Here is a 72089-nt window from a genome sequence, read left to right as displayed (position 1 = left end):
TTGTATATCGATTTATCTGAGACATCTGTGCAGAATATAATTCAAAGCTAAGTATCCCACTCAAGGGCCCAATGCCTTACTTGGCCTCAAATCTTCTCTAGATTTCTGTTTCCATACTTATATTTCACCTATATATTCTTGTAAATATCACAGTTCCCAATACCATTATTCATCCAGCAGAATGATTTCTAACCCAAATTGAACAAGTTTTTAACCCTAACCATACACTGTTCCCTCAATCTAACTTTACAGCAGGGCAGGGACAGAGTTGGTCTTACAATATAGGAATGTAGGGGATCTTCCACCTGCTGAGAATCTCAAAGATCCATGAAGAAATGATCCCTGAAGAAGATGTAGACTGCTATGAAGGACCTGAACGAGCAAAAGTCATTTTCCATGGCAAACAATCTGGTCAGGATGAAGGGATGTGTCTGAATCAGACTCTCTCTTTTAAATGTAGAGAAAATGGACCAAACCAGGCCTGTGTGGAGATCTTTCCCACGGTGCCTATGGTTGATATACTATTCTAACTTGTGAAAGTGTCACAGGAAGTAGGGGCAGCCTTCATCGCATGGGACCCTAGGAAGAAACTGTTAGGAAAAGGGGTTGACAAGGCTGTGAGCTCATTCAGTTCATGAAGGAAGTGACCTACCTCACTTCCTTGTTGAAAGAACTCTCTGAACTTGGGATCCCGGAAACCAGGCACCCAGAGTCAGGCCAAGTAACAGTCTCAGAGGTTTCACTTGTTTGGATTTTTCAAGTAGAGAGTCCGTCTTTCTTGGTACCTACAGATGTGAGGATGGCCAAATGCCAGGAAAGATCTGAAGAGGGGCCTTTCATGAGAAAGCAGGTAGAGGCTCACTTCTGGCTCCTGAAAACTTCAGAGAGTGGGCCACAGAGTCCAGATTTGAGAACAGACAGGCCATTTCGTGGGAACATAGTATGGCCCACCAGGCAGAGGACACACCGGATAGTCACAGACCTACTTGGGAGAAGGAGCTGCCTTTGTGGGAATGAGTGTGGGTTTGTGGTTTTTTCTCATGTTCGGAGAATAGGTAGGAAAGGCAGTTCCTTGGGTTTGAAGTGTACTGTTTCTAGTAACTCATTTGACAAGGCGAGTGTTTCTATGTCTGTGTATCCCACTGTGTCCGAGGTTGTAGACATTGCAAAAGAAAATTCATCAATGGATGTGTCCTGTCTAGAAGAAAGCTTCCCAACATTCATCCTCCCCAATTAATGAAAGGATGGAGGCTTGCCTTATTGATGGGAGAGCTTTCCCATTCGCACCATATAAATACCCTGTCAGAACAATAAAAGTTTGCAGCATGATCAAAACTCCTTTCTTGCTGTCATCTCTCATGTCTCTTGTCACTTCATTCCTCCCCAACTAGGTTCGACGCCCACGTTGATGTGTCCTGTGGACCAGGACACCTGACACTAAACCATACCCTACTAGACTGTGACACCTAATCCTAATATGATGGAGAAAAATAACCCAAACAGAATAGAAATACAAGCAGTTCAGAGGAGGCATGGTGTATAATTTTACTTGCCTTTTACATGATATAGGGTAGGTGTTATAAATCTAGTTAATTTTTAATTGAAATAAATCTCCATGTGTTTTTTAAAGTTAACAAATATGTGAATACCTGTCTCCCTTTCTCTGTAGACTATTCAGCACATGTGTTTTTATATGCACATATAGAATCCAACCTGGTATCACACGTATATTCTTGTTAGGTGAGCTGACTTGACAGATACAAATTGTGAGAAGAGATCACTCCTCCTAAACGCTGTTGGAACTGAAAATTCAACCTATGAGTGAGCATCCCAGTAGAACAACATTATACATAAACCCATGTTCAGTAAAATAAATGTTTTTACATCTTTATGATATATATTTCATGATGAATTTCGATTGGCATATATATTGCTACTTTTTAATGTCTGTGTGAGTGTTTTGGATGTGTGTGTGTGTGTGTGTGTGTGTATATATATATATATATATATATATATATATATATATACTCTCCAAATTTTTCAAAATATGAAATATATGTGTCTTATATACACTACCTAAATTCATTCATGTTCATGTATGTGGATTTATAATCAACTTTTCACAAGATTATTCTCAGAAACATTCATCCACCTGAACTACATATTTATTTCCTAGTACTGAAAAAAACTTCAGTGAATGGTGGATACAATCCTAATATTTCTGTAGTAACTGACCCAGTTTAACATCAATGCAAGTAGATTTCTATGGGACAGGATGTGTATTTTGAAGTTCATTTTATTCAACAATGGTAAATTAATATTTCTTCAGTTTATGAATATTATAGGATATATATCCCATCCACAAGTCCACAAATTTATAGGCATTTTATTCATTTTCAATCATTTACTGCTTCAGAAATCATGTATTCCTCCAGATTGCTTTACTGGTCTTTTCATTAGACTTCTTTCCAAACACATTGTTTTCGATTTCCTTAATCCTTTTGAAGCAAAACTCACAAACTCTTCAAGATAAACCATAACCTTAATATTACCAATAGATGTATAACTGGTTGGAATAAATGATTGTATATTAATAAAATATTTCCTGTATATTTTCAGATATCAATTCAATCCATTATCAAAAGTTGGAACCAGTTATATTATTTATTCACATTATGGTCTATTCATGCATTATCTCTATACTCATAGACACAGGGTGCATCAATTTGTAACCCCAAAACTAATTTATTCATCTTCAAAATGTTGCTCCCAGAAATGGTGGAAGAAATACTCATGATACCTGATCTACATATTCATTTTATCACAGCAATATTCTGGACACAAAAAGCAGAGGTCACACTTATGATTGTACCAAAGCCTAAATGGAAAGTGAGCATGGATTACTAAAAACATCCATGTCCAGGTTGCCTAATGCTCTCAAATGTCAAATCTATTGGTGACTACATATTTGTTTCTTCCTAAGACTATATATTCAACCTCAACCCTGTTGAAAATGTCTAATCCTATCACTCACTTTATACTTTGTCTGATTTCCTAATGTCTCTATTGATATCTTCTTCCCTACATATTATTCCAGTTCATTATTTTGACTGACTCTTCACATGGGATGACATTTACATTCACTCTCTACTCAAAACCCTATTGCTAAAGAATATTTGGTCCCACTCCTATACTCACTCTTCTTTATAAACGTACCGACTATCTTCCTAATCCTACCGACTATCTCTTTTTGACTGGATGTTCTCTTTGACATTCAGTCATTCGAGGTAAAAGGTCCTATACCATTGTATCTCTATTTTTCTGAGACATCTGTTCAGAATATTATTCAAAGCTAAGTATCACACTCAAGGGCCTAATGCCTTACTGGGCTTCAAATCTTACATAGATTTCTGTTTTCAAACTTCTATCTCACCTGTACATTGTTGTAAATATCGCAGGTTCCCAACACCATTATTCATCTTGCAGAATGATTCCTAATCCAAATCGAACCTGTTATTATCCATAACCATACACTGTTCCCTCAATCTAACTTTACAGAAGAGCAGGGATAGATTTGGTCTTACAATACAGGAATACAGGGAATTTTGCACCTGCTGAGAACCTCAAAGTTTCATGCAGAACTTATCCCTGGATAAGATGTAGGCAGCTATGAAGGAACTAAGAGAGCAAATTCATCTTGATGGCAAACACCCTGGTCAACATGAAGGGATGTGTCTGAATCAGCCTCTCTCTTCATAATGTAGAGAAGATGGACCAAACCAGGCTTGTGTGGAGAGCTGTTCCCCGGTGCCTATTGTTGATATACCATTCTAACTTGTGAAAGTGTCACAGGAAGTAGGGGTAGCCTCTATCTCATGGGACCCTTGGAAGCAACTGTTAGGACAAAGTGGTTGTTAAGGCAGTGACCTCATTCAGTTCCTGAAGGAATTGACCTACATAACTTCCTTGGTGATGGAACTCTCTGAACTTAGGATTTAAGAAGCCAGGAACCCAGAGCCAGTCCCAGTCCCAGTCCCATTAGGCTCACTTGTTTGGATTTACCAAGCACACGGTCAATCTTTATTGGTACCTACTCATGTGAGGATGGCCAAATGCCAAGAGAGCTCTGAAGAGGGGCCTTTCATGGGAAAGCAGGCAGTTTCTCGCCACTGGCTCCTGACAATTTCACAGAGTTGGACAAGGAGACAAGATCTGAGACAGTACATGCCATTTTGGGGGAACATAGTATGGCCCACAAGTCAGAGGACACTCCATATAATCACAGACCTCCTTGGGGGAAGGAGGTGCCTTTTTGTGTGTGCGTGTGAGTATGTGATTTTATCTCATGTTCTGAGAATAGGTCAGAAAGTCGGTTTGTTTGGTTTGGAGTGGACTGTTTCTTGTATGTCGTTTGACAAGGCGAGTGTTTCTATATCTGTGTATCCCACTGTGTCCGTGATTGTAGACATTAGTAAAGAGAATGCATCAATGGATTTGTCGTGTCTAGTAGGAAGCTCCCAGCATTCATCCTGCCCAATTTATGAATTGACTGCAGCTTGCCTTATAGATGGGCAACAACTACTGTCTTCCTAAGTTCCAGTTTTCTTCCTGAATTCTGGTAACCCTCCTGAATAGGCTCATTGTTTTGTGTCCAAGATATGAACCACCTCCAAGCTCTGTGAAATGGCCATGTACTGAATAGCTGAAGGGAATGGTGAGAATCTCAGAAAACTCAGATATCAGTGTGACCAGAAAAGCCTCAGTGGAGAAACCCTGCTTTGGGTCTTTTGCTTACCTGTTGTTGTGTAGCACTGATTGTCAGGAAGGTATTTTTCTAAGGCCACCCCTTTTTGAAGCCTGAAGAAAACAGTTTTCAAATGGAAATGAATGGACATCACCTGTTGCCCTTTGAGTAATTGCTTTCAAATGGGATTTGTCTGAATCTGCCACTTGGCCCTGTGTGAGGCTGTGGCTTAGATTCTCAGCACCTGATGAATCTAAAGAAAGATGGCATGTGTGCATCCAAAGCCAAAATGGCCAAAAGAGCAGTCATTGTCCATGAAATCTCTCGCCTTCCTCTGTAAGGTTCCTGATCTCCATCAAGTGAGAATAGGAACCCTTTGCGTCAAGTTCTTCACAGCCCTGCATAGGCTAGCCAATAGGTGCTTGGGTTTTTTCATGACCCCAATTCAAAAAAAGAATCTAAACCCCATAGTCAGTAGACCTCAAATTGGAGAAGCCAACAGTATTAATGGTAGGCCTATTTGATCACTCCTGGTTCACAGGAAGAGTGTCCAGGCCACCATGACTTTAGGCAAATGACTGGCAAGGGAGCTTATTTTAGACACTGTCATGCCCTGCGCCCCTCATAGAAACCTCCAGCTAGAGATTATAATGAGTGTCTACATGGTAAAAGATGAGGGCCATGTGGGAGTGTTTTGGTATTAATTGTGGTCATTTGTATGACGGTTGAAAGAGATAACTGGGTCCACATTGGCTTGAAGTCTGGTGTGAATCCCCTTAGAGACTGAGTTCTGGAACTGACCTCAGAAAAGTATTGCCATGAATTATGTTGGGATTATAGGAGGCCACGCATGAGAGTCACCCTTGGAGACTGAGATCAAGGCCCAGGGTGGCTTTCCACAGTGCACTAGGAATATCAGCCAACATATCCCATGATTTTATTCTTAAAGACTTGGTAGCCATAGTTGAGAGTGAAAACACACTTGGACCTCACATCGTAGTCCTCAATGGGCCTGGCTATTGGTGACATTTTGGCCACTCTTTAGGAAGCCTTACCTATTTGAGTTCTCCAGAGATTTATTGAAATGAGCTTCCTCAACATTTAATGGTTCTTGAAACCCACAGTGCCTACAACTTCATCCTTGAAAAATTGCTAGATAAATACCAGGAAATTTTTGAAATTCCCATGACCAGGTGGAACTGGAGAATCTTTGGATGTCCTGTTGCTTATCATGAGTATACAAGAGAGTGCCTTGGTTGACTGGGTTTCATAAAAATAATGTAGAACAAAGATCCCAGTAAGCTGGAGCCTGCTGAGAAGTGGGCCTAGAGCAGTGGTGGCCAGGTGTGCGATAAAACATCTGTGGCAGGCCCATGTGGTTCAGGCACTGGCTTTCAAATGGCTTGTGAAGGACTTGGTGCAGCCATCAGAACCTTATTTGTAAAGGCATCTTGATATATGGAGAGGTTTCAGGGCAATGTTTAGAATAAGTTGATATGGTCAAGGGTGCAAGGTATGTGGGAAAGAAGCCTGGTTGGTACATTCTCCTGCAGACTCTGACCCACGACACGTGACAGAACTCTCTCCAGCACTGTGTCCCAGTTGAACTTGTTGTATTTGGTGAAGCAAATACCAAAGTCCCAGTGCAGCAACAAGAACCATCACGAAAATTGGAAAAGGACTAAATGGCTTCACAGTCCACACGGGGTGACACTTAGCCCCCAGTGGCCACAGTTTACCTACAAAGAGAGAATTCAGCACTGCTGCCTCAGGATCATTGGAAAATAAAAAAAACATGTCCTCCAGGTCACATAGATGCAGACCCAGCTTTGATGGTCTCACTACAAAGGAAGCTAAAGCTCCTGACAACAACATATATTTCAAGTGCCCAACCTCAGAGGCAGTTTCTCAAGAAGTCTTTTTTTCCAGAAGAGCTCCATGTTTGTGGAGTGTTTACCATGTCCCTTAGTTTTGGAAACTCCTCTATCACCTCCAAGGATGGGAATTACTGAGCATATTCCATTCCAGATATGCATTCACAGATTTTCTAACTCTTCTCCTCTAACTGTGTCTTACTTGGGACAAAGGGAATGTCAAGGCATTGTTGTGGATGAGAGTGGGAAGATTTTTGTGTAGCACATATTTGCATACACATTGGATTCATTTTCCAATTTTCCATTCAAAATACTGAATCCCTGACACGAATGCATACCCTACTAGACTCTGACTACTATTCATAATATGATGGAGAAAAATAACCCAAACAGAATAGAAATACAAGCATTTCAGAAGAGGCATGGTGTATACTTGGACTTGCTTTTTGCATTATGTAGAGTAGGTGTTATAAATCTAGTTAATATTTAATTGAAATAGTTCTCCATGTGTTTTTAAAGTGAAAAAAATGTGAATTCCTGTATCCCTTTCTCTGTAGCCTATTCAGCATATGTATTCTTATATGCAAATATAGAATCCTACCTGGTATCACATATACATTCTTGTGAGGTGGATGACTTGGCAGATACAAATTATGAGAAGAGATCACTCCTCCTAAACGCTGTTGGATCTTAAAATTCAACCTATGGGTGACCGTCCTGTTTGAACAACATTATTCATTAATCCATGTTCAGTAAAATTAATATTTTTGGATCTCTGGATGATATATATTTAACATGAATTTTGATTGGCATATATATTGCTACTTTATAATGTCTGTGTGTTTTGTATATATATATATACACCCTCTAAAAATTTTTCAAAATATGAAATATAAGTGTCTTATTATACACTCCATAAATACATTCATATTCATGTATGTGGATTTGTAATCAACATTTCACAAGATTATTCTCAGAAATATTCATTCACCTGAAATACTTATTTGTTTCCTAGTACTGAAAACTAACTTCAGTGAAAGCTGCACACAAATCCTAATATTTTTACAGTAACTTACCCAGTTTAACATCAATGTAAGAAGATTCCTATGGGACACGATGTGTATTTTGACGTTCATTTTTATTCAACACTGGTACAGTACTACTTCTTCAGTTTATGCACATCCTAGGATAAATATTTCATCCAAAATTTCAAAATTTAAAACATTTATTTCACTTTTAATCACTTCCTGCTTCAGAATACATGTATTCCTCCAGGTTCCTTGACTGGTCTTTTCATGAGACTTCTTTACAAACACATTTTTTTCGATTTCCATAATAACTTTTGAAGCAAAACTCACACACTCTTCATGATAAACTGTAACCCTAATATTACAATTAGATTGTATAACTGGTTGTAATGAATGTATGTATACCAATATCAATATAAGATTTCCTATATATTTTCAGATATCAATTTATTCCAATTCCAATTTCTAAAGTAGGATCCAGTTATATTATTTATTCACAGTATGGTCGATTCATGCATCATCTCTATATTCATCAACACAGTGTACACCTATTTGTATCCCCAATACTAATTTATAGGTTTTAAAAATATTGCTCCCCATAATGGTGGAAGAAATACTCATGTCACCTGATCTACATATACATTTTATCACAGTAATATTCTGGACAAAAATGCAAAGATCACACTTATGATTGTACCAAAGCCTAAATGAAAAGTGAGTATATATTACTAAAAACATCCATGTCCAGGATGCCTAATGCTCCCAAATGTCAATCCTATTGGTGACTACGTATTTGTTTATTCCTAAGATTATATATTCAACCTCAGTTCTGTTGAAAATGACTAATCCTATCCCTCACTTTATACTTTGCCTGATTTTCTAATGTCTCTATTGATATCTGCTTTCCTACATATTTTCCCGAGTTCATCATTGTGACTGACTCTTCACATGTGTTGTCATTTACATTCACTCTCTATCCGAAACCCTATTGCTAAAGAACTTTTGGTCCAAATTCTATACTCACTCTTTTTTCTAAATCTACCAACTATCTTCCTAATTCTACCAACTATCCCTTTTTGACTGGATGATGTCTTCGACAATCAATCACCAAGGTACAAGGTCCGATGCCATTGTATATTGATTTATCTGAGACATCTGAGCAGAACATAATTCAAAGCTAAGTATCCCAATCAACAGCCCAATGCCCTTCTTGGATTCAAATCTTATCTAGATTTATGTTTTCATACTTATATTTCACCTATATATTTTTGTAAATATTGCAAGTTCCCAATACCATTGATCATTCCTCAGTATGATTCCTAACCCAAATTGAACCTATTATTACCCTAACCATACAGTGTTCCCTCAAAATAACTTTACAGAAGAGCCGGGACAGAGTTTGTCTTACAATACAGTAATGTAGGGGATCTTCCACCTGCTGAGAACATCAAAGGTCCATGCAGAAATTATACCCTAGAGAAGTTGCTGCAGCTATGAAGGACCTAAGAGAGCAAAAGTCATCTTCCATGGCAAACAATCTGGTCAGGAAGAAGGGATGTGTCTGAAACAGCCTCTCTTTTCTTAATGTAGACAAGATGGACCAAACCAGGCCTGTGTGGAGAGCTGTTCCCACGGTGCCTATGGTTGATATAGCATTCTAACTTGTGAAAGTGTCACAGAAAGTAGGGGCATCCTCCATCTCATGGGACCCTGGGAAGCAAGTGTTAGGACAAAGTGGTATTCAAGGCAGTGACCTCATCCAGTTTTTGTAGGAAGTGACCTCAGCTCAATTCCTTTGTGATGGTCTCTCTGAACATGAAATCAAGGAAGCCAGGCACCCAGAACCAGTCCAGTCCAAGTCCCAGTGGTCTCACTTGTTTGGATTTACCAAGGACAGAGTCAGTTTTCTTGGTACCTACTGATGGGAGGATTGTCAATTGCCAGGAGAGCTCTGAAGAGTGGACTTTCCTGAGAAAGCAGGTAGTGGTTCACCGCTGACTGTTGACAACTTCACAGAGTTGGCCAAGAAGACCAGATCTGAGACAGAACATGCCATTTCTGGGTAACATAGTATGGCCCACCAATCAGAGGACACAATGGATAGTCACAGACATACTTGCAGGAAGGAGGTGCCTTTGTGGGTGTGGGTGTGGGTTTTTGGTTTTGTCTCATGTTCTGAGAATAGGTAGGAAAGACGGTTTGTTTGGTTTGGAGTGAAATGTTTCTAGTAAGTGTTTTGAGTAGGGAAGTGTTTCTAAGTCTGTGTATCCCACTGTGTCCGTAGTTGTAGTCATTAGAAAAGAGAATTCATCAATGGATGTGTGCTGTCAATTAGAAAGCTTCCCAGCATTCATCCTGCCCAATTTATGAATCGACATCGGCTTGCCTTATCGATGGGCAACACCTGCTATCTTGCTATGTTCCTGTTTTCTTCCTGAATTCAGGACACTCTCAAGAATAGGCTCATTGTTTTTTGTGCAAGGTATGTACCACCTCCAAGCTTTGTCACATGGCCATGTACTGGATAGCTGAAGGGAATGGTGAGCATCTCAGAAAAATCAGGTATCAGTGTCATCAGGAAAGTCTCAGTATAGAAACCCTGCTTTGGGCCTTTTGCTTACCTATAGTTCTGTTGCCCTGAATGTCAGGAAGGTCTTTGCTTCAGGCCAAACCTTTTTGAAGCCTGAGCAAAACAGTTTTCAAATGGAAATGAATGGGCATCACCTGTGGCTCTTTGGTTAATTGCTTTGGAAATGGATATTTCTGACTCAGCCTCTTGGCCCAATATGAGGCTGTGGCTTAGATTCTCAGCATCTGATGGATCTAAAGAAAGATCCCATGTGTACATCCAAAACCAAAATGGCAAAAATATAAGTCATTGTGAATGAAGTCTCTTGCCTTCCTCTCTTAGGTTTCGGACCTCCATCAAGTGATAATAGGGATCCTTTAGGTCAAGTGAGTTCTTCAAAGCTCTGCAGAGGTGCTTGGGTTTCCTCTTGACTCAAAGGCATTTTTTTCCCTTTTAATCACTTCGTGCTTCAGAACACATGTATTCCTCCAGGTTTCTTGACTTGTCTTTTCATGAGACTTCTTTCCAAACATTTTATTTTCGATTTTCATAATCAATTTGGAAGCAAAACTCACACACTCTTTTTTGAGAGCCACAGCCGAAGGGGCCCCAGCAAACTTTCACACTGCCATCTGATGAGCTGAAGGGGCCCCAGCAAATTTTCAGACTGACAGCTGATGATTGGCTCACAGCGGCCCCAGCAACATCTAGCTGATTGGCTCCTCTGCGGTGATGCTCATTGGGCAGTTTCCCTGCCCTTTCAGACCACGGAGCTGCTCATTGGGGGACTTTTTTGGCTCCGCCCATGTGACCAGCCAATCAGCCTCAAGAGCAGGAGGATTGTGGGAGGAAGAGGCTGGGTTTTGGTGTGTGGCTTGTGGGAAGCCGGTGGTGGCAGTTGGGCTCTGAGGTTTTTTTCTTGAGGAGCTGTTTTCTTTGGCTTGTGTGGTTCTAAAGTTAGTTTCTTTAGACAAGTGGCTCCTGAATTGTGCCCAGCCAGACTGCGGCACTTGGTGGCTTGCACGGGGAGCGACTGAGGGTACGTAAACTGCTCGCCCCTGAGGGCAGGGCAAAAGGATGGGTAGCCATTTTCCTCTTTTGTTTTGCTTCACTTTTGTTTTAAGTTGCCTGTCCCTGGAGATGTGTAAGATGGAAGAAAAACCGCTCGCATCTGAGAAACAGATAGGGAGAAAGGATGGATGGACATTCCAGGAGAATAGAAAGGCTATAATGATTTTCTGTTCTTCCAATATTGTTTCACTCTGTTTCAGTTTTGTTTGGCGTTATCTTCTTGGGGTGTATTATAGTTATAGTAAAAATATTCAAGTAAAAGAGAAGGTCTCTCGAGCTAGTAAGACAGAGTTAAAGATTCAAGTAAAAAAGAAGGTCTCTCGAGCTAGTCAGACAGAGGAAAACATTCAAGTAAAAGAGAAGGCCTCTCAAGGTAGTCAGACAGAGAAAGAAAGTGTAAAGCAGAAAAAGCCATCAGGGGGAAAGTTACAAAAAGAGACTGCTACTAACACCTTTCTATCACCAGAGGGCTTAAGTGTCCAACCGACAGCACCACCTCTACAGGAGCTATCACCAGAGGACGTAAGTGTCCAACTTACAAGGCCATCTCCATATGCTGGGAGACCCCCAACGCCCGCAGTTGATAATTCAGATCCTGAGACAGGATCTCAAGTATTAACATGCCCTGTATTTGCGGCAGGAGGGCAGCGAATTTACCATACTTTAAATTTCAAAACAGTGAAGCAGCTAAAAGAGGCTGTAACAACCTATGGTCCTCAAGCACCCTTTACTCTAAGCTTGGTCGAATCCATTACCAACTTGAACATGACGCCAGCAGATTGGGCTAATATGTGTAAAGGTGTGCTAAATGGAGGACAATACCTGTTATGGAAGGTTGCCAATGAGGAATTTTGCAAGGAGATGGCTAGGCGAAATGTAGCAGCTGGTTATCCTCAGGGAAATCTAGATATGTTGTTAGGAAAGGGACCTTATGAGGATCAGCAGCAACAAATTGCATATGATCCTGGTACATATTCACAAATTGCTGTAGATGAAGTTAAGGCATGGAAGACTTTACAAGGACATGGAGGTTTACAAGGTCAATTATCTAAGATAATACAAGGAGCTAATGAATCTTGCGCTGAATTTGTAGATAAGCTTATTCAAAGACCTACCAGAGTTTTTGGGAATATAGAACAAGCAATGCCATTAATAAAACAACTGGCTTATGACCAAGTGAATTTTTGGTGCAGAGATATCATTAGACCATGGAAACATGAAGATTTAAATACATATATTAAATTATGTAGAGACATTAATGAACAAGAGCAAGTCATGGCAACTGCAGTAAAACAGGCATTAGATGCCAGAGACATTAATGAACTAGGGAAAATTGTGGCAGCTACAGTAAAACAGGTTTAGATGCCAAGCCAAGAACATGCTACAATTGTGAACAAACAGGACATTTTAAAAGGAATTGCCCCATTGGAGGTGGGTTTAACAAAACTAGGTATCAAAGGAGTAGAATACCGGGTATTTGCCCACGGTTCTGTAGAGGGAGACATTGGGCTAATGAATGCCATTCTCAAACCACCATAGAGGGTACTCCATTATCAAAAAAAAAAAAACAAGGACCAAGTGTTTACCGACGATATTGTGAAGAAAGGCATCCGGCTTCACTGCCAAAAAATGGACAAGGGGGCCCAATGCTCCGGGGCCCAAAACCACAAGTATACGGAGCACTGGATGAACCCAGCAACCCCATCAGGGTAGTGCCCAGGACACATTGTCCATCAGATCCCTCATCAGACAAACCAGAGGGAGTGCCGGGTTGGACATCTGTGCCTCCGCCAGAGCAGTACTAACTCCAGAGATGGGAGTTCAGATCATTCCCACAGGGGTAAAAGGACCTCTTTCCAAAGGAACAGTACGCTTATTATTGGGATGCAGCTCTTCTACTCTAAAAGGACTTATGATAAGTCCTGGGGTAATTGATCACAATTATGAAGGTGAAATAAAAATTATCGCCAGTTCTCCAAATGGTATATCTGTAATTTCACCAGGAGATAGAATAGCACAGTTACTAATAATACCAAGCATACATGATAAATTTTCCAGTCGTGCTATAGAAAGAGGTTCCAAGGGATTAGGCTCCACAGGTGTAGATTGGGCTATGCTGTCTTTAAATTTAGATTCTTGCCCCATGCTAAAACTAAATATTCAAGGGCATGAATTTAATGAGCTACTGGATACAGGTGCAGAACTTAGCATTATCTCTCGTCAAGAATGACCAAAACATTGGCCATTACAACAAGTCACTCAAACGCTTCAAGGCCTAGGAGTGGCGACTAGTCCCCATAGAAGTGCAATGGTATTAGATTGGAAGGATCCTGAAGGATGTGAAGGAACTATACAGCCATATGTATTGGATCATCTTCCTATAAATTAATGGGAACGAGATCCTAGATCAATTAGGTTTGACATTAACAAATAACATCAACCAAAATGCACCAACTATTATGACTAGACAAGGTTTTTGGAAAGGAAAAAGATTAGGAAAACAAGAACAAGGTATAGCAGCACCAATACAAATAGATCAAGGAACAGACAGACATGGGTTGGATTTTCAGAAAGGGCCACTGAGACAATAAAAATTACTTGGAAATCAGAAAGAACAGTATGGGTTCCTCAGTGGACCCTGACTAAAGAAAAGATAAAAGCAGCCCATGATCTGGTCAAACAACAATTAGTGGAAGGACATATACAACCTTTTGTCATCAAAAAGAAATCTGGTAAATGGAGATTATTGCAAGATTTAAGAGCCATTAATAATGAGATGGTTATTATGGGACCTGCTCAATCAGGGATTCCTCAATTTTCTGCTTTGCCAAAAACTTGGTATGTTTTAGTTATAGATATTAAAGATTGTTTTTTTTCAATTCCAATTCATCCTGAGGATAGTCCACGTTTTGCATTTACTATCCCTCTACTGAATCATGAAGGTCCTGATCAGAGATATGAATGGAAAGTAGTCCCTCAAAGAATGGCTAACAGCCCAACTATGTGTCAAATTTATGTTAACAAAGCAATGCAGCCACTTAGAAATCAAAATCCTGATCTACAAATATTTCACTATATGGATGATGTATTATTAGAACACAAAGCTAAAAACAAGTTGCTAGAATGTTATGCCACACTTACAAACATATTAAAAAATTTTAATCTAGAGATAGCAATAGATAAAGTACAATTAAATTTTCAAATTAATTATTTAGGAGTTCTATTATCCTCAACCATGGTCTGTCCACCAAAAATTCAAATACGAGTAGATCAACTCAAATCACTTAATGACTTTCAAAAACTATTAGGAGACATAAATTGGATAAGGCCTTATCTAGGTATACCAACAGGAGAGTTGGGACCTTTATTTGATATCCTAAAAGGTCCATCAGATCCAAATTCACCCCGAATGTTAACGCCTAAAGCAAGAAAGGCCTTAATAATAATTGAAACATATGGAAAATATGCATCTGGATAGAATTGATATAAGTTTGCCATTATTATTTATTGTACTACCAACAAAAAATATTCCTACAGGAGTATTTTGGCAAGAAGGTCTATTGTTATAGATACATGTATCTTATTCTCCTAACACTATTCTTACTAGGTATCCTGAGGCTCTAGGACAATTAATACTCAAAGGAATAAAAGCAGCAAAGGGAGTGTTTGGAATTTCTCCCAATAAAGTTATTACTCCATATACTATGAATCAAATTGATGAGTTAGCTAATGAGTTAAATACTTGGGCAATAATCTTGTGCAAATCTAATATTTCATTTGATAATCACTTACCATCTAATCCTTTATTGTCTTTTTGGTCATCACATCCTGTAATTTTCCAAAAATGACAAGAAAAACACCTATCGGGAATGCTCCAAATATATTCACTGATGCATCTAATAATGGTACAGCAGCAATAGTTACACCTGATCAAACTTTTACATTTTTAGTACCCAAACAATCAGCTCAAAAGGTAGAGCTTAATGCAGTATTACAAGCTTTTATGATGTTTAAAGTTTCGGTATTTAATTTATTTTCCGATAGTCAGTATATAGTTATTGCTATAGAATCCCTTGAAGATGCTAGTAGGATTTCCCCTTCCTCTACTGTTTTCTCTTTGCTTTCCACTATACAATGTCTAATCTGGGACAGAAAAGATCCATTCTTTATAGGACATATCAGGGCACATACAGGATTGCCTGGAGCCCTTAGTTTGGGCAATGATTTAGCAGATAAAACTACACATGACATACAAATTTTCTCTACACTAGAAGAAGATACAAATTTTCTTAAAAAGTTCCATGTCAATGCTAATATTTTACAAAAGCGTTTTAAAATAACTAAGGAACAAGCTAGACAAATAATTAAACAATGTCAAAATTGTGTGACCTTTTTACCACAAGTTAATCCTGGAGTCAATCCTAAAGAACTGATACCTAACCATATTTGGCAGATGGACATCACACACTTGCCAGAATTTGAAAAATTGAAATATTTGCATGTTACAGTTGATACTTCTTCTGGATTTTTGATGGGTTCCCTTCATCCCGGAGAAAAAACTAAAGATGTTATAGCTCATTGCTTACAAAATTTTGCCACTGTGGGCGTTCCAAAACAGTTAAAAACAGATAATGCCCCTGGTTACACTTCAACTTCTTTTAAACAATTTTGCTCATCATTTGGCATTACTCATATAATAGGAATCCCATACAATCCACAGGGACAAGGCATAGTTGAAAAAGCTCATCAAACTATTAAAATGTACTTATTAAAGCAAAAAGAAGGAATTGGGAAGGGGTATATATTCCCCAAAAATAAACTTAAAATAACCTTTTTTACTCTAAACTTTTTAAATTTGGATTCATCAGGGCTTAGTGCTGCGGAAAGGCATATGTGTCCAAAAAATGTACCTAAACCCAAGGTACTTTGGAAGGATATTCTAACAGGACAATGAAAAGGTCCTCACCCAGTAATTGTCTGGAGTTGGGGGTCTGTTTGTGTGTTTCCACAGGGAGAACAGCAGCCGATTTGGATTCCAGAGAGATTAACCAAGGTCCTGACCTAGTGATTGCCTGGAATCGGGGGTCTGTTTATGTGTTTCCATAGAGAGAACAGCAGCTGATTTGGATTCCAGACAGATTAACTAAAGCGATTTCTACAGACCAAAAAGACGATGTGATATCCAGGACTCCAGTTTGGTTATTCTTACATCTGCGACAGAACCAGAATGCTTCTTTTAATATCTATTTTATTATTGCCTTTTCCCATATTTTGTTTTTTTGAGATCATACAGACCTAGGTTAATGTTTTGCTGATCAGTTCTATTTTTTGACTATAGAGTTTTTAAACATTGCAATGGAGATTTCACCTGTAAAAAGTTAAAAGGTCTTTACTATTATGTTATGTGTCGTATGTGTTATGTGGGCATACTTGTGTTTTGTGTTTGAATGTACGTATGTCCATTTGTCATATATGATGAGCGCTCATGAAAAAATGGATCCAAATAATTTTTTTTTATATTCACGTGATTTAAATGGTTTAATTTAAATTGGGTAAACAGCTGTTGAATATTGTTTTAAAATGTGAACAAAAAAGGAGGTTAACAGATCTGTTTGTATACTTTCACCTTTCCTTTTCATTATATTTAATAATTCTTCGTGCTTCAGAACACATGTATTCCTCCAGGTTTCTTGACTGGTCTTTTCATGAGACTTCTTTCCAAACATATTATTTTTGACTTTCGTAATCAATTTGGAAGCAAAACTCACACACTCTTCATGAAAAACTATAATCCTAATATTACCATTAGATGTATAAATGGTTTTAATGAATGTATTTATATCAATATAAGATATCCTGTATATTTTCAGCTATCAATTCAATCCACTATTTAAAGTTGGAAAAAGTTATATTATTTATTCACAGTATGGTCTATTCATGCATTTTCTCTATATTCATAGACACAGGGTACACCTATTTGTACCCCTATATTAATTTATACATCTTCAAAATATTGCTCCCAGAAATGGTGGAAGAAATACTTATGTCACCTGATCTACATATACATTTTATCACAGTAATATTCTGGACACAAAATGTGAAGGTCACACTTATGATTGTACCAAAGCCTGAATTGAAAGTGAACATTGATTTCTAAAAATACCTGTGTCCAGCTTGCCTAATGCTCTCAAATATCAATCTTATTAGTGACTACATATTTGTTTCTTCCTAAGATAATATATTCAAACTCAACCCTGTTAAAAATGTCTAATCCTATTACTCACTTTATAATTTACCTGATTTCCTAATGTCTCTATTGATATCTGCTTTCCTACATATTGTCCCCAGTTCATCATTGTGACTGACTCTTCATATGTGCTTACATTTACATTCACTCTCTACCCGAAATCCTATTGCTAAAGAACTTTTGGTCCAAATCCTATACTCACTATTCTTCCTAACCCTAATGTCTATCTTCCTAATCATACCGGCTATCACATTTGACTGGATGTTCTCTTCAACATTCAATCATCCAAGGTACATGGTCCTAAGCCATTGTATATTGATTTATCTGAGACATCTGTGAAGAACGTAATTCAATGCCAAGTATTCCAATCAAGGTCCCAATGCACTTCTGGGCTTCAAAACTTACCTAGATTTCTGTTTTCATACTTATATTTCTCCTCGATATTCTTATAAATATTGCAGGTTCCCAATACAATTATTCATTAAGCAGAATGATTCCTAACTCAAATCGAACATGTTATTAAGCCTAACCATACATTGTTCCCTCAATCTAACTTTAGAGAAGAGCAGGGACACAGTTGGTCTTACAATACAGGAATGTAGGGGATCTTCCACCTGTTGAGACCTCAAAGGTCCATGCAGAAATGAACCATGGAGAAGATGTTGGCAGCTATGAAGGACCTGACAGAGCAAAACTTATCTAAAATCGCAAACAACCTGGTCAGGATGAAGGGTTGTGTCTGAATAAGCCTCCTCTTCTAATTTAGAGAAGGTGGACCAAACCAGGCCTGTGTTCAGAGCTGTTCTCAGGTGCCTATGGTTGATATACCATTCTAACTTGTGAAAGTGTCATAGGAAGTAGTGGCAGCCTCCATCTCATAGGACACTTGGAAGCAACTGTTAAGACAAAGAGGTTGCCAAGGCAGTGATCTCATTCAGTTCCTGAAGGAAGTGACCTCACCTCACTTCCTTGGTGATGGAACTCTCTGATCTTGGGATCCAGGAAGCCAGGCACCCAGAGCCCATCCCTGTTTAAGTCCCAGTGGTCACACTTGTTTGGATTTACCAAGGACAGAGTCAATATTTCTTGGTACCTACTGATGTGATGATGGCCAAATGCCAGGAGAGCTCTGAAGAGGTGCCTTTCTGAAAACTCACGTAGTGGTTAAACCCTGGCTCCTGACAACTTCACAGAGTTGGACAAGGAGACCAGATCTGAGACAGGACAGGCCATTTCGGAAGAAAATTGTATGCCCCACCAGTCAGAGGACACTCCGGATAGTAACAGACCTACTTGGGGGAAGGAGGTGCCTTCGTGGGTGTGGTTGTGGGTTTGTTGTTTTTTCTCATGTTCTGAGAATAGGTAGGAAATGCGGTTTGTTTGGTTTGGAGTGGACTCTTTCTAGTAAGTCGTTTGACAAGGCGAGTGTTTCTATGTCTGTGTATCCCACTGTGTCCATGGTTGTAGACATTTGAAAAGAGAATGCATCAATGCATGTGTCCTGTCTAGTAGAAAGCTTTTCAGCATTTATCCTGCCTAATTTATGAAAGGACTGCGGCTTGACTTATTGATGGGAAATACCTACTATCTTCCTAAGTTCCTGTTTTCTTCCTGAATTCTGGCCACTCTCCAGAATAAGCTCTTCATTATGTGTCCAGGATATGTACCACCTCCAAGCTCTGTGACATGGCCATGTCCTTGGTAGCTAAAGGGAATGGCGAGCATCTCAGAAAACTCAGATATTAGTGTGACCAGGAAAGTCTCATTGGAGAAACACAGCCTTGGGCCACTTGCTTACCTATGGTTCTGTTACCCTGAATTTCAGGAAGGGCTTTGCCTCAGGCCACACATTTTTGAAGACTGAAGAATACAGTTTTAAAATTGAATTGAATGGGCATCCCCTGTGGCTCTTTGCTTAATTGCTTTGGAAAGGGATGTGTCTGAATCAGACTCTTGGCCCTGTGTGAGGCTGTAGCTTAGATTCTCAGCACCTGAGGGATCTAATAAAGATCCCATGTGTGCATCCAAAACCAAATATCAAAAAGTTCAGTGATTGTGAATGAAGTCTCTTGCCTTTATCAGTTAGGTTGCTGAGCTCCATCAAGGGAGAATAGGGATCCTTTTGGTAAAATGAGTTGTTCAAAGTCCTGCAGAGGTGCTGGGGTTTCTCATGACTCCAAATCAAATAAAGAATCTATACCTGACAGTCAGTAGGCCTCAAACTGGATAAGAAGAGCAGTATTAATGACAGGCCTATTTGATCACTACTGGTTCACAGGAAGGATGTCCAGCCCACACTGATTTTAGGCAAATGAGTAGCAAGAGATCCTATTTTTGACACTGTCTTGGGCATCGCCCCTGATGGAAAACTCCAGCCAGAGGTTATGATGAGTGTATATATGGAAGAAATTGAGGTCCATGTGGGAGTGTTTGGGGTTTAATTGTGGTCATTTGTGTGGTGGTTGGAAGAGATGACTGTGTTCTCCTGCCCTTGAACTCTCGTGTGATCCCCCGTAGAGTATGAGTACTGGAACTGACCTCAGAGAAGTATTGCCATTAATTGTGTTGGGGTTTTTGGAGGCAATGCAAGAGAGTCGACCTTGGAAACTGATATCTAGGACCAAGGTGGCTTTCCATCGAGCACTGTGAATCTCAGCCAGGATATCACATTATTTTATTTTGAATAAATTGGCAGTAATAGTTGAGAGTCAAAACACACATGGACCTTTCATTGTAGACCTCAATGGGCCTGGCTTCCTGTGACTTTTAGCCCATCTTTGAGAAGACTTGCCTGTGTGAGTTCTTCACAGCTTTCATTGAAGTGTCCCTACTCACCATTTAATAGTGCCTGAATGAATTGAAACCCACAGTGCCTCCAACTTCATGCTTGTAAAAGGGCTTCATAAATACCATGAAATTTTTGAAATTCCCATGACCAGGTAGAACTGGAGAACCTATGGATGTCCTGTTGTTGATCATGAGTATACTAGACAGTGCCTTGATTGACTGTGTTTCATGAAAATGATGTAGAACGAAGATGCCAGTAAGTTGGAGCCTGCTGAGTAGTGTGCTTAGAGCAGTGGTGTGTATGTGTGTGATAATACATCTCTGATGTGGCCATGTGGATTTGCCATTGGCTTCCAAATGGCTTGTGACTGACATGGTGAGGCCAGCAGACCCTTATATGAAAAGGCATCTTGTTATATGCAGAGGTTTCATGGCAATGTTAAGAATCAGGTTGCTATAGACAAGGGGGAAAGCTATGTGGGATAGAAGCCTGGTTGGTGCATTCTCCTGAAGACCCTGACCCACCACATGTGGCAGAACTCCATCCAGCACTGTGTCCCTTTTGAACTCCTTGTATTTTGTGAAGCAAATACCAAACTCCCAATTCAGCAGCAAGAAAAACCATGAAAAGTGGAGGATGAAAAAATGGCTTCACAGACCAGATGGGGAGAGACTTAGCACGCACTGGACACAGTTTACTTAAAAGAGAGATTTCAGCACTGCTGCCTCATGTTCATTGGAAAATAAGAAACCATGTCCTGCAGGTCACATAGAATCAGAACCAGCTTTGATGGTCTCACGACAAAGAAAGCTAAAGCTCCTGAAAACAACATATATTTCAAGTGCCCAACCTCAGAGGCAGTTTATCAAGAAGTCTTTAGGCCAGCAGAGCTCCATATTTGTGGAGTTTTTAAACTGTCCCTTACTTTTGGAAAATCCTCTACCACCTCCAAGGTTGTGAACTCCTGAGAGTTTTCCATCCCAGTTATGTATTCACAGATTTTCTAACTCTTCTCCTCTAATTATGTCTTATTTGGCGTGAAGGTAATATCAAGGCATTGTTCTGGATGAGAGAGGGAAAATAATTTGTGTAGCTCATATTTGATAGACATTGGATTCTTTTTCCTATTTTTCATTCGAAATACTGAGTCCCTGACACTAACACGTACCCTACTAGACTCTGACTACTAATCCTAATATGATGGAGAAAAATAACCCGAACAGAACAGAAATACAACCAGGTCTGAGGAGGCAAAATGTATTTTTGGACTTACCTTTTGCACAATAAATGGTAGGTGTTATAAATCTAGTCAATTTTTATTTGAAATAGTTTTCCATATGTTTTTAAAATTAACAAATATGTGAATTGCTGCCTCCTTTTCTCTGTAGCCTATTCAGCACATGTATTTTTATATGTACACATAGAATCCTACCTGGTATCACACGTACATTTTTGTGAGGTCGCTGACTCGGCAGATATAAATTGTATGAAGAGATCACCCCTCCTAAACGCTGTTGGAACTGAAAATTCAACCAATGGGTGAGGTTCCTAGTAGAAGAACATTATACATATTTCCATGTTCAGTAAAGTATATATTTTTGCATCAGTAGATGTTATATATTTCATTTAAATTTCGATTGGCATATATATTGCTGCTTTTTAATGTCTGTGTGTGTGTTTTGTGTGTGTTTGTGTGTATATATATATATATATATATATATATATATATATTCTCCTGATTTTTCAAAAAATGAAATATATGTGTCTTATATACACTCTCTACATTCATACATAAATTCATGTTCATGTATGAGGAAATATAATCAACTTTTCAAAAGATTATTCTCGGAAATATTCATCCACCTGAAATACATATTTGTTTCCTTGTATTGACATCTCACTTCAGCGAATGGTGCATACAAATCCTAATAATTCTACAGTAACTGACCCAGTTTAACATCAATGCAAGTAGATTCCGATGGGACATGATGTGTATTTTGATGTTCATTTATATTCAACACTGGTACATTATTATTTCTGCAGTTTTTGCACATCATAGGATATATATTTCAACCACAAGTTCACAACTTTATAGGCATTTTTTTTCACTTTTAATCACTTCCTGCTTCAGGACACATGTATTCCTCCTGCTTTCTAGACTGGTCATTTCATGAGACTTCTCTACAAACACATTTTTTTTTTATTTCATAATCACTTTTGAAGAAAAACTCACACACTTTTCATGATAAACCATAAATCTAATATCACCATTAGATGTATAACTGTTTGGAATGATGATTGTATATCAATATTACGTTTCCTGTATATTTTCAGAAATCAATTCAATCTATTATTTAAAGTTGGAACCAGTTATATTATTCAGTGATAGTATGGTCTATTCATGCATTATCTCTATATTCATAGACAGGGTACACGTATTTGTACCTCCAATTAATTTATACGTCTTCAAATTATTGCTTTTCTACATATTTTACCAGTTCATTATTGTGACTGACTTTTCACATGTGCTGACATTTACATTCACTCTGTACCCGAAACCCTATTGCTAAAGAACTCTTGGTCCAAATCCTATAATCACTCTTTTATCTAATCCTACCGACTATTTTCCTAACCCTACTGACTATCCCTTTTTGACTGGATGTTCTCTTCCACATTCAATCATCCAAGGTACAAGGTCCTATGCCATTGTATATCGATTTAACTGAGACAACTGTGCAGGACATAATACAATGCTAAGTATGCCAATCAAGGGCCCAATGCCCTTCTGGGCTTCAAAACTTACCTAGATTTCTGTTTTCATACTTATATTTCACCTATATATTCTTATAAATGTCACAGGTTCCCAATACAAATATTCATTCCACAGAATGATTCCTAACACAAATCGAACATGATATTAACCCTAACAATACACTTTTCCCTCAATTTCATTTTACAGAAGAGCAGGGACAGAGTTGGTCTTACAGTACAGTAATATAGGCGATCTTCCACCTGCTGAGAACCTAAAAGGTCCATGCTAAAATGATCCCTGGAGAAGATGTAGGCAGCTATGAAGGTCCTGAGAGAGCAAAAGTCATCTTCCATGGCAAACAACCTGGTCAGGATGAAGGGATGTGTCTGAATTAGCCTCTCTCTTCCTAATGTAGAGAAGATGGACCAAACCATGGCTGTGTGGAGAGCTGTTCCCCGGTGCCTATGGTTGATATACCACTCTAACTTATGAATGAGTCACAGCAAGTAGGGGCAGCCTCCATTTCATGGGACCCTTGGAAGCAACTGTTAAAACAAAGTGGTTTCCAAGGCAGTGACTTCATTCAGTTCTTGAAGGAAGTGACCTCACCTTACATTTTTGGTGATGAAAGTCTGTGATCTTGGGATCCAGGAAACCAGGCACACAGAGTCAAACCCAGTCCATGTCCCAGTGGGCTCACTTGTTTGGATTTAACAAGACAGAGCCTGTCTTTCTTGGTACCCACTTATGTGAGGACAGCCAAATGCCGGGAAACACTGAAGACTGGCCTTTCCAGAGAAAGCAGGTGGTTTCTCACCACGAGCTCTTCACAACTTCACAGAGTTGGCCAAAGAGACCAGATCTGAGAGAGGACACGCCATTTTTGGGAAACATAGAATGGCCCACAAGTCAGAGGACACTCCAGATAGTCACAGACCTACTTGGGGGAAGGAGGTACCTTTGTGGGTGTGAGCGTGAGTTTGTGGTTTTGTCTCATGTTTTGAGAATAGGTAGGAAAGTTGGCTTGTTTGTTTTGGAGTGGACTGTTTTTAGTAAGTCCTTTAACAAGGTGAGTTTTTCGGTAACTATATATCCCACTGTGTCCATGGTTGTAGACAGTAGAAAAGAGAATGCAGCAATGGATGTGTCCTGTCTACTAGAAAGCTTCCCAGCATTTATCCTGTGCAATTTATGAATGGACTGCAGCTTGCCTTATGGATGGGGAACTCCTGCCATCTTCCTAATTTCCTGTTTTCTTTCTGAATTCTGGCCACTCTCCAGAATACGCTCATGGTTTTGTGTCCAAGATATGTACCACCTCTAAGTTCTGTGACATGTCCATATACTGTATAGCTGATGGGAATGGCGAGTATCTCAGAAAACTCAGATGTCAGTGTGCCCAAAAAAGTCTCAGTGGAGAAACCCTGCTTTTGGCCTTTTGCTTACCTATTCTTCAGTTGACCTGAATGTCAGGAAGGTCTTGGCCTCAGGCCACACCTTTGTGAAGCCTGAAGAAAAAAGTTTTCAAATGGAAATAAATGCGCATCACCTGTGGTTCTTTGCTTAATTGCTTTGGAAAGGGATGTGTCTGATTCTGCCTTTTGGCCCTTTGTGAGGATGTGGCTTAGATTCTCAGCACCTGATGGATCTAAAGAAAGATCCCATGTGTGGATCCAAAACCAAAATGGCAAAAAAAGCAGTCATTGTGGATGAAGACTCTTGACTTCCTCTGTTAGGTTCCTAACCTCCATCAAGTGAGAATAGGGATCCTTTGGGTCAAATAACTTCTTCAAGGCTCTGCAGATGTGCTTGGGTTTTCTCATGACTCCAAATCGCATAAAAAATCTATTCCTGACATTCAGTAGGCCTCAAATTAGAGAAGCAGAGTAGTGTTAAAGGCAGGCCTATTTGATCACTCCTGGTTTACATGAATGGTGTCCAGGCCACCCTGACTTTAGGCAAATGAGAGGCAAGGGAGCTTATTTTGGACACAGTCTTGGGCTGCACCCAACATGGAAACCTCCAGACAGAGGTTATGAGGAGTGATTATATGGAAGAAGATGAGGGCCATGTGAAAATGTTTTGGTTTTAATTGTGGTCATTTGTGTGGCGGTTGAAACAGATGACTGGGTCCACCTGGGCTTTAAATCTGGTGTAATTCCACTTAGAGACTGAGATCTGGAACTGACCTCAGAGAAGTATTGCCATGAATTGTGTTGTGATTTTAAAAGGCCACGCATGGCATTCACCCTTGGGACCTGAGATCTTTGCTCAGGGTGGCGTTCCACAGAGCACTGGAAATCTCAGCCAGGATATCCCATAATTTCATTCTGAAAGACTTGGCAGCCATAGTTGAGAGTCAAAACTCACATGGTCCTTACATTGTAGACCTAAATGAGCCTGCCTTCATTTGACCTTTTGTCCACTTTTTGGGAAGCCTTGCCTGTGAAAGTTTTCCAGAGCTTTCATTGAAATGAGCTTCCTCAACATTTAATGGTTCCTGAATGAATTGAAAACCAAGGTGCCTCCAACTTCATCCTTGAACAATGGCTAGATAAATACCATGGAATTTTTGAAATTCCCATGACCAGGTGGAATTGGAGAACCTTTGGATGTCCTCTTGCTGATCAAGAGTGTACTAGACAGTGCCTTGATGGTATAGAACAGAGATTCCAGTAAGTTGGAGCATGCTGGGTAGTGGGGCTAGAGCAGTGGTGGGGAGGTGTGTAATTAAACATCTGTGGTGGGTTCATGTGGATCTGACATTGGCTTCCAAATAACTTGTGACTGACATGGTGCAGCCAGCAGACACTTGTATGTAAAGGCATCTTGTTATATTAAGAGGTTTTAGTGCAATGTTCAGAATCAGGTTGCTATGGTCAAGGGGGCAAGCAATGTGGGATAGAAGCCTGGTTGGTGCATTGTCTTGCAGACCCTGACCCACCACACGTGACAGAACTCCCTCCAGCTATCTATCCCAGCTTCACTCCTTGTATTTCGTGTAGCAAATTGCAAACTCCCAGTGCAGCAGCAAGAAACACTATGAAAAGTGGAGGATGACAAAATGGCTTCACAGTCCACATGGGGAGACAATTACCCCCAGTGGCAACCGTTTACCTACAAAGAGAGAATTCAGCACTTCTGCCTCATATTCATTGGAAAATAAGAAACCATGTCCTCCAGGTCACATAGATGCAGACCAAGCTTTTATTTTATTACTAGAAAGGAAACTAAAGCTCTTGACAACAACATATACTCCAACCTCAGAGGCAGTTTCTCCAGAAGACCTTAGGCCAGCAGAGCTCCATGTTTGTGCATGGTTTACCCTGTCCCTTACTTTTGGAAACTCCTCTACCACCTCCAAGGTTGTGAAACCCTGAGCATTTTCCATTCCAGATGAGTATTCACAGATTTTCTAACTCTTCTACTCTCATTGTGTCTTAATTGGGGGAAAGGTAATATCAAGGCACTGTTCTGAATGAGAGTTTGAAGATTTTTGTATAGCACATATTTGCATAATCATTCGATTCATTTTCGCATTTTCCATTCCAAATACTGAATTCTTGAAACTAACCCATACCCTACTACACTCTTACTACTAATTCTAGAATGATGGAGAAAAATCAACAAAACAGGAATGAAATAAAAGTAGTTCAGAGGAGTTATGTTATAGTTGGACATTCCTTTTGCATGATAAAGTGTAGGTGTTATAAATCTAGTCAATTTTTAAATGAAATAGTTCTCCATGTGTTTTAAAAGTTAACAAACATGTGAATTCCTGTCTCCCTTTTTCTGTAGCCTATTAAGCAATGTATTTTTATATGCACATATAGCATCCTACATGGTATCACACGTATATTTTTGTGAGGTGGCTGATTTGGCAGATACAAATTGTGAGAATAGATCACTCCTCCTAAATGCTGTTGGAACTGAAAATTCAAACTATGCATGAGCTTCATAGTTAAACAGTATTATACATAAATCCATGTTCAGTAAAATAAATATTTTTGCATCAGTGGATGATATATATTTCAAGATTAATTTTGATTGGCATATATATTGCTACTTTTTAATGTCTGTGTGTGTGTGTGTGTGTGTGTGTGTATATATATATATATATATATATATATATATATATATATTCCCCAGATTTTTCAAAATATGAAATATATGTGTCTTAATACACTCCCTATATTCATTCATGTTCATATATGTTAATTTATAATCAAATTTTCAAAAGATTATTCTCAAAAAATTTATTCACCTGAAATACATATTTGTTTCCAGTATTGAAAACTAAGTTTATTGAATGGTGCATACAAATGCTGATATTTCTACAGAAACTTACCCAGTTTAACATCAATGCAAGTAGATTCCTATGGGACATGATATGTATTTTGATGCTCATTTTTATTCAACACTGGTACATTTATATTTTATCAGCTTATGCCCGTCACAGTATATATATTTCATCCACAACTTTACAAATTTATAAGCATTTGTTTCACTTTCAATCACTTTCTGCTTCAGAACACATGTAGTCTTTCATGTTTCTTGACTGGACTTTTCATGAGACTTCTTTCCAAACACATTATTTTCGATTTCCATAATCACTTTTGAAGCAAAACTCACACACCCTTCATGATAAACTATAACTCTAATATTAACATTAGATGTACAACTGGTTGGAATGAATGATTGTATATCAATATAAGATTTCTTATATATTTTCAGATATCAATTCAATCCATTATATACGTGAAACCAGTTATATTGTTAATTCACAACATGGTCTATTCATGCATTTTCTCTATACACATAGACACAGGGTACACCTATTTGTACCCCCAATACTAATATATACGTCTTCAATATATTGCTTGCAGAAATGGTGAAAGAAATACTCATGTCACCTGTTCTACATATGTATTTTATCACAGTAATGTTGTGGAAACAAAAAGCAAAGTTCACACTTATGAATGTACCAAAACTCAATGGAAAGTTAGCATTCATTACTAAAAACATCCATGTACATGATGCCTAATGCTCTCATATGTCAATCCAATTGGTGACTACACATTTGTTTCTTCCTGAGATTATTTATTCAACCTCCAGCTTGTTGAAAATGTCTAATCATATCACTCAATTTATATTTTGCCTGAATTTCTAATGTTTCTATTGATATCTGCTTTCCTACATATTTTCCCCAGTTCTTCATTGTGACTGACCCTTCACATGTTCTGACGTTTACATTAACTCTCTACCAAAACGCTATTGGTAAAGAACTTTGGTCCAAATCCTATACTCACTCTTATTCCTAACCCTACCGACTATCTTCCGAATCCTACTGACTATCCCTTTTTGACTTGATGTTCTCTTTGACATTCCATCATCCAAGGGACAAGGTCCTATGCCATTGTATATTGATTTATCTGAGACATCTGTGCTGAACATAATTCAAAGATAAGTATCCCAATCAAGGGCCCAATGCCATTCTGGGCTTCAAATCTTACCTAGATTTATGTTTACATACTTATATTTCTCATATGTATTCTTATAAATATTGCAGGTTCCCAATACCATTATTCACTCCTCAGAATGATTCCTAACCCAAATCGAATCTGTTTTTAATCCTAAACATACACTGTTCCCTCAAACTAACTTTAATGAAGAGCAGGGACAGAGTTGGTCTTACAATAGAGGAATGTAGGGGATCTTCCACCTACTGAGAACCTCAAAGTTCCATGCAGAAATGATCCCTGGAGATCATGTAGGCAGCTATGAAGGACATGATAGAGCAATAGTTATCTTCCATGGCAAAAAACTTGCTCATGATGAAGGGATGAGTCTGAATGAGCCTCTATCTTCTTAATGCAGAGAAGATGGACCAAACCTGACCTGTCTGGAGAGATTTTCCTGGGTGCCTATGGTTGATATACCATTCTAACTTGTGAAATTGTCACGGGAATTAGGGGCAGCTTCCAACTCATGGGACCCTTGGAAGCAACTGTTAGGACAAAGTGGTTGCCAAGGAAGTGACCTCATTCAGTTCCTGAAGGACGTGACCTCATCTCACTTCTTGGTGATCAAACTCTCTGAACTTGTGATACAGAAAGCCAGGCACCAAGAGCCAGTCCCAGTTCCTGTCCCAGTGGGCTAACTTTTTGGGATTTACAAAGGACAAAGTCAGGCTATCTTGGTACCTACTTATGTGAGGATCGCCAAAGGCCAGGAGAGCTCTGAAGAGGGGCCTTTTCTGAGAAAGCAGGTAGTGGCTAAAAGCTGGCTCCTGAGAACTTCACAGGTTTTGCCAAGGAGATCAGATCTAAGAAAGGACAGGCCATTTCGGGGGAATATAATATGGCCCACCAGTCAGAGGACACTCCGGATAATAATAGACCAACTTGAGTGAAAGTTTGACAAGGCGAGTGATTCTATGTCTGTGTATCACACTCTGTCCGTTGTTGTAGACATTAGAAAAGAGAATGCATCAGTGGATTGACCTGTCTAGTAGAAAGCTTCCCAGCATTCATACTGCCCAATTTAAGAATGGACTGCTGCTTGCCTTATAAATGGGCAACACCTACTATCTTCCTAAGTTCCTGTTTTCTTCCTGAATTCTGCCCACCCTCCAGAATACGCTCATGGTTTTTTGTACAAGATATGTACCACACCCAAGCTCTGTGACATGATCATGAACTGGATACCTGAAGGGAATAGGAGCATTTCAGAAAACTCAGATATCAGTGTGACCAGGAATGTCTCATTGGAGAAACCCTGCTTTGGGCCATTTGCATACCTATGGTTCTGTTGCCCTGAATGTCAGGAAGGTCTTTGCCTCTGGCGAAACTTTTTGAAGCATGAAGAAAACAGTTTTCAAATGGAAATGAATGGGCATTATATGTGGATCTCTGCTAAATAATTTTGGAAAAAGATGTGTCTGAATCAGCCTCTTGGCCCTGTGTGAGGTTGTGGCTTACATTCTCAGCACCAGATAGATATAAAGAAAGATCCCATGTATGCATCCACAACCGAAATGTGATAAAGATCAGTCATTGTGAATGAAGCCTCTTGCCTTCCTCTTTTAGGTTCCTGACATCCATCAAGTGACAATAGGGATCCTTTCTGTCAAACGAGTTCTTCAAACCACTGCAAAGGATCTTGGGTTTTCTCATGACTCGAAATCACATAAAGAATCTGTACCTGACAGTCAGTATGCCTCAAATTGGAGAAGCAGAGCACTATTAATGGCAGGCCTATTTTATCACTCCTGATTCACAGGTAGGGTGTCCAGGCCACCATTACTTTAGGCAAATGAGGGGCAAGGGAGATTACTTTGGACACTGTCTTGGGCTGCTCCCCTCATGGAAAACTCCAGCCAGAATTTATGATGAGTGTCTATATATAAGAAGATGAGGGCCAAATGGGAGTGTTTTGGTTTTAATTGTGGTCATTTGTGTGGTGGTAGAAAGAGAAGACTGGGTCCACCTGGGCTTGAACTCTGTTGTGATTCCCGATAGAGACTGTGTTCTGGAACTGACCTCAGAGAAGTATTGCCATGAATTGTGTTGGGATATTAGGAGGCCATGGATTAAATTCGCCCATGGAAACTGAGATCTAGTCTCAGGGTGGCTTTCCACAGAACGCTGGGAATCTCAGCCAGGATATCACATGATTTTATTCTGAAAGACTTGGCAGCCATAGTTGAGAGTAAAAAGATACATGGACTTCACATTGTAGACCTCATTGGGTCTGGCTTCATGTGACATTTGGACACTCTTTGGGAAGACTTGCCTGTGAGTGTTCTCCAGAGCTTTCATTGAAATGAGCTTCCTCGACATTTAATGGTTTCTGAATGAATTGAAACCCACAGTTCCTCCAACTTCATCGTTGAACAATGGCTAGATAAATACCATGATTTTTTTTGAAATTCCCATGACCAGGTGGCACTGGAGAACTTTTGGATGTCCTGTTGCTGATCATGAGTGTACGAAACAGTGCCTTGATTTACTGGGTTTCATGAAAATGTTGTAGAACAGAGATGCCAGTAAGTTGGAGCCTGTTCAGTAGTGGGACTAGAGCAGTTGTGTGCAGGTGTGTGATAGAATATCTGTTTTGTTTTCATGTGGATCTGCCATTGGCTTCCAAATGGCTTGTGACTGACATGGTGCAGCCAGCCGACCCTAGTATGTAAAGGCATCTTGTTATATGGAGAGAATCCAGGTCAATGTTCAGAATCAGGTTGCTATGGTCAAGGAGGCAAGCAATGGGGGATAGAAGCCTGGTTGTTGAATTCTCCTGGAGACCCTGACCCACCACACGTGACAAAACTCCCTGAAACACTGTTTCCCAGTTGAACTCCTTGTATTTCGTGAAGGAAATACCAATCTCCCAGTTCAGCAGCAGGAAACACCATGAAATGTGCAGGATGACCAAATGGCCTCGCAGTCCACATGGGGAGACACTTAGCACCCAGTGGAAACAGTTACCTACAAAGAGAGAATTCAGCACTGCTGCCTCATGTTCATTAGAATATAAGAATCCATGTCCTCCAGGTCACATAGATGCAGACCCAGCTTTGATGGTCTCACTACAAAGGAAGCTAAAGCTCCTGAAATCAACATATATTTCAAGTGCCCAATCTCAGAGGCAGTTTCTCCAGAAATCTTTAGGCCAGCAGAGCTCCGTGGTTGTGGAGTTTTTACACTGTCCCTTACTTTTGGAATCTCCTCTACCACATCCAAGCTTGTGAACTTTTGAGCATTTTCCATTCCAGATATTTATTCACAGATTTTCTAACTCTTCACCTCTAATTGTGTCTTACTTGTAGCGAAGGTAATGTCAATTAATTGTTCTGAATGAGTGTTGGAAGATTTTTGTGTAGCACATATTTGAATACACATTGGATTCATTTTCCCATTTTCCCTTTGAAATATTAAATCCCTGACACTAACCCATACCCCACTAGACTCTGACTACTAATCCTAATGTGATGAAGAAAAATAACCCAAACAGAGTTGAAATATAAAGAGTTCAGATGAGGCATGTTGTATAGTTGGACTTGTCTTTTGGATAATAAAGGGTAGGTGTTAAAAAACTAGTTAATTTTTATTTGAAATAGTTCTACATGTATTTTGAGGAGTGGGTCTAGAGCAGTGGTATGCAGGTGACCTGACTTCACTTCCTTGGTGATGGAACTCTCTGACCTTGGGATCCAGGAAGCCAGGCTCCCAGAGCCAGTCCCAGTCCCAGTCCCAGTGGTCTCACTTGTTTGGATTTACCAAGGACAGATTCAGTCTTTCTTGGTACCTAGTGATGTGAGGAGGGCCAAATGTCAGGAAAGCTCTGAAGAGGGGCCTTTCCTGAGAAAGCAGGTAGTGGCTCACCACTGGCTCCTGACAACTTCACAGAGTTGGCCAAGGAGACCAGATCTGAGACAGAACAAGCGATTCCAGGGAAACATAGTATGGAACACCAGTGAGAGGACACTCCGGATAGTCACAGACCTACTTGGGGGAAGAAGGTGTCTTTGTGGGAATGAGTGTGGGTCTGTGGTTTTGTCTCACGTTCTGAGAATAGGTAGGAAAGACGGTTTGTTTGGTTTGGAGTGAACTGTTTCTAGTAAGTCGTTTGATGACGTGAATGTTTCTGTGTCTGTGTATCCCACTGTATCCGTTGTTGTAGATATTAAAAAAGAGAATGCATCAATGGATGAGTCCTGTCTAGTAGAAAGTTTCCCAGCATTCATCCTGCCCAATGTATGAATGCACTGCAGCTTGCCTTACGAATGGGCAACACCTGCTATCTTCCTATGTTCCTGTTTTTTTTCTGAATTCTGCTTACACTCCAGGATAGGCTCATGGTTTTGTGTCCAAGATATGTACCACCTCCAAGCTCTGTGACAAGGCCATGTACTTGATAGCTGAAGGGAATGTGGGGCATCTCAGAAAACTGAGATATCAGTGTAACCAAGAATATCTCAGTGGTGAAACCCTGCGTTGGGCCTTTTGCTTACCAATTGTTCTGTTGCCCTGAATGTAAGGAAGGTCTTTGGCTCAGGCCACCCATTTGTGAAGCCTGAAGAAAATGGTATTCAAATGGAAATGAATGGGCATCACCTGTGGCTCTTTGCTTAATTGCTTTGTAAAGGGATATGTCTGATTCATCCTCTTGGCCCTATGTGAGACTGTGACTTTTATTCTCACCACCTGATGGATCTAAAGAATGATCCCATTTGTGCATTCAAAACCAAACTGGCCAAAAGAGCAGTCATTGTGGATGAAGTCTCTCGCCTTCCTCTGTAAGGTTTCTGACCTCCATCAAGTGAGAATAGTGATCCTTTGGGTCAATTGAGTTCTTCAAAGCCCTGCAGAGGCTAGCCCATATGCGCTTGGGTTTTCTGATAACTCCAATTCACATAAAGAATCTAAAACCCACAGTCAATAGGCTTCGAATTGGTGAAGCAGAGCAGTATTAAAAGCATTTGATCACGCCTGGTTCACAGGAAGTGTGTCCATGCCACCCTGACTTTAGGCAAATGAGGGGCAAGGGAGCTTATTTTGGACACTGTCTTTGGCTGTGGCCCTCATGGAAACCTCCAGCCAGAGGTAATGATGAATGTCTATATGTAAGAAGATGAGGGCCAAGTGGAAGTTTTTTGGTTTTAATTTTAGTCATTTGATTGGTAGTAGGAAGAGATGACTGGGTCCTCCTGGCCTTGAACTCTGGTGTGATTCCCATATAGAGACTGAGTTGTGGAACTTACCTCAGAGAAGTGTTGCTATGAATTCTGTTGGGATATTAGGAGGCCACACATAAGATTCGCCCTTGGAACCTGAAATCTAGGCCCAGGGTGGCTTTCCACAGAGCACTGGATATCTCAGCCAGGATATCACATGATTTTATTTTGAAAGACTTGGCAGCCATAGTTGAGAGTGAAAACACACATGGACTTCACATTGTAAACCTCAATGGGCCTGGCTTTATGTGACCTTTTGGCCACACTTTGGGAAGCCTTGCCTGTGAGAGTCCTCCAGAGCTTTCATCGAAATGAACTTCCTCAACATTTAATGGTTAATAAATTAAATGAAACATCAGTGCCTCCAACTTCATACTTTGAAAATGGGCTCGATAAATGCCATAAAATTTTTGAAATCCCATGACCATGTGGCAGTGGAGAACCATTGGATATCCTGTTGGTTATCATGAGTGTACCAGACAGAACCTTGATTGACTGGGTTTCACGAAAATGGTGTAGAGCAGAGATGCCAGTAAGTTGGAGCCTGCTGAGTGTGGGCCTATGGCAAAGGTAGGCAGGTGTGAGATAAAACATCTGTGGTGGTTTCATGTGGATCTGCCATTGGCTTCCAAATATCTTGTGAAAGAAATGGTGCAGCCAGAAGAACCTTATATGTAAAGGCATCTTGTTATATGGATAAGTTTCAGGGCAATGTTCAGAATCAGGTTGCTATGTTCAAGGGGGCAAGTTATGTTGGACAGAAGACTGGTTGGTGCATTCTCCTGCAGAGCCTGTCACACCACACGTGACGGAACTCCCTCCAGCACTGTGTCCCAGTATAACTCCTTGTATTTTGTGAAGCAAATACCAAACTCCCAGTGTAGCAGCAAGAAACATCATGAAAATTGAAGGGTGAACATATGGCTTCCCAGTCCACACGGGAAGACACTTAGCCCCCACTGCCCACAGTTGACCCAGAAAGAGAGAATTCAGCACTGCTGCCTCATGTCCATTGGTAAATAAGAAACCATGTCCTCCAGGTCACATAAATGCAGACCCAGCTTTGATGGTCTCACTACCAAGAAAAAGCTGGTGGTTCTATTGACTTTTGGTCCCTCACAGGAGAAGCATTAGTTTAAAATTTAGCTAAAGTAACTTCCACACATGTAAGGCAGGTTGGAACTCGGGACTCTGCATCGGTCCAAACAATGCCATCACATTTAACAGAAACACAGACAAAAAAACACACAAAGACCATCATGCAGCTCCCGTTTATTCACAACCCCAAGATCTACAATTTTGTGACTAAGGGAGAATGGAGAAAATAGGTGGGGAGCTGAAGGTTTGAGTGATAGGATCGTGGGTGAAGGGGTCGGATTGGAGCCAGGGACCAGGAAAGGCTTCAAGGACAGAGGCGTGGAATGATTTTGTCCCATAATGAGAGTTACTTAAACAGAGACAAGGGCAATACAAACGTGACACAAACACGGACACACGGTTAACATTTAACACGAGTTCAGAAGTAAAGATTAGAACCTAGTAACTGGCAAAACCTGATGGGTTAGACCACAAAGACAGACAGTGAATTCAACCTGAGAGAAAAACGTAATCAGCAAGACCTGATGGGTTGGCAGCAGAGTCACCTAATGAGGGCTCATCCATCCCTCCTCACCTAATGAGGGCACTTCCGTCCCTCTTCAACTAATGAGGGCACATCCTTCCCTCCCCGAGTCCTCCAAGGCATCCCTTGCAAGGACGTGGCCTGTGGCTTTAGGACACGTTTGTCAACTACCGCCAGGGGGAACTTACGCTCTCCGCTGGCAGCCACTCTGCCAACGCAAACCGAAAACGGAAAAACCGAACCTGAACAAAAAGCTCTGAGCAATCACAAGGAAAAATGGAAAGAGGCGCCTTACTTACCCAGAGAGGGGTCCGTTGGTGTCTCCTTGTCCTGTGCTGCGTGATTTCTGGCCAACGCACCAAATGTAAGGGTCCGGCGAATGTCAGAGGAAGAGACCACCAAGAGACCGCAACAGCAAAAGGTGATTATTGAGGATCCAATCCAGCATGCTGGGGCTACATGCTCACTCAAGAAGGGAGAGCAGTCCAGAGCCCCGAGCAGGGTTTGAGCAGTGCTTAAGTATACTTTTTGGGGAGGGCGGGTCTTTACCTATATCACAGTCTCCTTTAAGAAATCATCATACACCGCGGGAAAATCAAACAACAATTCCTAAACATGATTAGTTCATTCATTGGTGGGAACAGGTCAGTCGGGAGTGATAGGTCAGTTCTAAAGCGGGGTACACATTCTAACTGATTGGTTTAGGCCCTGTGATGCTTATGTGCCAGGCCAAACAGGGTCCTAGGTTATTAAACAACCAGGCGGTCAGGGGGAATGTTTACTGGGCAGTCGGGAATTGTCATACAAGCTACAGGAATTTCAGGTTTTCGTGTAACATAGGAACTTAACAATACCTGGTCCTTTACATTTTAACTCAGGCCTTGCAGCTTAGAAACTTTACAAAACCCAGTCTTTTACACTTTAACTTTTACACTTTAATTTCAATTTTTTTACCCTTACAGATAACTCCTGGTGCACAAGAAGGGTGTCCAAGCCACCCTGAATTCAGGCAAATGAGGGGCAAGGGAGCTTATTTTGGACACTGTCTTGGGCTGGGAACCTCATGGAAACCTCCAGCCAGATGTTATGATGAGTGCCTTTATGGAAGAAGATGAGGGCCATGTGGCAGTGTTTTGGTATTAATTGTGGTCATTTGTGTGATGGTTGGAAGAGATGACTGGGTCCACCTGGGCTTGAAGTCTGGTGTGAATCCTCTTAGAGACTGAGTTCTGGAAGTGACCTCAGAGAAATATTGCTATGAATTGTGTTGGGATTTTAGGAGGCCACGCATGAGAGTCACCCTTAGAAACTGAGATGGAGGCCGAGGTTGGCTTTCCACAGAGCACTGGGAATATCAGCCAAGATATCCCATGATTTTATTCTTAAAGACTTGGTAGCCATAGTTGAGAGTCAAAACACATATGGACCTCACATTGTAGACCTCAATGGGCCAGGATATATCTGACCTATTGGCCACTCTTTGGGAAGCCTTGCCTATGAGAGTTCTCCAGAGTTTCATTAAAATGAACTTCCTCGATATTTAATGGTTCTTGAAACCCACAGTGCCTCCAAATTCATTCTTGAAAAATGGTGACATATATACACTAAATCTTTTGAAAATCCCATGACCAGGTGGAACTGGAGAATCTTTGGGTGCCCTGTTGCTTATCATGAGTATACCAGAGAGTGCCTTGATTGACTGGGTTTCATAAAAATAATGTACAACAAAGATACCGGTAAGTTGGAGCCTGCTGAGTAGTTGGCCTAGAGCAGTGGTGGGCAGGTGTGTGATAAAACATCTGTGATGGGTCCATGTGTTCCTTCCATTGGGTTCCAAATGGCTTGTGACTGACATGGTGCAGCCAGCAGACCCTTATTTGTAAAGGCATTTTGATATATGGACAGGTTTCATGGCAATGTTCAGAATCAGGTTGATATGGAAGTAGATTCTTATGGGACATCATGTGTATTTTGACGTTCATTTTTATTCAACACTGGTACCGTAATATTTCTTCAGTTTATGCACATCCTAGGATAAATATTTCACCCAACATTTCAAAATTAAAAACATTTGTTTCACTTTCAATCACTTCCTACCTCCAAACTTATGTATTCCTTCAGGTTTCTTGACTGGTCTTTTCATGAGGCTTCTTTACAAACACATTATTTTCGATTTCCATAATCTCTATTGAAGCAAAACTCACACAACCTCTTCACAATAAACCGTAACCCTAATATTACCATTAGATGTATAACTGGTTGTAATGAATGTATGTATACCAATATCAATATAAGATTTCCCATATATTTTCAGATATCAATTTATTCCAATTCCAATTTCTGAAGTTGTATCCAGTTATATTATTTATTCACAGTATGGTCTATTCATGCATCATCTCTATATTCACCGACACATGGTACACCTATATGTATCACCAATACTAATTTATAGGTTTTAAAAATATTGCTCCCCATTGTGGTGGAAGAAATACTCATGTCAGTGCGTTGACTGACAGAGTTTCATGAAAATTGTGTAGAACAGTGATGCCAGTAAGTTGGAGCCTGCTCATTAGTGGACCTACAGCAGTGGTGTAAAGGTGTGTGATAAAACATGTGTGGTGGGGCCATGTGGATCTGTCAATGGCTTCCAAATGCCTTGTGACTGACAGGGTACAGCCAGCAGACCCTTATATATAAAAGCATCTTGTTATATGTATAGGTTTCAGGGCAAAGTTCAGAATCAGGTTGCTATGTTCAAGGGGTCAAGTTATGTTGGACAGAAGCCTGGTTGGTGCATTTTCCTGCAGACCCTGTCCCACCACACGTGACAGAACTTCCTCCAGCACTGTGTCCCAGTTTAACTCCTTGTATTTCGTGAAGCAAATACCAAACTCACAGTGCACCAGCAAGAAACATCACGAAAATTGAAGGATGACCAAATGGCTTCACAGTCCACACGGGGAGACACTTAGCCCCCAGTAGCCCCAGTTTACCTACAAAGAGAGAATTCAGCACTACTGCCTCATGTTCATTAGAAAATAAGAAACCATGTCCTCCACGTCACATAAATGCAGACCCAGCTTTGATGGTCTCACTACCAAGGAAGATAAAGCTCCTGAAAACAACATATATTTCAAGGGCCCAACCTCACAGGCAGTTTCTCCAGAAGTCTTTATGGCAGCAGAGCTACATGTTTGTGGAGTGTATACCCTGTCCCTTACTTTTGGAAACTCCTCTTCCACCTCCAAGGTTGTGAACTCCTGAGCATATTCAATTCCAGATATTAATTCACAGATTTTCTAACTCATCTCCTCTACATGTGTTACTTGGGGCGAAGGTAAAATCATGGCATTGTTCTGGATGAGAGTGGGAAGATTTTTCTGTAGCACATATTTGCATACAAATTGGATTTATTTTCCAATTTTCCATTCGAAAAACTGAATCCCTGACACTAATCCATACCCTACTAGACTCTGACTACTAATCCTAATATGATGGAGAAAAATACAACAAACAGAATAGAAATACAAGCATTTCAGAGGAGGCATGGTGTAAAGTTGGACTTACCTTTTCCATTATATAGGGTAGGAGTTATAAATCTAGTCAATTTTTTGTCGAAAGAGTTCTCCATGTGTTTTTAAACTTATCAAATATGTGAATTCGTGATTCCCCCCTTTCACTGTAACCTATTCAGCACTTGTATTTTTATATGCACATATAGAATCGTACCTTGTATCACACGTACATTCTTTTGAGGTTGCTGACTCGGCAGATACAAATTGTGAGAAGAGATCACTCCTCCAAAACGCTGTTGGAACTGAAAATTCAACCTATGGGTGAGCTTCCTAGTTGAACAACTTCATACATAAATTTATGTTCAGCAAAATGAATATTTTTGGATACGTGGATGATATATATTTCATGATGAACTTCGATTGGCATATATATTGCTAGTTTTTAATGTCTGTGTGTGTGTGTGTATATATATACACACACACACACACTGTCTATATTTTTTAAAATATGAAATATATGTGTCTTTTGGTCACTCTTTGTGAAGCCTTACCTGTGAGAGTTCTCTAGAGTTTTCATTGAAATGAGCTTCCTCAACATTTAATAGTTCCTGAATGAATTGAAACCCACAGTGCCTCCAACTTCATCCTTGAAAAACAGCTTGATAAATACCATGAAATTTTTGAAATTCCCATGACCAGGTGGCACTGTAGAACCTTTGGATGTCTTGTTACTGATCATGAGTGTACCAGACAGTGCCTTGACTGATTTGGTTTCATGAAAATTGTGTAGAAAAGAGATGCCAGTAAGTTGGAACATGCTGAGAAGTGGGCCCAGAACTGTGGTGTGCAGGTGTATGATAAAACATCTGTGGTGGGGCCATGTGGATCTGCCATTGACTTCCAAATGGCTTGTGGCTGACATGGTGCAGCTAGGAGACCCTTATATGTAAAAGCATCTTGTTATATGGAGAGGTTTCAGGGCAATGTTCAGAATCAGTTTTCTATGGACAAGGGAGCTAGCAATGTGGGATAGAAGCCTGGTTGGTGCATTCTTCTGCAGACCCTGAACCTCCACATGTGACAGAACTCGCTGCAGCACTGTGTCCCAGTTGAACTCCTTGTTTTTTAAGAAGCAAATACCAAAATCCCAGTGCAGCAGCAAGAAACACCATAAAAATTGTAGGATGATCAATTAGCTTCACAGTCAAGACGAGGAGACATTTACCCTCAGTGGACACAGTTTACCTACAAAGAGAGAATTCAGCACTGCTGCCTCATGTTCTTTGGAAAATAAGAAACCATGTCCTCCAGGTTAGATAAATGCAGACTCATCATTGGTGGTATCACTACAAAGGAAGCTAAAGCTCCTAACAACAACATATGTTTCAAGTTCCCAACCTCAAAGGCAGTTTCTCAAGAACTCTTTAGGCCAGCAGAGTTCCATGATTGTGGAGTGTTTATCCTGTCCCTTACTTTTCAAAACTTCTCTACAACTCCCAAGGTTGTGAACTCCTGAGCATTTTCCATTCCAGATATGTATTCACAGATTTTCTAACTCTTCTCCTCTAATTGTGTTTTACATGGGGTGAAGGTAATGTCAAGGCATTGTTCTGAATGAGAGTGGAAACAATTTTAGTAGCACATATTTGGATACACAATGGATTCATTTTCCTATTTACCATTTGAATTACTTAATCCCTGACACTAACCCATACCCTACTAGACTCGGACTACTAATCCTAATATGATGGAGAAAAATAACCCGAACAGAATAGAAATAAAAGCAGTTCAGAGGAGGCATGGTGTATAGTTGGACTTGCCTTTTGCATGATAAAGGGTAGGTGTTAAAAATCTGGTCAATTTTTAATTGAAACAGTTCTCAATGAGTTTTGAAAGGTATCAAATATGTGAATTCCTGTCTCCCTTTCTCTGTTGCCTGTTAAGCACATGTATTTTTATATGCACATATAGAATCCTACCTGTTACCACACGTACATTCTTGTGAGGTGGATGACTTGGCAGATACAAATTGTGAGAAGAGATCACTCCTCATAAACTCTGTTGGAACTGAAAATTCAACCTATGCGTGAGCTTCCTAGTTGAACAACATTATACATAAATCATGTTCAGTAAAATAAATATTTCTGGATCTGTGAATCATATGTATTTCATGATGAATTTCAATTGGCGTATATATTGCTACTTTTTAATATCTCTGTATGTGTTTTGTGAAAAATCTACACTCTCTAGATTTTTCAAAATATAAAATATATGTGTCTTATTATACACTCCTTAAATTCATTCATGTTCATGTATGAGGTTTCATAATCAACTTTTCACAAGATTGAAATATTTTCAGAAACATTCATCCACCTCAAATACATATTTGTTTTCTAGTACTGAAAACTCACTTCAGTGAATGGTGCATAGAAATCCTTATATTTCTACAGTAACTGACCCAGTTTAACATCAATGCAAGTAGATTCCAGTGGGATATGATGTGTATTTTGATGTTCATTTTCATTCAACACTGGTACATTACTATTCTTCAGTTTATGGACATCATAGAAAATACATTTCATCGACAGTTCACAAATGTAAAGGCATTTGGTGCACATTCAATCACTTCCTGCTTCAGATACATGTATTTCTCCTTTTTTTGACTGGTCTTTTCAAGAGACTTCTTCCAAACGCATTATTTTTGATTTCCATAATCATTTTGAAGCAAAACTCACAAACTCTTAATGATAAACCATAACACTAATATTACCATTAGATGTATAACTGGTTGAAATGAATGATTGTATATCAATATAAGATTTCCTGTATATTTTAAGATATCAATTTATTCCAATTCCAATTTGTAAAGTTGTAACCAGTTATATTATTTATTCAAAGTATGGACAATTCATGCATTATCTCTATATTCATAGACATGGGGTACACCAATTTGTATCGCCAATATTAATTTATAAGTTTTGAAAATATTGTTCCCCATAATGGTGGAAGAAATACTCATGTCACCAGATCTACATATACATTTTATCACAGTAATATTCTGGATAAAATATGCAAAGATCACACTTATATTTGTACCAAGGCTTAAATTGAATGTGAGTATGGATTACTAAAAACATCCATGTCCAGGATGACAAATGCTCTCAAATGTCAATCCTAATGGAGAGTACATATTTGTTTCTTCCTAAGATTGCATATTCAACCTCAACCCTGTTGAAAATGTCTAATCCTATCACTCACTTTATATTTTGCCTGATTTCCTAATGTCTCTATTGATATCTCTTTTCCTACATATTTTCCCCAGTACATCAGAGTGACTGATTCTTCACATTTGCTGACATTTACATTCACTCTCTAACCAAAACCCTAGTACTAAAGAAGTCTTGGTGCAACTTCTAGACTCACTCTTCTTCTTAAACTTACTATCTTCCTAATCCTACCGACTATCCATTTTGACTGGATGTTCTCTTCTACATTCAATCATCTGAGGTACAGTGTTCTATTCCATTGTACATCGATTTATCTCAGACCTCAGTGCAGAATGTAATTCAAAGCTTAGTATCCCAATCAAGGGTCCAATGCATGTTGGGGCTTCAAATCTTACCTAGATTTCTGTTTTCACACTTTTATTTCACCTATATATTCTTATTAATATTTCAGGTTCCCAATACCATTATTCATCCACCAGAATAATTCCTAACACAAATTGAACATGTTATTAATCTTAACTATACACTGTTCCCTCAATCTAGCTTTACAGAAGAGCAGGGACAGAGTTGTACAATACAGAAATGTAGGGGATCTTCCACCTGCTGTGAATCTCAAAGGTCCATGCAGAATTGATCCCATGAGAAGATGTAGGTAGCAATGAAAAACCTGAGAGAGCAAAAGTCATCTTCCATGGCAAACAACCTGGTCAGGATGAAAGCATGTGTCTGAATCAGCCTCTCTCTTCTTAATGTAGGGAAGATTGACCAAACTAGGCCTGTGTGGAGAGCTGTTCCCAGGTGACTATGGTTTTTATGCATTCTAACTTGTGAAAGTGTTACAGAAAGTGGGGCATCTTCCATGTTATGAGACGTTAGGAAGCAAATGTAAAGACAAATTGGTTGCCAAGGCAGTGACCTCATTCAGTTCCTAAAGGAAGTGACCTCACCTCACAACCTTGTTGATGGAACTCTCCAAATTTGCGTTCCAGGAAGCCAGGCACCCAGACCCAGTCCCAGCCCCAGTCCCAGTGTTCTCACTTGTTTGGATTTACCAAGGAAAGAGTCAGGTTTTCGTGGTCCCTACGTATGTGAGGATGGCCAAATGCCAGGAAAGTTCTGAAGAGGGGCCCTACTGGAGAAAGCAGGCAGAGGCTCACAGCTGGCTCCTGACAACTTCACAGAGTTGACCAAGGAGACCAGATCTGAGACAGGACAGGCCATTTCTGGGGAACATAGTATGGCCCTCCAGTCACAGGACACTCTGGATAGTTCCATACCTACTTGGGGGAAGGAGGTGCCTTTGTGGTTGTCAGTGTGATTTTGAGGTTTTTTTCTCATGTTCTGAGAATAGTTTGAAAAGGGTGTTTGTTTGCTTTGGAGTGGACTGTTTCTAGTTAGTCCTTTGACAAGGCGAGTGTTTCTAGGTCTGTGTATCCCACTGTGTCCGTGGTTGTAGACATTAGAAAAGAGAGTGCCTCAATGGGTGTGTCCTGTCAAGGAGAAAACTTCCCAGCATTCATCCTGCACAATTTATGAATGGACTGTGGCTTTCCTTATCAATGGGCAACACCAACTATCTTTCTACGTTCCTGTATTCTTCCTGAATTCTGGACACTCTCCAGAATAGGCTCATGATTTTGTGTCCAATATATGTACCACTTCGAAGCTCTGTGACATGGCCATGTACTGGATAGCTGAAGGGAAAGGCAAGCATCTCAGAAAACTCTGATATCAGTGTGACCAGTAAAGTCTCAGTGGAGAAACCCTGCTTTGGGCCTTTTGATTACCTATTGTTATGTTGCCCTGAATATCAGGAAAGTCTTTGTCTCAGGCCACCCCTTTGTGAAGTCTGAAGAAAACAGTTTTCACGTGGAAATGACTGGGCATTACCTTTGTGTTTACAATAAAAGATTCACAGATTTGGCTCTCATTAACTTAAAAATACTTTTAGATTCTATCTCAGTGTAAAAAGTAACATGGAACTGTACATATCTTATTGATAACAAGTCCAATTATACAACACAAATGATATACATAAATCTCCAACATGTTTTTCTTTTAAGCCTAGAATTACCATACAACCTTAGAACACCAGCTTGATACAAAGCTCTTTTGAAGCTTCTACCTTACAGACTTGTATACCTGGAAGGTATGAACACATTAACACCACAATTACATTGATGTATTTGTATTAATCAAGTTTAGCTTTTTAAAGAAATAACATGGCACATTTTTATAAAAACAGTACTTGTTTAACCAGCTGTTTAATTTTTTAAGATTACTTGCTCAAAACTTACACATATAATCAAGTTACACAAACCTTTTTTATTATTTACTTAAACCCTTTAAATTTCTTAATCATATAGACTCTCTTATCCAGAAACACATTTTCCCTCTATTAGATCTATATCTAGAATCTTTTATTTTCTCTTTTCCATCTGCTAACCTCTTTCTGTTCACATTTTGAAACAATACTTGTAAATTTCTAAATTTAAGCAGATTTTATAGACATTTACATTTTATTAGGGCCTTTTTGAACACCTGGAAAACTTATAGGCCTTATTTTAAAGACATCTTTATTTTTATCTCTTTACCCAATTTGAATTGAAACATTTGAATCACGTGAATCAAAGATATTTGGATCCATTTTTTAATTTTTCATCAGCGCTCCTCTTCTGTCAATTGTCATATCTCTGCATGATATATGGACATACACACATCATACAGATATACCGACATACAACATGTAACACAAGAGTAACACATAACACAATAGTGAAGGCCTTGTAGCTTTTTCAGGTTAAATCTCCATTGCAATGTTTAAAAACTCCACAGTTGTGCAAAAATAGAACTGATCAGAAAACATTCACCCATCTGCAGGATCAAGATCATGAGCTCAAAAAAAAAAAAAAAAAAAAAACAGAGAATCTAAGAAAAAGCAAGAGTCCTAAAAAAGATGAATGGCCAGTAATTAGTAAATACCATATAATTTACTTTTTGGTTGGGTCTTGTTTGAGTTCAGGTAAAAAGACACTTTTACTCCTTTTTATCTGTCTCCTGCTGAGTGCTGCAGGCTTCCTTTATTTGCATATCAACTTAAGTCCTGGCTGAGGTATGGAAAATAGGAAAGAATGGAATTCAGAGCAGAATCCTCATGCCAAAGGCATTTTAGCTATAAGTCATAATTTCTAGGTTTGAATGTTGAAAATTATGATGCAAGTTTAAGATGTAATTCTCAAAATTTTATATCTTTAGATTTTTCTACACTAGAAAAACTTGCTCACACAAACTGAAAATAGGATCATTTTTTGATAATATTAAAGCCACCACCAGAAGAAGTTTCTATAGTATCATTAAGCCACTTTCTTTTTTCTGAAGTTTCTAAAGTAGTATTAAGTTACATTAAATTGGCTGAAAAATTTTTAAAAACAACCACAGACTACCATGTGTATCTGAAATTAAGCTTTAAAATTTTCCAAGACTGTTGCTAATTAATGTCATTTCACTAAGCCAGACCAACGTTTTAATTTAGCACCTTTTTTTAAAAAAAAATCTTACACACTGATGGGAACAGATACAATATCATAATTTATTATTTTTGCCCAAGTTAATGCACTGGTATATCTAGTGAAATTTTCTCTGGCTACCTAGATCAAAATTAAAACTCTTTAATTTTTTTATCCTAAGTATTTAAGTTTTCTAACATGAACTATCTGAAATCAAACTAAACAATTGTTTAAACCCAACTTTTAACTGTAAGTTAGTGCAATGATTTAGAAACCCATTTAGATACCAGATTGTTACAATAAAAAAATCTTTTTTAGATATACATCAGCCAAGATGATCCACAAATAACATTATATAATATCAACAAATAACTGCATTCATTGTCCCTTTTGTTAAGTAAACAGAGGTGGAGTAATCCTTAAAGTGCAGGTAAGGAATAAGGGAGTTCCCACCAGAAAAATGGTTTGGGCAGCTGCTGGGAGTCCCTTAGACTCACCATTTACTTACAGGATTAGTTCCTCTGGTTTGGTTTGACCGTAGGCTGCAGATATTTTCTATATCTCCCAACTTTTCAGTAGTCAGCTCCCAAAAAGTTCATCCTCTGCTTGCAGTTGTTTTGAGTGCTAGGCTTCCCCAAGACAGCAAAGTGGGGACTCCTTTAAAGTCCCTTCTGGGGTGTCAAAATTTATGACTGAAGTTTTGGTTCCCATCCCCAAAGCCAATTAATGCCAATTTAATAACGAGGACAGGGTTTTGAGAAAAGTTTAAGTGAGATATCAAAGTTCTTAGACCCCAGGCATTTCCTTCTGCAGTGGGCTTGCTCAAGCCAACTACGGGAAGAAAAGAAAACACTGCTTCCGTAATCTTGCTTAAAAAGGGAAGTAAAGTTTATCAAAGTTCTTTAAAACACCACTAAGAGAGGTGTAAAAGGTGAAAACAGAAAAGCTGGTGGTTCTATTGACTTTTGGTCCCTCACAGGTGAAGCATTAGTTTAAAATTTAGCTAAAGTTACTTCCACACATCTAAGGCAGGTTGGAACTTGGGACTCTGCATCGGTCCAAACAATGCCATCACATTTAACAGAAACACAGACAAAAAGACACACAAAGACCATCATGCAGCTCCCGTTTATTCACAACCCCAAGATCTACAATCTTGTGACTCAGGGAGAATGGAGGAAAGAGGGGTAGGAGCAGAAGGTTTGAGTGATTGGATCATGGGTGAAGGTTTCGGATTGGAGGCAGGGACCAGAAAAGGCTTCAAGGACAGAGGAATGGAAAGGCCTTGTCAAATAATGACAGTTATTCAAACAGAGACAAGGACAATACAAACGTGACACAAACATGGAGACACAGTTAACATTTACCCCGAGTTCATAATTAAGATTAGAACCTAGTAACTGGCAAAACCTGATGGGTTAGACCACAAAGACAGACAGTGAATTCAACCTGAGAGAAAAACGTAGCTAGCAATACCTGATGGGTTGTAAGCAGAGTCAGCTAATGAGGGCTCATCTGTCCCTCCTCACTTAATGGGGGCACTTCTGTCCCTCCTCACCTATTATGGGCACATCCTTCCCTCCCCGAATCCTCCAAGGCATCCCTTGCAAGGAGGTGGCCTATGGCTTTAGGACACGTTTGTCAACTACCGCCAGGGGGAACTTACGCTCTCCGCTGGCAGCCACTCTGCCAAACCAAACCGAAAATTGAAAAACCGAACCTGAACAAAAAGCTCTGAGCGATCGCAAGGAAAAATGGAAAGAGGCGCCTTACTTACCCCCAGAGGGGTCCATTGGTGTCTCCTTGTCCTGCGCTGCGTGATTTCCGGCCAACGCACCAAATGTAAGGGTCCGGCGAATGTCAGAGGAAGAGACCACCAAGAGACCGCAACAGCAAAAGGTGATTATTGAGGATCCAATCCAGCATGCTGGGGTTACGTGCTCACTCAAGAAGGGAGAGCAGTCCAGAGCCCCGAGCAGGGTTTGAGCAGTGCTTAAGTATACTTTTTGGGGAGGGCGGGTCTTTACCTATATCACAGTCTCCTTTAAGAAATCATCATACACCGCGGGAAAATCAAACAACAATTCCTAAACATGATTAGTTCATTCATTGGTGGGAACAGGTCAGTCGGGAGTGATAGGTCAGTTCTAAAGCAGGGTACACATTCTAACTGATTGGTTTAGGCCCTGTGATGCTTATGTGCCAGGCCACACAGGGTCCTAGGTTATTAAACAACCAGGCGGTCAGGGGGAATGTTTACTGGGCAGTCGGGAATTGTCATACAAGCTACAGGAATTTCAGGTTTTTGTGTAACATAGGAACTTAACAACACCTGGTGCGTTACATTTTAACTCAGGCCTTGCAGCTTAGAAACTTTACAAAACCCAGTCTTTTACACTTTAACTTTTACACTTTAATTTCAATTTTTATACCCTTAAGATCACTCCTGGTGCACAAGAAGGGTGTCCAAGCCACCCTGAATTCAGGCAAATGAGGGGCAAGGGAGCTTATTTTGGACACTGTCTTGGGCTGGGAACCTCATGGAAACCTCCAGCCAGATGTTATGATGAGTGCCTTTATGGAAGAAGATGAGGGCCATGTGGCAGTGTTTTGGTATTAATTGTGGTCATTTGTGTGATGGTTGGAAGAGATGACTGGGTCCACCTGGGCTTGAAGTCTGGTGTGAATCCTCTTAGAGACTGAGTTCTGGAAGTGACCTCAGAGAAGTATTGCTATGAATTGTGTTGGGATTTTAGGAGGCCACGCATGAGAGTCACCCTTAGAAACTGAGATGGAGGCCGAGGTTGGCTTTCCACAGAGCACTGGGAATATCAGCCAAGATATCCCATGATTTTATTCTTAAAGACTTGGTAGCCATAGTTGAGAGTCAAAACACACATGGACCTCACATTGTAGACCTCAATGGGCCAGGATATATCTAACCATTTTGCCACTCTTTGGGAAGCCTTGCCTATGAGAGTTCTCCAGAGTTTCATTGAAATGAACTTCCTCGATATTTAATGGTTCTTGAAACCCACAGTGCCTCCAAATTCATCCTTGAAAAATGGTGATATATATACCCTAAATCTTTTGAAAATCCCATGACCAGGTGGAACTGGAGAATCTTTGGGTGCCCTGTTGCTTATCATGAGTATACCAGAGAGTGCCTTGATTGACTGGGTTTCATAAAAATAATGTACAACAAAGATACCGGTAAGTTGGAGCCTGCTGAGTAGTTGGCCTAGAGCAGTGGTGGGCAGGTGTGTGATAAAATATCTGTGATGGGTCCATGTGTTCCTTCCATTGGGTTGCAAATGGCTTGTGACTGACATGGTGCAGCCAGCAGACCCTTATTTGTAAAGGCATCTTTGTATATGGAGAGGTTTCATGGCAATGTTCAGAATCAGGTTGATATGGTCAAGGTGCAAGCTATGTGGGAAAGAAGCCTGGTTGGTGCATTCTCCTGCAAACCCTGACCCACCACACGTGGCAGAACTCTCTCCAGCACTGTGTCCCAGTTGAACTTGTTGTATTTCGTGAAGCAAATACCAAAGTCCCAGTGCAGCAGCAAGAATCACCACGGAAAGTGGAAGAGGACCAAATGGCTTTGCAGTCCACACGCAGTGATACTTAGCCCCCAGTGGCCACAGTATACCTGCAAAGAGAGAATTCAGCACTGCTGCCTCAGGTTCATTGGAAAATAAGAAACCATGTCCTCCAGGTCACATAGATGCAGACCAAGCTTTGATGGGCTCACTACAAAGGAAGCTAAAGCTCCTGACAACAACATATATTTCAAGTGCCCAACCTCAGAGGCAGTTTCTCAAGAAGTCTTTAGGCCAGCAGAGCTCCATTTTTGTGGAGTGTTTACCATGTCCCATTCTTTCAGAAACTGCTCCATCACCTCCAAAGTAGGGAACTCCTGAGTGTATTCCATTCCAGATATGCATTCACAGATTTTCTAACTCTTCTCCTCTAATTGTGTCTTACTTGGGGCAAAGGTAATGTCAAGGCATTGTTGTAGCTGAAAGTGAGAAGATTTTTGTGTAGCACATATTAGCATACACATTGGATTCATTTTCCAATTTTCCATTCAATATACTGAATCCCTGACACGAATGCATACCCTACTAGACTCTGACTACTATTCATAATATGATGGAGAAAAATAACCCAAACAGAATAGAAATACAAGCAGTTCAGAAGAGGCATGGTGTATAGTTGGACTTGCCTTTTACATTATGTAGGGTAGGTGTTATAAATCTAGTTAATTTTTAATTGAAATAGTCCTCCATGTGTTTTTAAAGTTAATAAATATGTGAATTCCTGTATCCCTTTTTCTGTAGTCTAATCAGCACATGTATTTTTATATGCACATATAGAACCCTACCTGGTATCACATATATATTCTTGTGGGGTGGCTGACTTGGCAGATTCAAATTATGAGAAGAGATCACTCCTCCTAAATGCTTTTGGAACTTAAAATTCAACCTATGGATGACCTTCCTATTTCAACAACATTCTTCATAAATCCATGTTCAGTGAAATTATTATTTTTGGATCTGTGGACGATATATATTTCACCATGAATTTCGATGGCATATATATTGCCACTTTATAATGTCTGTGTGTGTTTTGTATATATATACAATCTCCAGATTTTTGAAAATATGAAATATATGTGTTTTACTATTCACTCCCTAAAAACATTCATATTCATGTATGTGGATTTGTAATCAACTTTGCACAAGATTATTCTCAGAATTATTCATCCACCTGAAATACTTATTTTTTTCCTAGTACTGAAAACTAACTTCAGTGAAAGGTGCATACAAACCCTAATATTTCTACAGTAACTTACCCAGTTTAACATCAATGCAATTAGATTCCTATGGGACATGATATGTATTTTGACGTTCATTTTTAATCAACACTGGTACAGTACTATTTCTTCAGTTTATGCACATCCTAGAATAAATATTTCACGCAAAATTTGAAAATTAAAAACATTTTTATCACTTTCAATCACTTCCTGCTTCCAAACACATGTATTCCTTGAGGTTTCTTGACTGGTCTTTTCATGAGACTTCTTTCCAAACACATTATTTTCGATTTCCATAATCACTTTTGAAGCAAAACTCACACACTCTCTTCATGATAATCCGTAACCCTAATATTACCATTAGACGTATAACTGGTTGTAATGAATGTATGTATACCAATATCAATATAAGATTTCCTGTATATTTTCAGATATCAATTTATTCCAATTACAATTTCTAAAGTTGGATCCAGTTATATTATTTATTCACAGTATAGTCTATTCATGCATCGTCTCTATATTCATCGACACGGGGGTACACCTATTTGAATCCCCGATACTAATTTATAGGATTTTAAAATATTGCTCCCCATAATGGTGGAAGAAATACTCATGTCACCTGATCTACATACATATTTTATCACAGTAATATTTTGGACAAAATGAAAAGGTCACACTTATGATTGTACCAAAGGTTAAATTGAAAGTGAGTATATATTACAAAAAACATCCATGTGTAGGATACCTAATGCTCCCACGTGTCAATCTTGTTGGAGACTACATATTTGTTTCTTCCTAAGATTATATATTCAACCTCAACCCTGTTGAAAATGTATAATTCTATCACTCACTTTATATTTTGCCTGATTTCCTAATGTCACTATTGATACCTGCTTTCCTACATATTTTCCCCAGTTCATCATTGAGACTGACTCTTCACATGTGCTGACATTTACATTCACTCTCTAAATGAAACCCTATTGCTTAAGAACTATTGGTCCAACTCAAAGACTCACTGTTCTTCCTAAACCTACTATCTACCTAATCCTACTGATTATCCCTATTTGACTGGATGTTCTCTTCGACATTCACGCATCTGAGGTACAAGGTTTTATTCCATTGAGTATAGATTTATCTGAGACCACATTGCAGAATGTAATTCAAAGCTAAATATCCCAATTAAGGGCCCAATGCCCTTTCTGGCTTCAAATCTTAACTAGATTTATGTTTTATGTTCATACTTATATTTCAAATATATATTCTTATAAATATTGGAGGTTCCCAATACCATTATTCATCAAGCAGAATGATTCCTAACACAAATCAAGCATGTTATTAACCCTAACCACACACTGTTCCCTCATTCTAAATTTACAGAGAGGAGGGACAGAGTTTGTCTTACAATACAGGAACGTAGGGGATCTTCCACCTGCTGAGAACCTCAAAGTCCCATGCAGAAATGTTCACTGGAGAAAATTTAGGCAGCTATGAAGGACCTGAGAGAGCAAAAGTCATGTTCAATGGCAAACAACCTTGTCAGGATGAAGGGTTCTGTCTGAATCAGCCTCTCACTTCTTAATGTAGAGAAGATGGACCAAACCAGACCTGTGTGGGTAGCTGTACCCGGGTGCCTATGGTTGATATACCATTCTAACTTGTGAAACTGTCACAGGAAGTAGGGGCAGCCTCCTTCTCATGCGACACTTGGAAGCCTCTGGTAGGACAAAGTGGTTGCAAAGGCAGTGACCTCACCTCACTTCCTTGGTGGTGGAAATCGCTGAACTTGGGATTCATGAAACCAGGCAGCCAGAGTCACTCCCAGTCTCAGTCCCAGTGGTCTCACTTGTTTGAATTTACCAAGGACAGAGTCAGTCTTTCTTGGTACCTAGTGATATGAGGATGGCCAAACACCAGGAAAGCTCTGAAGAGGGGCCTTTCCTGAGAAAGCAGGTAGTGGCTCATCTCTGGGTCCTGACACCTTCACAGAGTTGGCCAATGAGACCATTTCTGAGACAGGTCAGGCCATTTCAGGGGAACATAGTATGGCCCAAAAGTCAAAGGACACCCCGGATAATCACAGAACTTCTTGGGGGAAGGAGGTGCCTTTGTGGGTGTGGGTGTGGGTTTGTGGTTTTGTCTCATGTTCTCAGAATAGGTAGGCAAGGTGCTTTTTTGATGTGGAATGAAGTATTTCTAGTAAGTCATTTGAGAAGGCGAGTGTTTCTATGTCTGTTTATCACACTGTGTCTGTGGTTGTAGACATTAGAAAAGAGAATGCATCAATGGATGTGTCCTGTCTAGTAGAAAGCTTCCCAGCATTCATGCTGCCCAATTTATGAATGGACTTCAGATTGACTTATCGATGGGTAACACCTGCAATCTTCCTAAGTTCCAGTTTTCTTCCGAAGTTCTGGCCCCCTCCAGAATAGGCTCATGGTTTTGAGTCTAAGGTATGTACCACCTCCAAGCTCTGTGACATGACCATTTACTGGATAGCTCAAGGGAATGATGAGAATCTCAGAAAAATTAGATATCAGTGTGACCATTAAATTTCAGTGGAGATACCCTGCTTTGGGCCTTTTGCTTACCTCTTGTTCTGTTGCCCTGAATGTCAAGAAGTTCTTTGCCTCAGGCCACCCATTTGTGAAGCCTGAAGAAAACTGTTTTCAAATGGAAATGATTGGGCATCACCTGTGGCTGTTTGCTTAATTGCTTTGAAAATGGATGTGTTTCAATCAGTCTCATGGCCCTGTGTGAGGCTTTGGCTTAAATTCTCAGCCCCTAATTTATCTAAAGAAAGATCCCATGGGTGCATCCAAAACCAAATGGCCAAAAAGCAGTCATTGTGGATGAAGACTCTCGCCTTCCTCTCTAGGGTTCCTTACATCCATCAAGTGAGAATAGGGATACTTTGGGTCAAATGAGTTCTTCAAAGCCCTGCAGAGGCTAGCCCATAGGTGCTTGGGTTTTGTCATAAATTCAATTTACATAAAGAATCTGAACCCCATAGTCAGTAGGCCTCAAATTGGAGAAGCCAAGCAGTATTAAAGGCAGGCCTATTTGATCACTCCTGGTTCACAGTCAGGATTTCCAGGCCACAGTGACTTTAGGTAAATGAGGGGCAAGGGAGGTTATTTTGGACACTGTCTTTTGCTGTGCCCCTCCTGGAAACCTCCATCCAGAGGTTATGAAGAGTGTCTACATTGAAGAAGATAAGGGCCATTTGGGAGCATTTTATTTTTAATTGTGGTAATTTGTGTGGCGCTTGGAAGAGATGACTGGGTCCACCTGGGCTTGAACTCTGGTGTGATTCCCCTTAGAGACTGAATTCTGGAACTGACCTCAGAGAAGTATTGTCATGAATTGTGTTTGGATTTTACTAAGCCATGCATGAGAGTCGCCCTTGGAATCTGAGATCTAGGTGCAGGGTGGCTTTCCCCAGAGCACTGGGAATCTCAGCCAGGATATCACATGATTTTATTCTGAAAGACTTTGCAGCCACAGTTGAGAGTCAAAACACACATGGACCTCACATTGTAGACCTCAATGGGCCTGGCTTCATGTGACCTTTTGGCCACTTTTTGGGAAGACTTGCCTGTGAGTGTTCTCTAGAGCTTTCATTGAAATGAGCTTCTTCAAAACTTAATGGTTCCTGAATGAATTGAAACCCACAGAGCCTCCAACTTCATCCTCGACAAATGGCTTTATTAATACCATGAAATTTTTGAAATTCCCATGACCAGGTGGCACTGGAGAACTTTTGGATGTCCTGTTGCTGATCATCAGTGTATCAGACAGTTCCTTTAATGACTGGGTTTCATGAAAATTATGTAGAACAGTATTGCCACTAAGTTGGAGCCTGCTCATTAGTGGGCCTAGAGCAGTGGTGTGAAGGTGTGTGATAAATCATGTGTGGTGGGGCCATGTGGATCTGCCATTGGCTTCCAAATGGCTTGTGACTGACAGGTTAAACCAGCAGATCCTTATCTGTATAGGCATCTTGTTATATGGATAGGTTTCAGGGCAATGTTCAGAATCAGGTTGCTATGGACATAGGGGCAGCCTATGTGGGATAGAATCCTGGTTGGTGCATTCTCATGCAGACCGTGACCCTCCACACATGACAGAACTCCCTCCAGCACTGTGTCCCAGTTTAACTCCTTGTATTTCATGAAGCAAATACCAAACTCACAGTGCAACAGCAAGAAACACCACGAAAATTGGAGGATGACCAAATGGCTTCACAGTCCACACGGGGAGACACTAACACCCCAGTGGGCATAGTTTAACTACAAAGCGAGTATTCAGCACTGCTGCCTCATGTTCATTGGAAAATTAGAAACAATGTCCTTCAGGTCACATATTTGAACACCCAGATTTGACGGTCACACAAAAAAGAAAGCTAAAGCTCCTGACAACAACATATATTGTAAGTGCCCAACCTCAGAGAATTTTACAAGAAGTCTTTAAACCAGCAGAGCTCCATCTTTGTGGAGTGTTTACCCTGTCCCTTACTTTTGGAAACTCCTCTACCACCTCCAAGGTTGTGAACTCCTGAGCATTTTTCATTCCTGATATGTATTTACAGATTTTCTAACTTTTCTCCTCTAATTGTGTCTTACTTGAAACTAAGGTAATGTCAAGGCCATGTTCTGGATGAGAGTGTGAACATTTTTGTGTAGCACATATTTGCATACCCATTGGAGTCATTTTCCAATTTTCCATTGGAAATACTGAATCCCTGCCACTAACGTATACCCTAATAGACTCTGACTACTTCTCCTAATATAATGGAGAAATATAACACAATCAGAATAGGAATACAAGCAGTTCAGAGGAATCATGGTGTATAGTTGGACTTGTTTTTTGCATGATTAATTGTAGGTGTTATAAATCTAGTCAATTTTTAATTGAAATAGTTCTCCATGTGTTTTCAAGGTAAACAAATATGTGAATTCCTGTCTCCCTTTCTCTGTAGCCTATTCAGCACATGTATTTTTAAATGCACATATAGAATCCTACCTGGTATCACACGTACATTCTTGTGAGGTGGCTGATTTGGCAAATACAATTAGTGAGAAGTGATCACTCCTGTTAAACGCTGTTGGAACTGAAAATTTAACCTATGGCTGTGTTTCCTAAAAGAACAACATTACACATAAATCCATGTTCTAAAAAAATATTTTTGCATCTGTGGATGATATATATTTAATGATAAATTTCGATTGGCGTATATATTGCTAATTTAATGTCTGTGTGTGTGTGTGGTTTTTTTGGTATATATATATATATATATATATATATATATATATATATACACTCTCCAGATTTTTCAAAATAAGAAATATATGTGTCTTATATACACTCCCTAAATTCATTTATGTTCATGTATATGGAATTTTAATCAACTTTTCACAAGATTATTCTCAGAAATATTCATCCACCTGAAATACATATTTGTTTCCAGTACTGAAAATTAACTTCAGTTAATCTTGCATACAAATACTAATATTTCTACAGTAACTGACCCAGTTTCACATCAATGCAAGTAGATTTTCATGGGACATGATGTGTATTTTGACATTAATTTTAATTAAACACTGGTTCATTAATATTTCTTCAATTTATGCACATCATAGGATATATATTTCATCCACAAGTTAGCAAACTAATAGGCATTTGTTTCACTTTTAATCACTTCCTGCTTCAGAACACATGGATTCCTCCAGGTTTCTTGACTGGTCTTTTCATGAGACTTCTTTCCAAATACATTATTTTTTATTTCCTTTATCACTTTTGAAGCAAAACTGACACACACTTCATGATAAACCATAACTATAGTATCACAATTAGATGTATAACTGGTTGGAATGAATGATTTGATATCAATATAAGATGTCTTAAATATTTTCTGATATCAATTCAATCCATTATTTAAAGTGGAAACATTTATATTATTTATTCACTGCATGGTCCTTTCATGCATTATCTCTATATTCATAGACACAGGGTACACCTCTTAGTATCCCCAATACTAATTTATACATCTTCAAAATATTGCTCCCAGAAATGGTGGAAGAAATACTCATGTCACCTGATCTACATATGCATGTTATCACAGTAATATTCTGGACACAAAATGCAAAAGTCACACGTATGATTGTACCAAAGCCTAAATGGAAACTGAACATGGTTTACTAAAAACATCCATATCCAGGTTGCCTAATGCTCTCAAATGTCAATCCTATTGGTGACTACGTATTTGTTTCTTTCTAAGATTATATTTTCAACCTCAAAACTGTTGAAAATGTCTAGTTTTTTCACTCACTTTATACTTTGCCTGATTTCCTAATGTCTCTATTGATATGTACTTTCCTCTTTATTTTCCCCAGTTGAACATTGTGACTGACCCTTCACATGTGCTGACATTGACATTCACTCTCTAACCAAAACCCTATTGCTAATGAACTTTGGTCCAAATCCTATACTCTATCTTCTTGCGAAACATACTGAATATCTTCCTGATCCTATGGACTATCCCTTTCTGAGTGGATGTACTCTACTACATTCAATCATCCAAGGTACAAGGTCCTATGCGATTTTTCTGAAACATGAATGCAGAACGTAATTCAAAGCTACGTATCCCAATCAATTGTCCAATGCACTTCTGAGCTTCAAATCTTACCTAGATTTGTGTTTTCATACTTATATTTTACCTCTATATTTCTATATATTGCAGGTCCCCAATACCATTATTCATCCCGCAGAATGATTCCTAACCCAAATTGAATGTGTTATTAACCCTAACCATTCACTGTTGCCTCAATCTAACATTACAAAAGAGCAGAGACAGAGTTCTTCTTACAATACAGGAATGTAGGTTATCTTCCACCTGCTGAGAACCTCAAAGTTCGATGCAGAAATGATCCCTGGAGAAGATGTAGGCAACTATAAAGGACCTGAGAGAGCAAAAGCCATCTTCCATGGCAAACAATGTGGACAGGACAAAGAGATGTGTATGCATCAGCCTCTATCTTCTTAATTTAGAGAAGATGGACCTAACCAGGCCTGCGGGGAGAGCTGTTCCATGGTGTCTATTTTGATATACCATTCTAACTAGTCAAATTGTCACAGGAACTAGGGGCAGCCTCCAAATTGGGATGCAAGAAGCCAGGCACCAAGAGCCAGTCCCAGTCCCAGTCCCAGTGTGCTCACTTGTTTGGATTTACCAAGTACAGAGTCATACCTTCTTGGTACCTACTGATGTGAGGATGGCCAAATGCCAGTAGAGCTCTGAAGAGGGTCCTTTCCTGAAATAGCAGGTAGTGGCTAACTGCTGACTCCTCACAGAATAACAGAGTTGGCCAAAGAGACAAGATGTGAGACCAGACAGGCCATTTCAAGGGGAACATAGTATGGCCCTCCAGTCAGAGGACACTCTAGATAGTTACAGACCTAATTTTGGGAAGCAGGTGCCGTTTTGGTTGAGCGTGTGAGTTTGTGGTTTTGTCTCATGTTCTGAGAATAGGTAGGAAAGGTGGTTGGTTTGGTTTGGAGTCTACTGTTTCTAGTAAGTCTTTTGACAAGGCGAGGGTTTCTATGTCTGTGTAGCCACTGTGTCTGTGGTTTTAGACATTAGAAAAGAGAATGCATCAATGGTGGTGTCCTGTCTAGTATAAAGATTCCCAGCATTCATCCTGCACAATTGATTATTGGACTGTGGCTTGCCTTATGGATGGGAAACACCTACTAACTTCCTAAGTTGCTGTTTTCTTCCTGAATTCTGGCCACTCTCCAGAATAGTATCATGGCTTATTGTCCAAGATATGTACCACCTCCAAACTCTGTGACATGGCCATGTCCTTGATAGCTGAAGGGAATGGGAAAATCTCAGATAACTCAGATATCATTGTGACCAGTAAAGTCTCAGTGGAGATACCCTGCTTGGCTCCATTTGCTTACCTATGGTTATGTTGACTTGAATGTCAAGAAGGTCTTTGCCTCAGGCCACCCCTTTGTGAAGCCTGAAGAAACAGTATTCAAATGGAAATGAATGGGCATCACCTGTGGCTCTTTGCTTAATTGCTTTGGAAATGGATGTGTCTTAATCAGACATTAGGCCCTGTTTGAGGCTGTGGCTAAGATTCTCAGCTCCTGATAGATCTAAAGAACATCCCATGTGTGCATTCAAAACCAAAATGGCAAAATATCAGTCATTGTGGATGAAGTCTCTTGCCTTCTTCTGTTTGGTTCCTGACCTCCATCAAGTGAGAAAAGGGATCCTTTGGATCAAATGAGTTCTTCAAAGTCCTGCATAACTGCTTGGGTTCTCTCATGATGCCAAATCACATAAAGAATCTATACCTGACAGTCAGTAGGCCTAAAATTGGAGAAGCAGAGCAGTATTTATGGCAGGCCTATTTGATCACTCCTGGTTCACAGGAAGGGTGTCCAGGCAACCCTTACTTTAGACATATCAGGGGGAACGGTGCATTATTTTGACACTGTCTTGGGCTGTGACACTCATGGAAATCTGCAGACAGAGTTTATGATCAGTGTCTATATGGTTGAAGATAAGGGCAATGTGGGAATGTTTTGGTTTTAAATGTGCTCATTTGTGTGGCGGTTGGAAGAGATGACTGGGTCCACATGGGCTGGAACTCTGGTGTGATTCCCCTTAGAGACTGAGTTCTGGAACTGACCTCAGATCAGTATTTCCATGAATTGTGTGGGGATTGTAGGAGGCCATGCATGAGAGTCGCCCTTGAAACCTGAGATCTAGGCCCAGGATGGCTTTCCACAGAGCAATGAGAATCTCAGCAAGGATATCACATGATTTTATTCTAAAAAACTTGGCAGCCATAGTTAAGAGTCAAAACACACATGGACCTCACATTATAGACCTCAAAAGGCCTGGCTTCATGTGACCTTTTGGTCACTCTCTGGGAAGCCTTGCCTGTGAGAGTTCCTCAGAGCTTTCATTGAAATGAGCTTCCTCACCATTTAATGGTTCCTAGATGAATGGAAACCACAAAGTGCCTCCAAATTCATTCTTGAAAAATGGATAGATAAATATCATGAAAGTTTTGAAATTTCCAATGACCAGGTGGCACTGGAGAACCATTGGATGTCCTATTGCTGATCATGAGTGTACCAGACAGTGCCTTGATTTATTGGGTTTCTTGAAAATGGTGTAGAACAGAGATGCCAGTAAGTTGGAGCCTGCTGACTAGTGGGCCTAGAGCAGTGGTGTGCAGGTGTGTGATAATACATCTGTGGTGTGGCCATGTGTATCTTACATTGGCTTCCAAATGGCTTGTGACTGACTTGGTGCAGCCAGCAGACCATTATATTAAACGGCATCTTGTTATATGGAGAGGTTTCAGAGCAATCTTCAGAATCAAGTTGGTATGGTCAAGGGGAAAAGCAATGTGGGATAGAAGCCATGTTGGTACATTCTCCTGCATACCCTGACCCACCACATCTTACAGGACTTCCTCCAGCACTGTGTCCCAGTTGAACTCCTTGTATGTTGTGAAGCAAATACAAAACACCCAGTGCAGCAGCAAGAAACACCAGGAAAAGTGGAGGATGACCGAGTGGCTTCAAAGTCCTCACGGGGAAACACTTAGCCCCCAGTGACCACAGTTTAGCTACAAAGAGTGAATTCAGCATTGCTGCCTCATGTTCATTCGAAAATAAGAAACCATGTCCTCCAGGTCACATAGATGCAGACCAAACTTTGATGGTCTCACTACAAAGGAAGCTAAAGCTCCTTACAACAACATATATTTCAAGTGCCCAAACTCAGAGCCAGTATCTCAAGAAGTCTTTAGACCAGCATAGCTCCATGTTTGTGGAGTGTTTACACTGTCCCTTACTTTTGGAAACTGTTCTACCACCTCCAAAGTTGTGAACTCCTGAGCATTTTCCAGTCCAGATATGTATTCACATATTTTCTAACTCTTCTGCTCTAATTGTGTCTTACTAGGGGCAAAGATAATTTCAAGGCATTGTTCTGGATGAGAGTGGAAATTTTTTTGTAACACATATTAGCATGCACATTGGATTCATTTTCCTATTTTCCAATTGAAATACTGAATCCCTGACACTAACCCATGCCCTACTGTACTCTGACTACTAATCCTAATATGATGGAGAAAAATAACCCAAACAGAATAGAAATGCAAGCATATCAGAGGAGGCATGTTGTATACTTGGACATGGCTTTTGCATGACAAAGTGTAGGTGTTATAAATCTAGTCAATTTGTAATTGAAATAGTTCTCCATGTGTTTTTAAAGTTAACAAATATGTGAATTCCTCTCTCCCATTCTATGTAGGCTATTCAGCACATCTATTTCTATTTGCCCATATAGAATCCTACCTGGTATCACACGAACATTTGTGTCAGGTGTCTGACTTGGCAGATACAAATTGTGAGAAGTGATCACTCCTCCTAAACGTTGTGGGATCTGAAAATTCATCCTCTGTGTGAGCTTCCTAGTTGAACAATATTATACATAAATCCATGTTCAGTAAAATGAATATTTTTTGATCTTTGGATGATATATACTTCATGATGAATTTCGATTGGCATATATATTGCTAATTTTTAATGTCTGTGTGTGTGTGTGTGTGTATACACACTCCAGATTTTTTAAAATATTAAATATATGTGTCTTATTATACACTCCCTAATTTTATTCTAGTTCATGTAAGTGGATTTATAGTCAACATTTCACAAGATTATTCTGGGAAATATTCGACGACCTGAAATACATATTTGTTTCTTATTACTGAAAACTAACTTCAGTGAATCGTGCATACAAATCGTAATATTTCTACAATAATTGACCCAGTTTCTCATCTATGCAAGTAGATTCCTATGGGACATGATGTGTATTTTGATGTTCATTCTTATTCACCACTGGTATGTTACTATTTCTTCAGATTATGCACATTATAAGATATATATTTCATCCACAAGTTAGCAAAATTATAGGCATTTATTTCACTTTCAATCATTTTCTGCTTCAGAACACATGTATTTCTCCATGTTTCTTGACTGGTCTTTTCATGAGAATTATTTCCAAATACATTATTTTCGATTTCCATAATCACTTTTGAAGCAATACTCACACACCTTTCATGATAATCCATAACCCCAATATTACCATTAGATATATTATTGGTTTGAAAGAATGATTGTATATCAATATAAGATTTCTTATATATTTTCAGATATCAAATCAATCCATTATTTAAAGTGGAACCAGTTATATTATTTATTCACTGTATTGTCTATTCATGAATTTTCTCTGTATTCATAGACACAGGGTACACCTCTTTGTAAACCCAATACTAATTTATAAGTCTTCAAATTATTGCTCCCAGAAATGGTGGAAGAAATACTCATGTCACCTGATCTACATATACATTTTATCACAGTAATATTCTGGAAACAAAAAAAAAAAGATCACACTTATGTTTGTACCAAAGCCTAAAAGTAATGTGAATGTGGATTACTAAAAACATCCGTGTCCAAGTTGCCTAATGCTCTCAAAAATCAATCCTATTTGTGACAATATATTTGTTTCTTCCTCAGATTATATATTCAAACTCAACCCTGTTGAAAATATCTAATCTTATCTCTCACTTCAAACTTTTCCTGATTTCATAATGTCTCTATAGATTGCTTTCCTACATATTTTCCCCAATTCATCATTGTAACTGACTCTTCACATGTGCTGACATTTCCATTCACACTCTAATCGAAACCCTATTGCTAAGGAACTTTTGTTCCATACCTATACTCACTCTTCCTCCTAAACCTACTCACTATCTTCCTAATCCTACTGATTAACCCTTTTTGACTGGATGTTCTCTTCTACATTCAATAATCCAAGGTAAAGGGTCTTATGCCATTGTATATTGATCTATCTGAGACATCTGTGCAGAACATAATTCAACGCTATCTATCACAATCAAGGACCCAATCCTCTTCTGGACATCAAATCTTACTTAGATTTCTGTTTTCATACATATATTTCACCTATATATACTTATAAATGTCGCAGGTTTCCAGTACCATTATTCATCCAGCAGAATGATTCCTAACCCAAATCTAACATGTTATTAACCATAACCATACACTGTTCCCTCAATCTAAATTTACAGGCAAGCAGGGACAGAGTTGGTCTTACAATACAGGAATGTAGGAGATCTTCCACCTGCTGAGAACCACAAAGGCCCGTGCAGAAATGATCCCTGGAGAAGATGTAGGCAGCTATGAAGAACCTGAGAGAGCAAAAGTCATCTTCCATGGCAAACAACCTGGTCAGGATGAAGTATTGTTTCTGAATCATCCTCTCTTTTCTAAATGTAGAGAAGATGGACCAAACCCGGCTTGTGTGGAGAGCTGTTCCTGGGTTCCTATGGTTGATATACCATTCTAACTTGTGAAAGTGTCACAGGAAGTAGGGGCAGCCTCCATCACATGGTAGCCTTGGATGCAACTCTTAGGACAAAGAGGGTGCCAAAGCAGTGATCTGATTCAGTTTCTGAAGGAAGTGACCTCACCTCACTACTTTGGTGATGGAACTCTCTGAACTTGGGATCCAGGAAGACAGGAACCCAGAGCCAGTCCAGTCCCAGTCCCAGTTGTCTCAATTGTTTGGATTTCCCAATGACAGAGTCAGTAATTCTTGGTACCTACTGATGTGAGGATGGCCAAAAGGCAGGAAAGCTCTGAAAGGGGGCTTTTCCTGAGAAAGCAGGTAGTGGCACACTGCTGGCTCCTGACAACTTCACAGAGTTGCACACAGAGAGCAGATCTGAGACAGGACAGGCCATTTCTTTGGAACATAGTATGGCCCACGAGTCAGAGGACACTCCTGATAGTCACAGAACTACTTGGAGGAAGGAGGTGTCTTTGTGGGTGTGGGTGTGGATTTGTGGATTTGTCTCATGTTCGGAGAATAGGTAGGAATGGCTGTTTGTTTGTTTTGGAGGGACCTGTTTCTAGTAAGTCGTTTGAAAAGGCGAGTGTTGATATGTCTGTGTATCCCACTATGCCCCTGGTTGTAGACATTAGAAAAGAAAATGCATCAATGGATGAGTCCTGTCTAGTTGAAATCTTCCCAGCATTCATCCTGTCTGATTTATGAATGGAATGTGTCTTGTCTTATGGATGGGCAACAGCTACTATCTTCCTAATTTCCTGTTTTCTTCCTGAATTGTTGGCACTCTCCAGAATAGTCTCATGGTTTTGTGTCCAAAATATGTACCACCTCCAAGCTCTGTGACATGGCCATGTACTGCATAGCTGAAGGGAATGGTGAGCATCTCAGAAAACTCAGGTATCAGTGTGACCAGGAAAGTCTCAGTGGAGAAACCCTGCTTTGGGCATTTTGTTTACCTATTGTTCTGTTGCCCTGAATGTCAGGAAGATTTTTGCCTCAGGCCACCCCTTTGTGAAGCCTGAAGAAAACAGTTTTCAAATGGAAATGAATGGGCATCACCTGTGGCTCTTTGCTTAATTGCTTTGAGAGGGATATGTCTGAACCAGGCTCTTGGCCCTCTGTGAGGCTGTGGCTTAGATTCTCAGCACCTGAGGGATCTAAAGAAAGATCTCTTGGGTATCCAAAACCAAAATCGCCAAAAGAGCAGTCATTGTGGATGAAGTCTCTCGACTTCCTCTAAGGGTCCTGATCTCCATCAAGTGAGAATCAGGATTTTTTTTGGTCAAATGAGTTCTTCAAAGCCCTGCAGAGGCTAGCCCAGAGGTGCTTGGTTTTTCTCATGACTCCACTTCACATTAAGAATCTAAACGCCAGAGTCAGTAGGCCTCAAATTGGAAAATTGGAGCAGTATTAACTGCAAGCCTTTTTGATCATTCATGGTTCACAGGAAGGGTGTCCAGGCCACCTAGACTTTAGGCAAATGAGGGGCAAGGGAGCTTATTTTGGATACTGTCTTAGGCTGCGCACCTCATGGAAACCACCAGCCAGTGGTTATGATGTGTGTCTATATGGAAGAAGATGAGGGCCATGTGGGGGTGTTTTGGTTTTAATTGTGGTCATTTCTGTGGCGTTTGGAAGAGATGACTGGGTCCACCTGGGATTGAACTCAGGTGTGATTCACCTTAGAGACTGAGTTCTGGAACTGACCTCATAGAAGTATTGCCATGAATTGTGTTGGTATTTTAGGAGCCCATGCATGAAAGTGTCACAGGAAGTAGGGGCAGCCTCCATCTCATGGGACCCTTGGAAGCAACAGTTAGGACAAAGTGGTTGCCAAGACAGTGACCTCATTCAGTTCCTGAAGGAAGTGACCTACCTCACTTCCTTGGAGAAGGAATTCTCTGAACTTGGGATCCAGGAAGCCATGCACCCAGAGCCAGTCCCAGTCCCAGTCCCAGTGGACTCACTTGTTCGGTTTTAACAAGGACAGGGTCAGTCTTTCTTGGTACCTACTGATATGAGGATGGCCAAATGCCAAGAGAGCTCTGAAGAGGGGCCTTTTCAGAGAAAGCAGGTAGTGGCTCACCACTGGCTCCTTACAACTTCACAGAGTTGGCCAAGAAGACCAGATCTGACACAGGACAGGATATTTCGGGGGAACTTTGTATGGCCCACCAGTCAGAGGACACTCTGTATAGTCACAGACCTAATTGGGGGAAGAGGTGCCTTTGTGGGAGTGGTTGTGGTTTTGTGGTTTTGTCACATGTTCTGAGAATAGGTAGGAAATGCGGTTTGTTTGCTTTGGATTGGAGTGTTTCTAGTAAGTCGTTTGACAAGGTGAGTGTTTCTATATCTGTGTATCCCACTGTGTCTGTGATTGTAGACATTAGAAAAGAGAATGCATCAATGAATGTGTCCTCTCTAGTAGAAAGCTTCCCAGCATTCATCCTGCCAATTGATGAATGGACTGCGGCTTGCCTTCTGGATGGGCAAAACCTACTATCTTCCTAAGATCCTGTTTTCTTCCTGAATTCTGGCCACTCTTCAGAATAGGCTCATGGTTTTGTTTCCAAGATGTATACCACCTCCAAGCTCTGTGTCATGAACATGTACTGGATAGCTGAAGTGAATGGGGAGCATCTCAGAAAACTCAGATATCAGTGTGACCAGGAAAGTCTCAGTGAAGAAACCCTGCTTTGGGTCTTTTGCTTACCTGTTCTTCTGTTGCCCTAAATTTCAGGAAGGTCTTTGCCTCAGGCCACACCTTTTTGAAGCCTGAAGAAAACAGATTTCTAATGGAAATGAATGGGCATCACCTGTGGCTCTTTGATTAATTGCTTTGTAAAAGGATGTGTCTGAATCAGCCTCTTGGCCCTGTGTGAGGTTGTGGCTTAGATTCTCAGCACCTGATGCATCTAAAGATAGATTCCATGTTTGCATTCAAAACAGGAATGGCAAAATGATCAGTAATTTTTGATGAATCTCTTGCTTTCCTCTATTAGATTTCTGAGCTTCATTAGGTAAGAATAGGGATCCTTTGCGTCAAATGAGTTCTTTGAAGCCCTGCAGAAGTGCTTGGGTTTTCTGTTGACTCCAAATCACATAAAGAATCTATACCTGACAGTCAGTAGGCCTCAAATTGGAAAAGCAGAACAGTATTAACGCCAGCCCTATTTGATCACTCCTGGTTCACAGGAAGGGTGTCTAGGCCACGCTGACTTTCAGCAAATGAGGGGCAAGGGAGTTATTTTGGATACTGTCTTAGGCAGCGACCCTCATGGAAACCGTCAGCCAGACTTTATGATGAGTGTCTGTATAGAAGACGATGAGGGCCATGTGCGACAGTTTTCATTTTAATTGTGGTCATTTGTGTGACGGTTGGAAGAGATGACTGCATCCACCTGGGTTTCAACTCTTGTGGGATTCCCCTTGGAGACTGAGTTCTGAAACTGACCTCAGAGAGTATTGCCATGAATTGTGTTGTGACTGTAGAAGGCCACGCATGAGAGTTACCCTTGGAAACTGAGATCAAAGCCCAGGGTGGCTTTCCACAGAGAACTGGGAATCTCAGCGAGGATATCACTTGATTATATTCTGAAAGACCTGGCAGGTATAGTTGAGAGTCAAAATACACATGGACCTCACATTGTAGACCTCAATGTGGCTGGTTTCATGTGACCTTGGGCCACTCTTTGGGAAGACTTGCCTGTGAGAGTTCTCTAGATTTTACATTGAAATGAGCTTCCTCACCATTTAATGGTTCCTGAATGAATTGAAACACACAGTACCTCCAACTTCATCCTTGAAAAATGGCTAGATAAATTCCATGAACTTTTTGAAATTCCCATGACCAGCTGGCACTGGAGAACGATTTGATGCCTTTTGCTAATTATGAGTATATAAGACAGTGCCTGGTTTGACTGGGTTTCATCAAAATGGTGTAGAAAAGAGATGCCAGTAAGTTGGAGCCTGCTGAGAAGTGGGCCTAGAGCAATGGAGTGTAGGTGTGTGAAAAAACATCTGTGGTGGGGCCAGGTGGATCTGGCATTGGCTTAGAAATGGCTTGTAACTGACATGGTGAAGCTAGCAGACCTTTGTATGTAAAGGCATCTTGTTATATGGAGAGGTTTCAGGGCAATGTTCAGAATCAGGTTGCTATGGTCAAGGGGGCAATTATGTGGGATAGAAGCCTGGTTGGTACATTATCCTGCCGACCCTGACCAACCACACATGACAGAACTCCCTGCAGCACTGTGTCCCAGTTAAACTCCTTTATTTTGTAAATTAAATACCAAACTCCCAGTGCAGCATCAAATAACACGATGAAATGTGAAGGTTGATCAAATGGCTTCACAGTCCACACGGGGAGACATTTAGCCCCCAGTAGCCACAGTTTACCTACAAAGAGAGAATTCAGCACTGCTGCCTCGTGTTCAAAGGAAAATAAGAAACCATGTTCTCCAGGTCACATAGATGCAGACTCAGCTTTGATGGTCTCACTAGAAAGGAAGCTAAAGCTCCTGACAACAACATATATTTCAAGTGCCCAACCTCAGAGGCATTTTTTCAAGAAGTCTTAAGGCCGACAGAGCTTCATGTTTGAGGTATTTACCCTGTCCCTTACTTTTGATAACTTCTCTACCACCTCCAAGGTTGTGAACTCCTGAGCATTTTCCATTCCAGATATTTATTAACAGATATTCTAACCCTTCTCCTCTAATTGTGTCTTACCTCTGGTGAATGTAATGTCAAGGCATTGCTCTGGATGAGAGTGGAAAGATTTTTGTGTAGCATATATTTGCACAAACAATGGATACATTTTCCAATTTTGCATTCTAAATATTTTATCCCTGACACTAACCCATATCCTACTAGACTCTGACTACTAATCCTAATATGATGGGGAAAATAACCCAAAGGGAAAAGAAATACAAGCAGTTCAGAAGAGGCATTGTGTATAGTTGGACTTGCCTTTTGCATTATATTGGGTAGGAGTAATAAATCTAGTAAATTTTTTGTTGAATTAGTTCTCCATGGGTTTTTAAAGTTATCAAATATATGAATTCCTGTCTCCCTTTCTTTGAGGCATATTCAGCACATGTACTTTTATACGCACATATAGAATCCTACCTGGTAACACACGTACATACTTGTGAGGTGGCTTACTTGGCAGATACAAATTGTGAGAAGACATCACAGCTCCTAAAAGTTGTTGGAATTGATAATTCAAAATGTGGGTGAGCTTGCTAGTTGAACAACTTTATACATAAATTCATGTTCAGTAAAATGAATATTTTTGTGTCTGTGGATGATATATATTTCATGGTGTATTTCGATTGGCATATATATTGCTAATTTTTAATGTATTTGTGTGTGTATATGTGTGTATATATATATATATATATATATATATATATATATATATATATTCAGTCTCCAGATTTTTCAAAATATGAAATATATATATATATATATATATATATATATATATATATATATATATATATATATATATATATCTTATTACACAGTCCTTAAATTCATTCATATTCATGTATGTGGATTTATAATCAAATTTTCACAAGATTATTCTCATAAATATTCATCCACCTGAAATACATATTTGTTTTCTAGTAGTGAAAACTAACTTCAGTGAATGGTGCATACAAATCCTAATATTTCTACAGTAACTGACCCAGTTTAACATCAAGGAAAGTAGATTCCTATGGGACATGCTGTGTATTTTGACATTCATTTTTATTCTCTACTGGTACCTTGTGATTTCTTCAGTTTATGCACATCATAGGATATATATTTCATCCACAATTTTGCAAATTTATAGGCATTTGTTTCATTTTAAATCAATTCCTGCTTCAGAACACATGTATTCCTCCTTGTTTCTTGACTGGTCTTTTCATGAGACTTCTTTCCAAACACATTATTTTCAACTTTCATAATCACTTTTGAAGCAAAACTCACACACTGTTCATGATAATCAATAACCATAATATTACCATTAGTTGTATAACTGGTTGGAATGAATGATTTTATATGAATATAAGATTTCTTATATATTTTCAGATATCAATTCAATCCATTATTTAAAGTGGAACCAGCTATATTATTTATTCACAGTATGGTCTATTCATGCATTATCTGTATATTCATAGACACAGGGTACACCTTTTTGTACAACCGATACTTATGTATATGTCTTCAAAATATTACTCGCAGAAATGGTGAAAGAAATACTCATGTCACCTAATCTACATATACATTTTATCACAGTAATATTCTGTACACAAAATTCAAAGTTCACACTTATTATTGTACTAAAGCCTAAATGGAAAGTGAACATGGATTACTTCCATGTTCAGGTTGCCTAATGCTCTCAAATATCAATCCTATTGGTGACTACATATTTGTTTCTTCCTAAGATTATATATTCAAACTCAACCCTGTTGAAAATGTCTAATCATATCACTCACTTTATACTTTGCCTGATTTTGTAATATCTCTATTGATACCTGCTCTCCTACATATTTTCCCCTGTTCATCATTGTGACTGACCCTTCACATGTGCTGATATTTACTTTCACACTCTAACCCAAACCCTATTGCTAAAGAACTTTGGTTCCAAATCCCATACTCACTCTTCTTCCTAAACCTACCGAATATCAATCTAATCCTACTGACTATTCCTTTTTGACTGGATGTTCTCTTCGACATTCAATCATCCAAGGTATAAGGTCCTATGCCATTGTATATCGATTTATCTGAGACATCTGTGCACAACGTAAATCAAAGCTAAGTATCCCAATCAAGGGCCCATTGCCCCTCTGGGCTTCAAAATTACCTAGATTTCATTTTTCATTCATATATTTCACCTCTATATTTTTATAAATATTGCAGGTTCCCAATACCATTATCCATCCCACAGAATGATTCCTTACCCAAATCAAACATTTTATTAACCCTAACAATTCACTGTTTTCTCAATATAAATTTAATGAAGAGCAGGGACAGCATTGGTCTCACAATACAGGAATGTAGGGGATCTTTCACCTGCTGAGAACCTCAAAGGTCCATGCAGAAATGATCCCTGGAGAAGATGTAGTCAGCTATAGTGGACCTGAGAAAGCAAAAGTCATCTTCCATGGCAAACAACCTGGTCAGGATGAAGAAATGTGTCTGAATCAGAATCTCTCTTCTTAATGTAGAGGAGATGGACCTAACAGGCCTGTGTGGAGAGCTATTCCCGGGTTCCTATGGTTGATATACCATTCTAACTTGTGAATGTTTCACAGGAAGTAGGGGAAGCCTCCATCTAATGGGACACTTGGAAGCAACTGTTAGGATAAAGTGGTTTCCAAGGCAGTGACCTCATTCAGTTCCTGAAGGAAGTGACCTTACCTCACTTCCTTGGTGATGGAACTCTCTGAACTTGGGATCCTGGAAGCCAGGCACACAGAGCCAGTCCCAGTCCCAGTCCCAGTGGGTTCACTTGTTTGAATTTACCAAGGTCAGAGTCAGTCTTTCTTTGTACCTACTGATGTTAGGATGGCCAAAACCCAGGAGAGCTCTGAAGACGGGCCTTTCCTGAAAAAGCAGGTATAGGCCCACCGCTGGCTCCTGACAAGTTCATAGAGTTGGCCAAGGAGACCAGATCTGAGACTGGACAGAACATTTCGGGGGAACATTGTGTGGCCGACCAGTCAGAAGACACTCCATAGAGTCATAGACCTACTTGGGGTAAGGAGGTGCCATTGTGGGTGTGGTTGTGAGTTTGTGATTTAGTCTCATTTTCTGAGAATAGGTAGGAAAGGCGGTGTGTTTGGTTTGGAGTTAACTGTTTCTCTTAAGTCATTTTGAAAAGGCGAGTGTTTCTATGTCTGTGTATCCCACTGTGTCAGTGGTTGTAGACATTAAAAAAGAGAATGCATCAATGGATGTGTCCTGTCAAGTAGAATGCTTCCCATTTCATCCTGCCCAATTTATGAATGGATTGTGGCTTTACTTAAGGATGGGCATAACCTACCACATTCCTAATTTCCAGGTTTCTTCATGAATTCTGTTCACTCTCCAGAATAGGCTCATGGTTTTTTGTCCAACATATGTACCACCTCCAAGCTCTGTGACATGGCCATGTAGTGGATAGCTGAATGGAATGGCGAGCATCTCAGAAAACTCAGATATCCGTGTGACCAGGAAAATCTCAGTGGAAAAACTCTGCTTTGGGCATTTTGCTTATATAATGTTTTGTTGAACTAAATGTCAGGAAGTTCTTTGCTATGGCCACCCCTTTGTGTAGCCTGAAGAAAACAGTTTTCAAATGGAAATGAATGGGATTCACCTGTGGCTCTTTGCTTAATTGCTTAAAAAGGGATGTGTCTGAATCAGCCCCTTGGCCAAGTGTGAGACTGAGGCTTAGATTCTTATCACCAGATGGATCTAAAGAAATATCCCATGTGTGCATCCAAAACCAAAATGGCAAAAAAATCAGTCATTGTGGATGAAGTCTCGCCTTCCTCTGTGAGGTTCCTGACCTCTATCAAGTGAGAATAGGGATGCTTTGTGTCAATTGAGTTCTTCAAAGCCCTGCAGAGGTGCTTGGGTTTTCTCATGACTTTAATTCACATAAAGAATCTATACCTCTAACTCAGTAGGCCTCAAATTGAAGAAGTGGTGCAGTATTAACGGCATGCCTATTTGATCACTCCTGGTTCACAGGAATTATGTCCAGGCCACCCTGACTTTAGGCACATGAGGGGCAATGGAGCTTATTTTGGACACTGTCTTGGACTGTGCCCCTCATGGAAACCTCCAGCCATAGGTTATGATGAGTATCTATATGGAAGAAGATAAAGGCCATGTGGGAGTGTTTTGGTTTTAATTGTGGTCATTGTGTGGCAGTTAAAGGAGATGCCTGGGTCCACATGGGCTTGAACTCTTGTGTGATTCCACTTGGAGACTGCTTTCTGGAACTGATCTCAGAAAAGTAGTGCCATGAATTGTGTTGGGATTTTAGAAGGCCACTCATGAGAGTCGCCTTTGGAAACTGAGATCTAGGCCCAGGGTGGCTTTCACAGAGCAATGGGAATCTCAGCAAGGATATCACATGATT

Source organism: Callospermophilus lateralis, chromosome 15, assembly GCF_048772815.1.
Source record: "Callospermophilus lateralis isolate mCalLat2 chromosome 15, mCalLat2.hap1, whole genome shotgun sequence".
In the NCBI taxonomy this organism is placed as follows: Eukaryota; Metazoa; Chordata; class Mammalia; order Rodentia; family Sciuridae; genus Callospermophilus; species Callospermophilus lateralis.
The sequence above is the reverse complement of the archived record's forward strand: the minus strand, read 5'-3'. Positions refer to the sequence as shown.